Raw genomic sequence first — 72089 nt, forward strand, 5'->3', positions numbered from 1 at the left:
GGAAGTTCATTTACTATTCTCTTAACGTTTCTTTTTTTTTTTGGTCACAATAATTTATTCAGTATTTTATTTATTTATTTACTTGGTTATTTCAGTCACTATAAATTACTTTGTTTATAAAGTCCTGACTTGTGTCAACATGGAAAGATATGCCTTGACTGCACCATATGGGCACAGCACATTTTCACTGGTAGACTAGATATCTTTATTTCTTTAGAATTTTTAACTAATTAATTTCATTCAATTATAATTCTACAAAGAATTCAAAAGATTTAGATTGAAGTTATATGTAAAATTGTAAATGTACAGTAAGAATGCTTAAAATAAATAATAAATTAATATGTAAAATAAAGTCTAGCAAGAATCAGGACCAATAAGATTACAAATATGTAACCATATATATCTTTACATTTAGTTTTTTATTATTATAATTATTTAACATATTAATTATATACGTTAATGTATTTCACTGTCGTATTTCCACACACCACTATACTGAATTTTTCTTCAAGTTGTAAATTTATCTTTGTGCTTCTGAAAAGACCAGTACAAAAACAGATTACATAATAATTATCATGAAGAATATGAAGAAATTATCTTTTTTCAGATTATAATCATTATGTTAGCTTTATAAACTTTTTAGAACAAAAATAAACCCCTCTTTTCTCTCGTAACTTCCAGAAGATTTTGTATGATACATTTTGTTCTTCCAAGTTTGAAGGAATACACCTACTAAAACTAACCTCTGTATGCCAAGGCCAATGTCTCGGCTTGGCACCAGAATCACGAGCCACCACACACCTTCGTAGGTTCAAACAGCAATTCTTTATTCCTGCTCTCACACCACCTCCACACAGGTCCTGGTGCCCGCCATAGCAGAGAGGTGACGTCATCAGAGTTCGGCCAACGGAATTCCTTCCCAGCAGAATCCACTTTAGAAGGTGTGTGACTCCCTCCCCATCCAGATACAAGCAGCCAGGAAACTTCATGGACTTCTCAGGGGTCATGTCTGTAGGGAAGTAGAGGGGATCCCTGGCCCCCAATCCCCCATATCACCAGCGGTGATTCCCAAGGTATTAGCTGCCAGTTTACCACAGCACTGAGGCTTAAATGGGACACGTGGTGGGGCTGCAAGTGTAACTAGATCTCTGGGGAACTGCTTCTGGTGAACAGGACCTGGCTGGCTGGCTGACAGGAGTAAGGGGGGTAAGGGCTGGAGAAGTGAAACGGCTCTGGACTGACAAGACTGAGAGACTCTCAGGAGACGCCCTACAGGGATTTCTATGGGCAGGTAGAGAGCAGAAGCTCCGTTCAGAGGGCACACCTCCGCCTACTGGAAGAGAAGAAAATGGATCTCTAAGACTTCAATATTTTCTTCTTCTTCTTCTCTCTCTGTTCCTTTCTCCACTTTTCCTTCTCTCTTTCTTTCCTGTTTCAAGTTTTATTGTTCTTTTCATTCTCCTCTAATCTATCTATCTCTCTCTCCTTCTTTCTTTTTAAGAGCACCTTAATTTCCCTTCCCTCCAACTTTCATCCCAAGCATTACGTCTTCCATCACGTGTAATTGTCTAAATGCAAATAGGTGAATGTCTCAAGGCTGTCTATAGGGCTCCTAAATACCTAGCTACTACCAACACCCTGATCCAATTGCCTGTTAGTATCCAACTTCAGCAGAGCAATCTTCTAAAGTAGCCAAAACATACTAACCCTGGTACCATCATAGCACCTAACCTAAACATATAGTCCTAAGAACAAACAACAAATCACTATATGCATACAGAACCTGGAAGCCTTTTATGAATTGAATGAATCAGCTTTAAAGTACAATAAAGCCCAACATTTCTAGGCATAATCTCCCACCACAAAGGAGAGACAACAGAGATATACAAGCCAAAACAAATGTATAGGAGAAAGCAGTTACAAAGCAGTCAAACAGAGCTGGAAAGTAACATGAACAATATGAAAAAACAAGGGAAAAAAGGACTACAAAAAATGCAAGACAACTTAAATCTATAGGAGGACCAAGAAGCATCAGAAACATGGACAGGGAAAGAAATCAAGGCAAACCTAACTCAGATGGACCGGAATATTAGAGAAGACATGAGACAGCAAGTCCAAGAATTGAAAGTATATTTTGAAAATGAACTAAATGAAGAAATTCAAACTGCAAAGAACGAGCTTTACCAGGAGATAGTGATTTAAAAATAAACCAAACAGTAACCTTAGAAATGCAAGAAACCATAAACCAGATTAAAAACTCTAATGAGAATATTACAAATAGACTAGATCAAGTAGAAGTCAGAACATCAGATAATGAAGACAAAGTTTATCAACTTGAAAAGAATATAGTAAACACAGAAAAGATGCTTAAATCTCATGAGCAATCTATCCAAGAGATATGGGATCTCATAAAAAAAAACAAATTTGAGAGTCATTGGGATAGAAGAAGGCACAGAGTTTCAAACCAAAGGAATGGAGAATTTCTTAAATGAAATAATCCTGGAAAACTTCCCAGAGATGAAAGATAGAATGGATTGCCAAATCCTGGAAGCCTACATGACCCCAAACATCCCAAACCGTTATAGACTAACTCCAAGACATATAATTATGAAGATAGCTAACATACAGAACAAGGAGAGAATATTAAAAGCTATGATAGAAAGGAGGCAGATTACATTCAGGGGTGAACCAATTAGGTTAACAACTGATTTTTAATCACAGACTTTGAAAGCAAGAAGATCCTGGAACAACGTATTTCAAACACTGAAAAATAATGGATTCCAACCAAGAATACTGTATCCAGCAAAATTAAGCTTCAGATTTGACAATGAAATTAAAATCTTTCAGGATAAACAAAAGCTAAAAGAATTTGCAGCGAGAAAACCAGCACTGCAAAGCATTTTGAGCAAAATACTACAAGAAGAGGAATTGAAAAATAGTGCCCAAAACTAACAGTGGGAGGTATCTCAGTAAAGGGGAAGAAAAATAACCAAAGAGGAAAAACTAGCTAAACTAAAATAAATAAATAAATAAACATGACTGGAAGTACAAACCATATTTCAATTGTAACCTTAAATCTTAATGGCTTAAATTCACCAATCAAGAGACATAGGCTAGTAACCTGGATTTAAAAAACAAATCCAACAATATGCTGCCTTCAAGAGACTCATATGATAGGAAAAGATATACACAGGCTGAAGGTGAAAGGTTGGGAAAAATCATATCACTCACATGGCCCTCGGAAGCAAGCAGGAGTGGCCATACTCATATCAAATAAAATCAACTTCAAACCTAAGTTAATCAAAACAGATAAAGAAGGACACTATATACTGTTAAAAGGAACCATCCACCAACAAGACATAACAATTATCAATTTGTATGCACCAAACAATGGTGCTGCAAAGTTCATAAAACAAACTCTCCTCAAGTTCAAGAGTCAAATAGACCACAACCCAATAATTATGGGGGACTTCAACACATCACTCTTGCCATTGGACAGATCCTCTAGACAAAAGCTGAACAAAGAAACTATAAAACTTAATAATGCAATCAATAACCTAGACTTAACTGACATATATAGAATATATCAACCATCATCAAGTGGATATATATTTTTCTCAGCAGCACATGGATCCTACTCAAAGATAGACCATATATTATGCCATAGGGCGACTCTCAATAAATATAAAGGTGTAGAGATAATACCATGCACCATGTCTGATCATAATGGAATGAAACTGGAAATCAATGATAAGAGAAGGAAGGAAAAATCCTACATCACATGGAAAATTAACAATATGTTACTGAATAAATAATGGGTTACAGAAGACATAAAGGAGGAGATAAAAAAAATTCTTAGAGACAAATGAAAATACAGACACAACATACCGGAATCTATGGGACACAATGAAAGCAGTTTTAAGAGGGAAATTCACTTCTTGGAGTTCTTTCCTCAAAAAAAGAAAAAAACCAACAAATAAATGAACTTACACTATACCTCAAAAACCTAGAAAAGGAAGAGCAAAACAACAGCAAATGAAGTAGAAGACAAGAAATAATTAAAATTAGAGCAAAAATCAACGAAATTGAAACAAAAAAACCATTGAAAAAATTGAAAAAACTAAAAGTTGGTTCTTTGAAAAAATAAATAAGATCGATAGGCCCTTAGCCATGCTAACGAAGAGAAGAAGAGAGAGAACTCAAATTACTAACATACGGGATGAAAAAGGAAATGTCACAACAGACACTACAGAAATACAGAAGATATTTAGAAAGTATTTTGAAACCCTGTATTCCAATAAAATAGAAGATAATGAAGATATCGATAAATTTCTTAAGTCATACGATCTGCCCAAATTGAGACAGGAAGACAATTTAAACAGACCAATAACAAAAGAAGAAATAGAAGAAGCCATCAGAAGACTACCAACCAAAAAAGCCCTGGACCAGATGGGTATACAGCGGAGTTCTACAAAACCTTCAAAGAAGAATTAATACCAATACTTTTCAAGCTATTTCAAGAAATAGAAAAAGAAGGAGTTCTTCCAAATTCATTCTATGAGGCCAACATCACCCTGATTCCGAAACCAGACAAAGACACATCAAAGAAAGAGAACTACGCGACTGGGGATGTGGCTCAAGCGGTAGCGCGCTCGTCTGGCATGTGTGCAGTCCGGGGTTCGATCCTCAGCACCACATACAAACAAAGATGTGTCCACCGAAAACTAAAAATAATAATAATAATAATAATAATAAATATTTTAAAAAAAGAAAGAAAACTAGAGACCATTATCTCTAATGAACTTGGATGCAAAAATTCTCAATAAAATCCTGGCGAATCGAATACAAAAGCATATCAAAAAAATTGTGCAACATGATCAGGTAGGATTCATCCCTGGGATGCAAGGATGGTTCAATATATGGAAATCAATAAATGTAATCCACCACATCAATAGACTTAAAGACAAGAACCATATGATCATCTCGATAGATGCAGAAAAAGCATTTGACAGTCCCTTTATGTTCAAAACACTAGAAAAACTAGGGATAACAGGAACTTACCTCAACATGGTAAAAGCTATATATACTAAACCTGAGGCTAGCATCATCCTAAATGGAGAAAAACTGAAGGTATTCCCTCTAAAATCTGGAACAAGACAGAGATGCCCTCTATCACCACTTCTATTCAATTTAGTTCTTGAAATACTAGCCAGAGCAATTAGACAGACAAAAGAAATTAAAGGCATAAAAACAGGAAAAGAAGAACTTAAATTATCGCTATTTGCAGATGACATGATGATATATTTAACAGACTCAAAAGGGTCTACAAAGAAACTGCTAGAGTTAATAAATGAATTCAGCAAAGTGGCAGGATATAAAATCGACACTCATAAATCAAAGGCATTCCTGAATATCAGCAACAAAACTACTGAAATGGAAATGAGAAAAACCACTCCATTCACAATATCCTCAAAGAAAATAAGATACTTGGGAATCAACCTAACAAAAGAGGTGAAAGATTTATACAATGAAAACTACAGAACCCTAAAGAGAGAGATAGAAGAAGATCTTAGAAGATGGAAAAATGTACCCTGTTTATGGATAGGCAGAACAAACATCATCAAAATGGTGATATTACCCAAAGTTCTCTACAGGTTTAATGCGATGCCAATCAAAATCCCAAAGGAATTTCTTGTAGAAATAGAGAAAGCAATCATGAAATACATATGGAAAAACAAAAGACCCAGAATAGCAAAAGCAATTCTAAGCAGGAAGTGTGAATCTGGAGGTATAGCGATACCAGAGTTCAAACTGTACTACAAAGCAATAGTAACAAAAACAGCGTGGTACTGGTACCAAAAGAGGCAGGTGGACCAATGGTATAGAATAGAGGACATAGAGACCAATCCACAAAAGTACAACTTTCTTATATTTGATAAAGGGGCTAAAAGCATGCAATGGAGGAAGGATAGCATCTTCAACAAATGGTGCTGGGAAAACTGGAAATCCATATGCAACAAAATGAAACTGAATCCCTTTCTCTCACCATGCACAAAAGTTAACTCAAAATGGATCAAGGACCTAGATATCAAATCAGAGACACTGCATCTGATAGAAGAAAAAGTTGGCTACAATCTACATACTGTGGGGTCGGCTCCAAATTCCTTAATATGACGCCCATAGCCCAAGAGTTAATAACAAGAATAAACAAATGGGACTTACTTAAACTAAAAAGTTTTTTCTCAGCAAGAGAAACAATAGAGAGGTAATAGAGAGCCTATATCCTGGGAACAAATTTTTACTCCTCACATTTCAGATAGAGCCCTAATATCCAGAATATACAAAGAACTCAAAAAATTAAACAATAAGATAACAAATAACCCAATCAACAAATGGGCCAAGGACCTGAACAGACACTTCACAGAGGAGGACATACAATCAATCAACAAGTACATGAAAAAATGCTCACCATCTCTAGCAGTCAGAGAAATGCAAATCAAAACCACCCTAAGATACCATCTCACTCCAGTAAGATTGGCAGCCATTATGAAGTCAACAACAATAAGTGTTGGCGAGGATGTGGGGAAAAGGGTACACTTGTACACTGCTGGTGGGACTGCAAATTGGTGAGGACAATTTGGAAAGCAGTATGGAGATTCCTGGGAAAGCTGGGAATGGATCCACCATTTGACCCAGCTATCGCCCTTCTCGGACTATTCCCTGAGGATCTTAAAAGAGTGTACTACAGGGATACTGCCACATCAATGATCATAGCGGCACAATTCACAATAGCAAGACTGTTGAACCAACCTAGATGCCCTTCAATAGATGAATGGAAAAAAAAATGTGGCATCTATACACAATGGAGTATTACACAGCACTAAAAAATGACAAAATCATAGAATTTGCAGGGAAATGGATGGCATTAGAACAGATTATGCTAAGTGAAGCTAGCCAATCCTTAAAAAACAAATGACAAATATCTTATTTGATATAAAGTGAGCAACTAAGAACAGAACAGGGAGGAAGAGCATGAGGAAAAGATTAACTTTAAACAGAGATGAGTGGGGGGAGAGAAAGGGAGAGAGAAGTGAAAACATATGGAAATGGTAGGAGACCCTCAATGTTATACAAAATTACATATAAGATGTTGTGAGGGGAAAGGGGGGGGGAAACAAGGGAGAGAATTGAACAACAGCAGATGAGGTAGAGAGGGAAGATGGGAGGGGAATGGAGGAGGGATAGTAGGGGATAGGAAAGGCAGCAGAATACAACAGTCACTAATATGGCATTATGTAAAAATTGTGAATGTGTAACTGATGTGATTCTGCAATTTGTATTTGGGGTAAAAATGGGAGTTCATAACTCACTTGAATCAAATGTACAAAAGATGATATGTCATGAGCTTTGTAATGTTTTGAACAACCAATAAAAAAATATAACTTGGCTATTGTGAATTTTGCTTCAATAACCATTAAAGTGCCATATCAACATAGTATACTCCTTTTTGGTTTTTTTGATAAATACCAAGGAATGGGATAGGTGGGTTATATAGTGGTTCTATTCCTATCTTTGGAGGAATCTTCATATTGCTTTCCAATGTGATTTTAAGATTTTGTAGTCCTATCAACAATGTGTGAGTATGTTTTCCCCCACATCTTCACCAGCAATTGTTGTTACATGTATTCATTGCCATTCTAAGTGGAGCAAGATGAAATCTCAATGTAGTTTTGATTTGCATCTCCCTGATTGCTAGGGATGTTGAATATTTTTTTTCATGTATTTACTGGCCATTTGTAGTTCTTCTTTTGAGAAAGTTTGTTTAGTTCTTTGCCTATTTATTGAATGGATCATTTATTTATTGACTTTGGTATTAAGTTTTTTGAGTCTTTACATAGGCTGGATATTAATCCCCTCTTGGAGGAGTAGCCAGCAAAGACTTTTATACCACTCTGAAGAGTTACTCTTCATGCCCTTGCTTCCTTTGCTGTGCAGAAGCTCTGTAATTTTATGCCACTGTACTTAATAATTTTTAGTTTTATTTCTTGAAATTTATGGGTCTTGTTGAGGAAGTTGGTGCCTGTGCCAGTATGTTGGAACATTGACCCGATGTTTTCTTCTAGAAGTTGCAAAGTTTCTGATCTAATTCCTGAGTCTTTGACCCATTTCAATTTGACTTTAGTACAGGATAACAGATATCTAGTTTCACTCTACTACATATGAGTAAATGGTTTTCCCAGAACCATTTGCTAAAACAGATACCTTTTGTCTTATGTATGTTTTTGGCACCTTTGTGAAGTTTCAGATGATTGTGAGCTTGTCTCTGTGTCTTCTAGTCTATTCCATTGGTATCTTTGTTTGTTTGATGCTAAATCTATACTGGTTTTTGTTACTATATGTTTATAGTATAATTAGAGATCATATACTTTTATGCCACTGGCATTGCTTTTCTTGCTCAGTATTTATGTGGCTGTTCTGGGTCTTTTATTCTTCTAAATGAATATTAGGACTGCTTTTCTAATTCTGTGAAGAATGTCATTGGTTCTCTTGACAGAGATTACATTGATTATAGAGGTTATATTGATTTTAGGTGCCCACAAAAAGCTCGCATGTGATAAAATATAAAAAAAAATGTAAAGGTGAAATTATTGGGTTGAGAGCCTTAACCCAATCAGTACATTAATCTGCTGATAGGGATTAAATGAGTGGTAAGTATACCCAGATAGTGTGTGGTGGAGGAAACAGACCACTCAGAGCATGTCTTTGGAGTTTATATTTTGTTCCTGGAGACTGCAGTTCTGCTTCCATATTGCCAAGACTTGATCTTTCCTTCGCAACACACTTCCACTATGATGTTCTGCTTCAGTTGAGGCCCCAAGAAATGAAGTTGGCTCCCTATGGACTGAGACCTCTGAAACTGTAAGTCTCTAAAAAATTTTCCTCCTCTAAAAGTGTTCTTGGCAGGTCTTTTTGGTCACAATGGTGAAAAAACTGACTACAACAGAAATCAGTACTGAGAGTGGGGTTGTTGCTGTGCTGTGACTAACCTGACAGTGTGTTTCAGAAGCTTTTGGAGATTTTGTGAGAGGAATTTTGAAATTTTTAGGGATATAAGCTCTAAAAGTTTTAGAATATTGTAAGTGGAGCACAATGGGCAATTCTGGTTGAAACTCAGAGAACTAGAATGCCTATAAGACTATGGGCAGTAAAGACTAGGATTATGAAGTTTCTGCGTAAAAGGAGGACTATTGGAAGTTGGAGGAAAGGTCATTCATGTTATATTCTGGCTAAGAAGTTGTCTAAATGTTGTCCATATACTGAGACATTCTGTGAGACTTAATTTATAAATGAAAAACTAATTAATCAGGCAGAGGAAATTATAAGGGGTTGGCATCAGTATTGCTGGCAGCTTTTAGCCAAATTTACTATGGTAATCAGGAGCAGAAAGCAAAGCAGAAATATTTGAAAACTTTTAATTAGGCCCCAGAACTGCAAGTACAGCTGGAGCAAAGAAAGGTATGGTTGTTAAAGACTTTACAGTCACTAAATAAATGTTAATTACTTCACAAAACAGAAAAGATGGTCTGAGGGCCTCATTGGCTAGACCCCACCCATCTCTGGCTCAAGAGTATAAAAGTAAAAACTCCTTTGAGAAGAGACCATGTGAATGACTGACTTTCATAGGGATGGCATAGAAAGTAATTTTGCCATGCTCTGCCACCCAGGCATTCAGAGGCTGCTATAGCCAGTGTTCCAGGCACCTTACTTACTATTCAAGGTGATGGAAGACCTTGTTGTCAACTGTGTTGTGCTGGTTCTACATGAAAGAAATGCTGAATGCTTGAGTAGGGGGTTATTGAGGCTTCCAACAAGATTTCAAAGAAAGCCTTCAAGTTTAGACAAATAGTGGCAGGGTTGGAACCCCTCTGAGCTGCCCTTGAGAGAGCAATGCATGGAGAAGGGAGCAGGAATGAAGCTTCAGGGGAAACCCTCAAAATTAAGAGATGCCAATAACATGGGATGTCTGCTGAGTAAAGCTGCAGAAATTGAGCAGAAACAAGCCAAGAGAGATGCCTTGTGGGCTGCAACCAGCAAGATCATAGGAGTGAATCTATTCAAGATATTTGGAGAGAATATCACAATGCCCTGTGTCCCACATGCTGGATGTGAACTATAGGACTGTGTGCCCCATCCAAATTTGTTCTTGCTTTGTTCCCTTCTCTTCTTTCTATGCCTATTTCATTTTTTTTGAAATGCAAATGTTTATTCTGTGTCTATATAGTTGATATATGGTAACTTGCTTTTGAGTTTTACAGAAGATCACATCTAGAATTTGCTTTGAGTCTCAGAGGGAACTTTGGACTTAGACTTTTGCAAAATGATAAAACTTTTAAGACTATGGGTACTCTCGAACATGGACTAACTGAATTTTGCAATGTGAGGTGAATATGAGATTTGAGGGGTCAAGAGTGAAGTGTTATGGTTTAGATATTAGGTACCCCAAAAAGCTCATGTGTGAGACAATATAAGAAAGTTTAGAAGTGAAATGATTATTCTATGAGAGCCTTAACCTAATCAGTCATTTTGACAATATAAATTCTGCTTATCCAGGAACATAAGAAGTCTTTCTATCTTCTGAAATCTTTTTCAATTTCTTCAGTGTACTATACTTTGCATTGTAAAGTCTTTTATCTGAAGCTGGTGTTGTAGCTCAATGGTAAGGCGCTCACCTAGCACGTTTGAGGCGCTGGGTTCAATCCTCAGCACCACATAAAAATAAATAAATAAATAAATAAATAAATGTATTGTGTCCATCTACAACTAAAAAAGTAAATAAAAATAAATAAAAATATTTTATCTGCTTGGTTATATTTATTCCCAAATATTTTATTTTAATTTTTTAAGATTACTATCTTTGAGAGAGTTTCCCTGATTTCCTCTCAGAAGATTCATTATTGGAATATAGGAAAACTATTGATCTATGAATGTTGATCTTGCATCCTCCTACTTTGCTGAATTTGTTTATAAGCTATGGAAGTCTTTGGGTAGAAAACTAAATATAGGATAATGTCATCAGCAAACAAAGACAATATTACTTCTTCTTTTCCTAATTGCAATCCTTAAATTTCCTTCTTTTACCTGAGTACACTGGCTAGAGTTTCAAGAACTGTATTGACTAGGAGTGGTGAGAGTTGACATCCCTTTCTCCTAATATTAGTGAAAATGCTTTCAGTTTTTTTTTTCCATTCAGTGTGACATGACCTTGGTAATGTTAAGGTTAGTTGCTCTTATTCCTAGTTTCTGTAGCTTATTTAACATGAATGGGTGCTGGATTTTTAGGTTATTTTTCTGCATCTATTAAGATGACAATGTGATTCTTGTTTTTAATTGTATTTAGGAGGTTAATTACATTTATTAATTTATATTTTGAATTAACCTAACATCTCTTGGATAAAATTCATTTGATCATGGTGTGCTTTCTTCTTAATGTGCTTTTATCATTTGTTGCTTTTAGTTGTACATGACAGTAGAATGTATTTTGGCAAATTATACACACATAAAGTATAACTTATTCTATTTAGGATACCATTCTTGTGGTTGTATATGCTACAGAGGTACCCTGGTCGTATATTCAAATACAAGGCTGGGAAAGTTATGTCTGATTAATTCTACTGTCCTTTGTATTCCCCTCCCCCTCTCTTCACTTTGTTCCCCTTTATCTAATCCAATGGATTTCTATTCTTCCTCTCCCTACCCTCTCTTGTTTTGGTTAGCATCCATATATCAGAGAGAACATTCGGCTTTTGGTTTGTAGAGGATTGGCTTATTTTACTTAGCATGATATTCTCCAGTTCCATCCATTTACCTGCAAATGCCATTATTTCATTCTTATATATGTCTGAGTAACATTCCATTCTGTATATATACCACATTTTCTTCATCCATTGAAGGACACCTAGGTTTTTTCCATGGCTTGGCTATTATGAATTGAGCTGCTATAAACATTGATGTGGCTATGTCACTGTAGTATGATATTTTAAGACTTTGGGGTATAAACTGATGAATGGGATAACTGGGTCAAATAATGGTTCCATCCCAAATTTTCTAAGGAATTTCCATACTGCTTTTCATAGTGGTTTCATCAATTTGCAATCCCATCAACAATGTATGAGAGTACCTTTCTCCCAACATCCTCGTCAACATTTATTGTTACTTGTATTCTTGATAATTGCCATTCTGACTGGAGTGAGATAAAATCTAAGTATAGTTTTAATTTTCATTTTTCTAATCACTAGAGATGTTGAACACTTTTTTAAAATTAAATTATTTATTCATTCTAATTTGTTATATATGATGGTAGAATGCAATTCACTTCATATTACACATATAGAGCACAATTTTTCAAGTCACTGATTGTACACAAAGTATTTTCACACCCTCTGTGTCTTCATACACGTACTTGGGGTAATGATGACTAACTCATTCCACCATCATTTCTACCCCTTTGTCCCCTCCCTTCCCTTTCCTCCCCTTTGCCTTATCTAAAGTTCCTTCATTCCTCCTATGCTCCACCCCTACCACCATTGCCATTATGAGTCAGGATCCTCATATCAAAAAAAATATTTGGCCTTTGGTTTGGGGGGGATTGGCTTACTTCACTTAGCATGATATTCTCCAACACCATCCATTTACCTGCAAATGCCATGATTTTATTCTCTTTTAATGCTGAGTAATGTTCTTTTGTGTATATATACCACAGTTTCCCTATCCATTCATCTACTGAAGGGCATCTGGATTGGTTCTATTGTAAATTGCTCTGCTATAATCATTGATATGGCTGTGTCCCTGTAGTATGCTGTTTTTAAGTCCTTTGGGTATAAACCAAAGAGTGGAATAGCTGAGTCAAATGGTGGTTCCATTCCAAGTTTCACAGGGAACCTCCATACTGATTTCCATAGTATTTGCACCAATTTGCAGTCCCACCCAATGTGTGAGTGTGCTTTTTTCACACATCCTCATTAACACTTATTATTCTTTGTATTATTAAGAGCTGCCATTCTGACTGGAGTGAGATGAAATCTTAGATTAGTTTTGATTTGCATTTCTCTAATTGCTTGAGATGTTGAATATTTTTTCATAAGTTTGTTGATTGATTGTATATCACTTTCTGAGAAGTGTCTGTTCAGTTTCTTGGCCCATTTATGGATTGTGTTATTTATTTTTTTGGTGTTAAGGTTTTTGAGTGCTTTATATATCCTAGAGATTAGTGCTCTATCTGATGTGCTTGTGGTAAAGATTTGCTCCCATTCTGTAGGCTCTCTGTTCATGTCACTGATTGTTTCTTTTGCTGAGAAGAAGCTTTTTAGTTTGAATCCATCCCATTTATTAAATCTTGGTTTTAATTCTTGCACTATAGGAGTCTTAGTAAGGAAGTTGGGGCCTAATCTGACATGAAGGAGATTTGGTCCTACTTTTTCTTCCATTAGGCACAAGGTCTCTGATTTAATTCCTAGGTCCTTGATCCACTTTAAATTGAGTTTTGTGCATGGTGAGAGATAGAGGCTTAATTTCATTTTGTAACATGTGGATTTCCAATTTACCCAGCACCATTTGTTGAAGAGGCTATCTTTTCTACAATGTATGTTTTTGGTTCCTTTGTCTAATATAAGATAACTGTAGTTATATGGGTTAATCTGTCCTCTATTCTGTACCAGTGGTCTAAAGGTATATTTTCATGCCAATATCATGCTGTTTTTGTTACTAATGCTCTGTAGTATAGTTTAAGGTTTGGTATTTTGATGTCTCATGCTTCACTTTTCTTGCAAAGGATTGCTTTGGCTATTATGGATCTCTTATTTTTCCAGATGAATTTCGTGACTGCTTTTTCTATTTCTATGAGGAATGTCATTGGGATTTTGACTGGGATTGCATTGAATCTGTATAGTGCTTTTTTTCAGTTGTTGATGGACCTTTTTAAAAAATTTTTATTTTTATTTATATATGTATAAATAAATAAATATAATATGAATACATATATATGTATAGTGCTTTTAAAAAAATTGACAAAACAAAAACCTAATTTTTTGAAAAGATAAATAAAATTGATAAACCCTTAGCCATGTTGACAAAGAGAAAGAGAAAGAAAACTCAAATTACTAACATCTGTGATGAAAAAAGAAATATTACAATGGACACTACAGAAATACAGAAGATAATTAGATATTATTTTGAAAATTTGCACTCCAATAAAATAGAAAGTATTGAAGGCATCAACAAATTTCTAGAAGCATATGATATGCCCAAACTAAATCAGGATGATATACATAATTTAAACAGATCAATTTCAAACAAGGAAATAGAGGACATCATCAGAAGCCTACCAACCAAGAAAAGCCCAGGACTGGATGGATACACAGCTGAGTTCCACAAGATCTTTTAAAGAATAACCAACACAAATACTTCTCAAACTATTTCATGAACTACAAAAAGAGGGAACACTTCCAAACACATTCTATGTGGCCAATATCACCCTGATTCCAAAACCAGACAAAGACATATCAAAGAAAGAAAACTTCAGACCAATATCTCTAATGAATATAGATGCAAAAATTCTCAATAAAGTTCTGGCAAATCAAATACAAAAACATATCAAAAAGATAGTGCACTATGATCAAGTAGGGTTCATCCCAGGATTCAACACATGGAAATCAATAAATGTAATTCATCACATCAATAAACTCAAAGATAAAAATCATATGATTATCTCAATAGATGCAGAGAAAGCATTTGATAAAATACAGCATCCCTTCATGTTAAAAACGCTAGAAAAACTAGGGATATCAGGAACATACCTCAACATTGTAAAGGCTATCTATGCTAAGCCCCAGGCCAACATCATTCTAAATGGATAAAAATTGAAAAGATTCCTTCTAAAACTGGAGCAAGACAGGAATGCCCTCTTTCACCACTTCTATTTAATATAGTTCTTGAAACTCTAGCCAAAGCAATCAGACAAATGAAAGAAATTAAAGGGATATACATAGGAAAAGAAGAACTCAAATTATCACTATTTTCAGGTGATATGTTTCTATACCTAGAAGACCCAAAACATTCCATCAGAAATCTCCTAGAACTAATAATGAATTCAGCAAAGTAGCTGGATATAAAATCAACACATATAAGTCAAAAGCCTTTTTGTACATCAGTGACAAATCCTCTGAAAGAGAAACCTCATTTATAATAGCCTCAAAAAATACTTGGGATTAAACTTAACAAGAGGTGAAAGACCTTTACAATGAACACTGCAACATGCTAAAGAAAGAAATTAAAGAAGACCTTAGAACATGGAAGGATCTCCCTTGTTTTTGGATAGGCAAAATTAATATTGTCAAAATTACCATACTACCAAGAGCACTATACAGATTCATGTATTTTTTGACCATTCATATTTCTTCTTCTGTGAATTGTTTGTTCAGTTCTTTTTCCCTTTTATTGATTGGATTATTTATTTTCCTGGTGTTAATTTGAGTTCTTTTATAGCCTGGAGATTAATGCTGTATTTGAGGTACAGGTGTTACAGATTTTTTCCCATTCTGTAGGATCTCTGTTCACATTTTTTATTATTTCTGTTGCTGAGAAGAAGCTTTTCAGTTTGATACCATCCCATTTATTGATTCTTGATTTTGCTTCTTGTACTTTAGCAGTCTTGTTGAGTAAGACAGTTCCTAAGCTGACATGATGAAGAGTTGGATCTACTTTTTCTTCTGGTAAGTGCAGGGTCTCTAGTCTAATACCTTGGTCCTTGATCCACTTAGAGTTGCGTTTTGTACAGCATGAGAGATAAAGGTTAAATTTTATTCTATTACATATGGACATCCAGTTTTCCCAGTACCATTTCTTGAAGAAGCTATATTTTCTCCAATGTATGTTTATATCACCTTTGTCTAGGATGAGATAACTGTATTTATGTTGGTGCATCTCTGTGTCTTCTATTCTGTTCCCTTGTTCTTCATGTCTGTTTTGATGCCAATATCATGCTGCTTTTGTTAACTAAACCTCTGTAGTTGAATTTAAAGTCTGACATCGTGATACCTCCTGCATCAGTTTTCTCACTAAGGATTCCTTTAGATATTCTGAGCCTCTTGTTTGTCCAAATGAATTTCATGATTGCTTTTTCTATTTCTATGAAGAACATCATTGGAATTTTAATAGGAACTGCATAAATCTTTAGAGCACTTTTAGTAACATAGACATTTTAATAATGTTAATTCTGCCTATCCAAGAATATAGGGGATCTTTTCATTTTCTGAGGTCTTTCTTCAATTTTTTTTTCAGGGTTCTGTAATTTCATTGCAGTGGTCTTTTACCACTTTTGTTAGACTGATTCCAAAATATTTTAATTTTTTTGAGGCTACTATAAAGGGGATAGTTTTCCTGATTTCTTTCAGCTGATACATCATTGGTATATAAAAATGCAATTGATTTCTCCATGCTGACACTATACCCTGCTACTTTTTTGAATTCATTTATGATTTCTATATGCTTTCTAGTAGTTTTTGAGTGTTCTAAATATAGAATCATGTCATTGGAAAATAGGGGTAGTTTGAGTTCTTCTTTTCCTATTCATATCCCCTTAATTTCTTTCTTTTGTCTAATTGCTTTGGCTAGGTTTTCAAGGACTATGTTGAGTAGGAGTGGTAAAAGAGGACATCCTTGTCTTGTCCCAGTTTTTAGAGGGAATGCTTTTAATTTTTCTCCATTTAAAATGATGTAGGCTTTAGGTTTTGTGCACATATCTTTTATAATCTTGAGGTATATTACAACTATCCCTAGTTTTTCCTAGCGTTTTCAGCAGGCACAGATGCTGAATTTTGTCAAATGGTTTTTCTGCATCAATTGAGATAATTATTGATCAGGGATCAGGGTCAATGAATTATGTCCTTATTTTGTTATGGGAGCCAAATTCCAAGGCCCTCCAAATCTCAAGTTGTCCAATGTTGAGTTGTAGAATACTTAACTCTGTCACCCATCTCTCCAGTCAGCTGTTCTTTCACTGTTTCATTTGTGGACTGTGAAGGAATCAAGCAAATGTTGCTGTGTAGATTTACTCTGCCTTCTTCTCTTTCTCTAGATTTTTAAAGAAAGTTTTATTTCTAAAACAAGAACCAAAACCTTATGGATTTATAAACCTTACTACATTGTCCTTTCTGAATTACGAATTATCACTGTTTTTAATCATTTTCCCCCTTCTGTATACTGTTCTTATGTTTACTCTGTTACTTTTGTAGAATTCTTTAAGCTGAAAAAGTAGCTAATTTATTTTCATTTATTATTTTTACTTTTTCTTTCAAAATTAAAGATTTTAAGATAATGAATGTGTTACTGATTCAATAAGTATTTTACTTTTTTCTTGCTTTTTTTAAGTTGTAGTATTGTTTTTTAAAAAATAAAGATTTCTTTTGTGAATCTCTAAGTTTGGGGACATTTTATATATATATATATATATATATATATATATATATATATGGTTGTTATTCATGTCAATAAATTTAAAATTGGAAAATGTGGTTGCTATAATTTCTAATTCTTCTTTTCAGTTTTTAAAAGATAATTTTTTAAATAGATCCATGGATATTTGAAATAGCCTGTGGAAATTTAAATAATATCACTTCATTTTGATTCTTAAATGCAAATCTTTTCACATATCTCTTTAATCAGCCTCCTCAATGTCATGCAGATACATTTCAATATATCTATATTGGATTAATTGAGCTGTCATAAGAGACATGCTTCCAAATTCAAAAGTCAGTTGTATTTCCATTAATTATTTTTAAAATTCCATGATTATACATATGTTTTCATACATTAATTTTAATAGTTTTTTGTTTGCTTTGTTTTTACTACTTTTCCTGAACACTTTCAAATTTCAAATTTGACATTCATTTTTCTATTTTTTGCTATATTATATGCTTGTCTCTACAAATTAAAAATTTAATTTGTAGTTAAAATTTTAGTTACTGAGATCAGAAACACAGATCAAACAAGATAATTTAAAACAGAAAAGTTTCTTAGATTATACTGAGGTTCTTCATAGGTAAATTGAACCACCAAACCACAGAAAGGAGCTGAAGGCACATGTTTCATTTTGAAGTTACAATACATAGTACAAGGTGTGGAGAAAAGAAAAGGAAATGATTTGGAAAGAACATGCCCAACAGGTTGACTGGAACAGAGAGCTTGTGGGACTCAGTAAAAAATGGGAGTGAGAGTTCACATTTAGAGTTTCAGGCTGAGGCTTGTTTTAGGGTCTTTTGGCAGCCTTTGTAAGGAAAAAAAATTGTTTTAAATCCCCAATATCTCTATACTTTAACCACACACATTGACTAATGTCTTAATCTGGTTATTAACAATTTACATAAGAAGGTACTGACATTTTGAAACATGGAATCCAAATAGTCTCTCACACTTTATAACCAATGTAGAGGTGAGCTGAGGTCAGAGTTCCATGAGTGAAACCAGGCTGGGCCCAGATTTAAGAGCCTCAAAAGGAATGACAGAGATTTATATCAATGGTTATAGAAGGTCTTTTTAGCACTGCTAATCCTAAACCTGTGCTTGTACTTTTCCAGACCAGACACTTGTCCTTATCTGCGTATAAACTTAGCACCGGCAGCCCATTTCCTTCCCCTCCTGTTTTTGGGGCTGACTAAAACTAATATTTTGTGACAAGCTGTCACATTGCAAGCTCATTTAAATAGGGATAAAACTATTACCGACCTTCCTCCTGGGCTGAGAAAGGAAATTACCAGTAACATGTAAATCCCCTGGAAAATATAAGGTGTTAGAGGCAAATGGAAAGTGCTAGTTAAGTGCTAAAGAGGACCATGAGGAAAGAAAAAGAAAATCCTCTTCTCATTGCCCTCAACAAATTGGATCTCCTTTATTTAATTGGTGAGGAGAGTTTCATTGTCCAAGCATCTCACTATAATCACTTTATTAGCCACAAATCTGTAGAAAGATAATTTTATCACCTTAAAAATATCTTAACACTACAACTATGACAGGGACGCAATGGAGCAGCCACACTTCTTATTTGATGATTCCAATTTGGTTTTTATAAGGCAAATTTTACTGGCAGATAAAAGCACTTTCAGAATGAACTGTAGAATGCAAAGGCAATGATATCTGGAACGCTTTATCTGCCTGAAAGCTTTACTGCTGCGGAGATATAAGCAGCTGACCTAATAAACCAGAGACTTACCAAATTCATTCTATAAAAGTCAAGGGCTTTATGGCCACATTGTCTTTTCAATTCCAAATACAATCATGACATGTAATTGTCACTTAAATTCTTCACACTCATATTTTTGACTACTGCGCCATTTTTCAGAATGACCACTCTGAATTCTTAAGTGAAAATGAACAACTAATACCACAAACATTTGGTAAAATGCTGATGCATTTATCTCATTCATGAGATATAAAGATAAATCATCCCCCTTGTGACCTAATCCTGCCACTCTCCACCCCTCCGTCTCTTCTCCCCTGTGTCTTCTGTTCTGGTTGCTTTAGCCCAGCTGAGAACACTTTTTCATGCAGCCTTTTCCCAAGAAGTCCAGTTATCTTTGCCACCTGTGATTTAAGGCTTCTTTTGATTCAAAAGTCAAATGTATGTTTGCTCAGTAACATAATCAGAGTGAAGCTTGATTAATGAGGAGAGAATTTTCTTATAAATAGTTCTCAAATGTCTTCCTATTGTGTGATAATATTAATTTTACTGTCAAGTTGAACTTTTGTGAAATTGTCAGTAAATTAAAAATTTGGAGGGAAATATTCCTATTTTTTGAATAATATTTTTTACAACTCCCGTGTTTAACATGGGAGGATTATAAAAACAAAGAATGCAGTATTTTAGCTTACCCAGAGTAGTTACTCAAAAATGCTAATAATAGATAATTTACTATAAGAATAAGTGTTCTATACTCTGTCCTTTACTCAATATAAAACAAATACTCTCTAAACAAAATTTCAGTTATTAGTAGAATTTCAGATTTTAGCATTATTAATCTGCGTGGTATATTCTGTTTTTAAGGAAATACTTCTGTAGAAGAAATGTTTAAATACATGATTTCTGAAAATGTTCATTGTCAATCATGTATAATGTTTCAAATTTTTCTAAGTAGTTTTTTTTTTTTCAATATCAAGTCTGAGGTCAGGGAAGGGAGTTCTGTTTATGGTGTTGGAATAGTAAATCTACAGTAATAGCATTGCTAATGTGTCTGACATTCTTTGGGCCTTTTCCTCCTGGTCATGAATTGGCTACTAGAAACACATGTTAATTTCTCCAGTTGGGATTGAGATCTCAAGTACTTATTTTGTACAGCATTTATAGTGGAGGCAGTCATGGAAGAAGAAAGTTTGGATGGAGTTGTAGGTGCTAGGGCACCAACCCACAGTGTTTGCTCTAATAATAAACCAAATAACTATTTTAAGCAGAAACTAGTTAGAAGATCAATGAAAGAAAGAGACTATATCTACAAAAATAATGTAACTGTGATCATCTAGGAATAAACCTAAGGAAAAAATATGCAAAAATGATATAAAATTTAAAACACTCCTAAAGAACATGATGGAACACAACCCAAGAAAAGATGTATCATAATTCAGATGAAATGACTTGACATCTTACAAATATTCTTTCAAAGATCTCTATGAATTTAATATGATTCTAATCAGATTTATTTTAGGTAATAGAAAAAATATTTCAAATTCTACAGTGGTAAATACAAAAGGAAGATTAGAAAAATTCTGAAAATCCAAGAATAACAAAGTAAGACCAATTTTATTCAATATTACTGTATTTCATAGGGTCACAATTAAAACAGTGTGGAACTAGCTTATGAAGAGAGAGTGATTGGATAATAGCCAATTCAAATGCATACTATAATAGAGGATCTTACAAATATCTACATTATTTAATAATAGGGTTTTTGTGGGCTATATGTTGACAAGGATTCTGGTTCTATATTTCATATTTTACTCCAAAATAAATTACAGAAAAACAAACAAAAATGTACTAGAAGAAAAATCAGTGGTTACAAAAAATTTCTGAGTGTTACAGATCTTTGTAAGTGGAACACAAATGCCAATTGCCACAAGGAAAAAGGTTGTTTAATTTGATTACATGGGATTCTACACAAGACAAGTTAACAGAGACTACCAGTTTTATCCTCCTATCTGAAAAACTAGGCTTGAAATCGTTTTCTGGACACTAAAATCAGGCAATAAAACACAGTGATCTCTGAAAAATGGGAAACAAATTCGGCGAGTCTGATTCTTTAAAAATGAGATTGAAAGTACTTTTTAGTTTGAAGAATCTAGAAAGTATTTTTAACTGAATGAAAATAGAAATATATGAGAGTTTTGGAGAGGTTGCTAAAGAAGTACTTTGAGGAATTGGAAAGAAACATAGGAAATGTGGGAACTAAATGGATATGTGTGATGTCATGAGTTTACCAGTGTAGCTATGTGTTAGAACTAAGTATGTATAGTTTTTTCCCAATTATTTATACATGACAGCAGAATGCATTTCATATCATTGTACACAAATGGGCCACAACTTCTCATTCCTCTGTTTGTGCACACTGTAAAGTCACATCATTTGAGCAATCATACATGTACCTTGGACAATGATATCCTCATTCTACCATCTTTCCTCCCCCCACCTCCACCCCTAGCTTTGTCCAATCCAAAGTTCCTCCATTCTTCCCATGCCTCCTTTCCCCATTGTGGTCAACATTCATTTAACAGAAAGAACATTCAGCCTTTGTTTTTTTGGGGATTGGTTTACTTCACTTAGCATGATATTCTCCAACTCCATCCATTTACCTGCAAATTTTATTTAATTTTATTCTCTTTTAATGCTAAGTAATATTCCATTGTGTATAATATATACCACGGGTTTTTTTTTTTTATCCATTTATCCATTTCAGGGCATCCAATTTGGATCCACAGTTTAGCTATTGTGAATTGAGCTGCTATAAACATTGATGTGGCTGTGTAACTATAGAATGCTGTTTTTAAGTCCTTCGGGTATAGACCAAGGAGTAGGAGAGCTGGGCCAAATGGTGATTCCATTCCAAATTTTCTAAGGAATCTCCATACTGCTTTCCATAGTGTTTGCACCAATTTGCAGTCCCACCAGCAATGTATGATGTACCTTTCTCCCCCCGCATCCTTGCCATCATTTATTGTTGCTTGTATTCTTGATAATTGCCATTCTGACTGGAATGAGATAAAATCTTAGAGTAGTTTGACTTGCATCTCCCTAATTTCTACAGATGTTAAACATTTTTCCTATATTTGTTGATCAATTGTATGTCTCTGAGAAGTGTCTGTTCAGTCTCTTAGCCCATTTATTGATTGTTTTTTGAGTTCTTTATATATCCTAGAAATTAGTGCTCTATCTGATGTGCATGTAGAAAAGGTGCTCTCCCACTTTGTGGGCTCTTTCTTCATGTTATTGATTGTTTTTTTGTTTTTTTTTTTTTTGTTTTGTTTTGCTGAGAAGAAACTTTTTGATTTGAATCCATCCCATTTATTAATTCTTGATTTTTCTTCTTGCGCTTTAGGAGTCTGGTTAAGGAAGTCAGGACCTTACCCAATATGATAAAGATTTGGGCCTACATTTTTTTATATCAGGTGCAGGGTCTCTGGTCTAATTACTAGGTCCTTGATCCACTTTGAGTTGAGTTTTGTTCATGGTGAAAAACAGTGGATTTAATTTCATTTTGCTACATATGGATGTCCAGTTTTCCCAGCACCATTTGTTGAGTAGCCTATCATTTCTCCAATGTATGTAAACTGTATTTATATGGGTTTGTTGCTGTGTCTTCTATTCTATATCATTGGTCTACATGTCTATTTTGGTACCAATACCATGCTCTTTTTATTACTATAGCTGTGTAGTATAATGTCTGGTATTTTTTTTTAAAGAGAGAGAGAGCGAGAGAGAGAGAGAGAGAGAGAGAATTTTTTAATAATTATTTTTTAGTTTTCGGCAGACACAACATCTTTGTTTGTATGTGGTGCTGAGGATCGAACCCAGGCCACATGCATGCCAGGTGAGCGCACTACTGCTTGAGCCACATCCCCAGCCCAAATTCTGGTATTTTGATGTCTCATGCTTCACTTTTCTTGCCAAGGATTGCTTTGGATATTCTGGGTCTCTTATTTTTCTAAATAAATTTCATTTCTATGAGGAATACCATTGGGATTTTAATTGGAATTGCATTAAATCTGTATCACACTTTTGGTAGTATGTCCATTATGAGAATACTAATTCTTTCTATCCAAGAACAAGGGATGTCTTTCCATCTTCTAAAGTCTTCTTCAATTTCTTTCTTTAGTGTTCTATAGTTTTCATTGTATAGGTCTTTCAATTCTTTTTAAGATTGATTCCCAAGTATTTTTTAAAGGTTATTGTGAATGGAGTACTTTTCCTAGTTTCTCTTTCAGAGGGTTCATTGTTGATGTATAGAAATGCATTTGATTTAATGGTATTGATTTTATATCCTGTTACTTTGCTGAATTCACTCATTCAAAATTCTAGAAGTTTTCTGGTGGAGTTTATTTGATCCCTTAAGTATAGAATCATGTCATTGGCAAATAGTGACAGTTTGAGTTCTTCTTTTCCTACTTGTACCCCTTTTAATTTCCTTCATCTGTCTAATTGTTCTGGCTAGAGTTTCAAGAATTGTGTTGAGTAGGAGTAATGAAACAGGGCATCCCTGTCATGTTCCAGTTCTTAGAGGCAATACTTCCAATTTTTCTCCATTTAAAATGATGTTGGCCTTGAGTTTAGCATAGATAGCTTTTACAATAGTTCCTATATTCCTAGCTTTTCTAGTGCTTTGAATATGAAAGAGGATTGTATTTTGTCACATCTTTGCCTGCATCTATTTAGATAATAACATGATTTTTAATCTTTAAGTCTATTTATGTGATGCATTACATTTATCAATTTCCTTATGTGAACCAACCTTGCATTCCTGTGATGAACCCCACTTGATCGTGGTACACTGTCTTTTTAATGTATTTTTGTATGTGATTTGCCAGAATTTTATTGAGAATTTTTGCATCTGTGTTCATCAGGGATATTGGTCTAAAGATTTTTTTGTTTTTGTTTTTGTTTTTGTTTTGTTTTGTTTTGTTTTACTTGATGTGTCTTTGTCTGGTAGTATCAGGGTGATACTAACTCATAGAATAAATTTGGAAGAGTTCCCTTCTTTTCTATTTCATGGAATAATTTGATGAGTATTGGTATTCATTCTTCTCTGAAGCCTTGTAGAACTCAGCTGAGAATGTGTCTGGTCCTAGGCTTTTCTTGGTTGGTAGCATTTGATAGTGTCTTCTATTTCTTTGCTTGAAATTGATTTGTTTAAATTGTGAATGTCCCCCCAATTCAGTTTGAGAAGATCAAATATCTCTAGAAATTTGTCAGTGTATAGAGATTTTCTATTTTGTTGGAGTGTAAATTTTAAAAATAGTTTCTTATTGTATTCTGCATTCCAATAGTATTCGTTGTGATATTTCCTTGTCCATCACAAATCTTAGTAATTTGAGTTTTATTTCACCTTCTTTTTATTAAGGTGGCTAAGGATTTATCAATTTTATTTAGTTTTTCAAAGAACAATTGCTGTTTTGTCAATTTTTTCACTATGTCTTTGGTTTCAATTTCATTGATTTCAGCTCTGATTTTAATTCCTGTCTTCTACTATTTGGGGTATTGATTTGTTCTTCTTTTTGTAGGGCTTTGAGATGCAATATTAGGTCTTTTATTTGTTGACTTTATATTCTTTTAATGAATGAGGTTAATGAAATGAACTTTCCTCTCAGTGAAGTCTTCATAGTGTTCTAGAGATTTTGGTATGTTGTATTAGAGTTCTCATTTACCTCTAAAAATTTTTTTTATCTCCTCCCTGATGCCTTCTTTTATCCATGAATCATTCAATAGCATATTATTTAGTCTCCAGGTGTTGTAGTAGCTTCTATTTTTTACTTTTCCATTGATTTATAATTTCATTCTATTATGGTCTAATAGAATGCAGAGTAGTGTATTCATTTTTTGGTATTTGCTAAGAGTTGCTTTGTGGTATAATATATGGTCTATTTAAGAGAAGGATCCATGTGCTTATGAGAAAAATGTGTACTCACTCATTGATAGATGAAATGTTTTATATATGTCTGTTAAGTCTGAATTATTGATCACATTATTGAGCTCTATAATGTCTTTGTTTAGTTTTTGTTTGGAAGATCTATCCAGAGATGAGAGAGGTATATTAATGTCTCCCAGCATTATTGTATTGTGGTCTAATTAATTCTCAAAATTTAGAAGGGTTTGTTTGATATACATAGCTGCTCCATTTTAAGGGGTATAAATATTTACAATTGTTATGTCTTATTAATGTATGATTCTCTTACACATTATAAAAACCTTCTTTATCTCTTCTGACTAACTTTGGTTTGAAGTCCACTTTATCTGATATGAGGATGGAAACCTCTGCTTGTTCATGTGGTCCATGTGAGTGTTTTTTTTTTTTTTTTACCACATTTTCACCTTCAGTCTATGGATGTCTTTTTGTGTAAAATGAATCTCTAGAAGGCAGCATATTGTAGGTTTTTTTTAAATCCAATCTGCCAGTCTATGTCTTTTAATTATTTATTTTAATTGTATGACAGTGGAATGCCCTATAATTCTTATTACACATATGGAGTACAATTTTTCATTTTTCTGGATGTATACATAGTATATTCACACCAATTTGTGTCTTCATACATATACTTAGGATAATAATGATCATCATGTTCCACCATCATTTCTAATCCCATGCTCCCTCCCTCCCCCTCCAAACCCTCTGCCTTATCTAGAGTTCGTCTATTCCTCCCATGCTCCCTCTCCCTATCCCACTATGAATCAGCCTCCTTATATCAAAGAAAACATTTGGCATTTGTTTTTTGAGGATTGGCTAACTTCACTTAGCATTGTCTTCTCTAACTTCATCCATTTACCTACAAATGCCATAATGTTATTCTCTTTTATTGCTGAGTAATATTCCATATATGTCACACTTTTTTATCCATTCATCTGTTGAAGGGCATCTAGATTGGTTTCACAGTTTAGCTATTGTGAATTGTGCTGCCATAAACATTGATGTGGCTGTGTTTTTAAGTCCTTTGGGTATAGACCGAGGAGAGGGATAGCTGGGTCAAATGGTGGTTCCATTCCCAGTTTTCCAAGAAATCTCCATTCTACTTCCATATTGGCTGCATCAATTTGCAGTTTTTTATATACCCTAGAGATTAGTGTTCTATCTAATATGTGAGGAGTAAAAATTTGCTCCCAAGGTGTAGGCTCTCTATTCACCTCACAGATTATTTATTTTGCTGAGAAGAAACATTTTAGTTTGAGTCCATCTCATTTATTGGTTCTTGATTTTAATTCTTGCACCACAGGAGTGTTATTAAGGAAGTTGGAGCCTAATCCCACATGATGGAGATTAGGGCCTAATTTTTCTTCTGTTAGATACAGGGTTTCTGGTTGTATACCTAAGTCCTTGATCCACTTTGAGTTGAGTTTTGGGCATGGTGAGAGATAGGGGTTTAATTTCACTTTGTTGCACAAGGATTTTCAGTTTTCCCAGCACCATTTGTTGAAGATACTATCTTTTCTCCAGTGCATGTCTTTGGCACCTTTGTCTAATATTAGATAATTGAAATTTTGTGGGTTAGTCTCTGTGTCCTTTATTCTGTACCATTGGTCTACCAGTCTGTTTTGGTGCCAATCCCATGCTGGTTTTGTTACTATTGCTCTGTAGTATAGTTTAAGGTCTAGTATAGTGATGTCACCTGCTTCACTCTTCCTGTTAAGGATTGATTTAGCTATTCTGGGTCTCTTATTTTTCCAGATGAATTTCATGACTGCTTTTTCTATTTTTGTGAGGAATGTCATTGGGATTTTGAATGGAATTTCATTAAATCTGTATAGTGCTTTTGGAAGTATGGACATTTTGATAATATTAATTTGACTATCCAAGAGCAAGGTAGATCTTTTCATCTTCTGAGGTCTTCTTTGACTTCTTTCTTTAGGATTCTGTAAATTTTCATTATAGAGATATTTCACCTCTTTCTTTAAGTTGATTCCCAAGTTTTTTTTTGTTTTTGTTTTTTTAGGCTATTGTAAATGAGTAGTTTTTCTCATTTCCATTTCTGAGGATTTATCACTGATATACAGAAATGCCTTTCATTTATGGGTGTTGATTTTATATCCTGCTACTTTGCTGAATTCATTTACTAGTTCTAGAAGTTTTCTGGTGGAACTTTTAGGATCTTCTAGGTATAGAATCATATCATCAGCAATAGTACCAATTTGAGTTCTTCTTTCCCTATGTGTATCCCTTTAATTTCTTTCGTCTGTCTAATTGCTCTGGCCAGTGTTTCAAGAACTATGATAAATAGAAGTGGTGAAAGGGGCTTCCCTGTCTTGTTACAGTTTTTAGAAGGAATGCCTTCAATTTTTCTCCATTTAGAATGCTGTTGGCCTGGGGCTTAGCATAAATACAATGTTGAGATATGTTCCTATTATCCCTAGTTTTTCTAGTGTTTTGAACATAAAGGGGTGCTATATTTTGTCAAATGCTTTGTCTGCATCTGTAGAAATGAATTTTATGTGGAAAAGACATAAAGAGAAAGAACAATTGGAATTCATGCATGTGTTCATTTAGTGATTCAACAAATACTTATTAGGCATCTATTATATGCCAGGCACTCTGTTAAAATCTGAGAAATTTTCAGCAAAGTGCTTATGCAGGGATGATTCATATGCTGCAGGTAACACTGTTCTTGGTGCCCATGTCTTCACTTTCTTTCAAGCTGATCCCTTTCATTAGCCTGGAAGCTTCTGGACCTACCTAAGGCTTGGAAATCTGCTATTTCCCTAAAGACAAAAATTCAAGGGCATCACTGGACAGAACTGGAAGTGAGAACAACATTTACTCCCTGGGCATCAGAAGCACTTTCTTACACCCACCAGTGCAGCTAAGACTATCATTAGTGAATTCTCTGGTTTATGGCTTTGGGGGAGAATTTATAAAGCTTTACTGTCTCCCTTCTGTATCCCCACCATTCAGTGCTATTCTTATAATAAGAAGAAGTCACAATTTGGCTGGAGATTTGGCCATTAGCTTCACATCTGGTCTCCTAAAAGGGACCAATAAAGACAGAATTGAGTGGTGGCTCCTTAGAGCTTGCTCTGCAAAGCAAAGGGGAGTCAGTAAAGGAAACAGATTTCTATCTCCCTTGCTCCATTCCCTGCTCAATTTTAATAGAATTCTGGGCTAGACGGTGGTTCTGTTCATGGAATTAAAGTGTGCATTTGGGCTGAACATCCCTAGGGTCACAAGTAATCAAGTCCTGTCCCTGTCTTAACATTGCCCATCTCTTTTATTTTCCAGGCTCCATATTGTGCTATTTTACCGTTTCCACACGTAAGTACTCATCAAAAAATTAGTTGTACAATTTAAAAGTCGCATGTGGAGCACAGTAAGCGCCAGAGAAGAAGGGTGCTATATCAATTCAATCATGAGTAAATTTTTGATGATGTGCATGTGGTTTGTAAGCAGTCCTCCTGTCAGCATGAATAAAATAAACAGGCTCAGGAAACAACTGACCCAAAGGGAGTCACCAGCACTCACAGTATAAATATGTGCAAATCAAGTCAGCAATAATTACATCATCCTCTATCAGATCCTTATTGCTATGTCTTCCACAGTTCTTTTTTATTAAAGCAGCTCCTCTGGAGCAAGAGACATGTACACTTTATTAGTGTGTGTGTGTGTGTGCTCTAAACTCTGTTTCCAGTGCAATCACTGTACAGCAGCACACTCAGGGGAAAGAACATCCATCTTCTCTTATTTCTGATGGAAGAAGAGGAGTTTTATTATGCTCTGTGTTTCCATTGAAAGTCAAGATTACAATTTATATGCTTTATGCCTCCAATTCTTGTGCCCTCTCCCTCCCTGTTGGCACATTAAATTCTTCAAAATAGAAAAAAAGTTATAGCTGAATTTCTACTAGTAACACAAGAAATTTCCTTCACCCAGCTTTTTTTTTTTTTTGCAGGGGCGGTGGGAGAAGGAGATAGATAGATAGATAGATAAAGGTAAAAACAGCCACATGTAGAATGATATAGATGTTCACAGTAGAAAAAAGTACTTAGAAATATTGTTTATATTAACCTGTGGCAGAATTGGATTTTTAAAAGGTGTCACTTCATTAAGTAGCTGAACTATTGTGAAGAGAAGAGAAATGCCATATAGTTGAGATGATTAAAATGGTGACTCAGAATGACTGCAGCCATGAGCAGCTGGGACAGTGTGGGAGCATAAGGCCACTAGTGTGAGCAAGTCTGGAGGCCAGATGCCCTGCATGTATGACTTGACAAAACATGAGGAAAAATCAGGGAAAGGTCCAGAAAATTGACGCTTAAAAGGGGTGTCAGCCATGAATCAGAAACTCCATTTATCCAAAGAAATTATGCAAAGTGAAATTTCAGAATATTGGGAAAATAATGCCAGAATATTTACAAGCTCAAAAAGGTAAGGCAAATTAGGCAAAAATCCAAATATGAAGACTTTTATAATATACACAACTTTTAAAACTGTCAAAGGAAACTTTATGCTATTTATGCAAAAGTTGAAACAAATTCCCAGGCATTGTTCACCTTAGAGGTTCAAGCAAAGGTCTGTAAGTAAGTAAAATCATTATAGCAAAATAGGCTTACAAAAAGAAGCTCTCAGATTTTTGTAATGCTGATTACATGCCAGTCATCATTTCAGCTGCTTTACATTTATAATATGTCCATTGAATGAAGTTGACTCCTGGGATCAGAATGAAACTTTTTTTTTTTCTCTTCCTGAAATATACTTAATGGGGAATCTTCTTTCTCTCCACTGAAAGAAAACTTGATGGGCTCTTTGCATTTTCTGTCACTGGTAACAGAAAGTCCTGTCATCTGTGTTCATTATAAACATTCTCAGTTTAGTAAAGAGAAAATTCCCCCTTTCCATTTAATAATCAAATTATCCAATTTGATAGGGGAGGGAGATGGTATAGAAAGAAAAGGAGTATAGGAAGATCATGTGAACAGACACCTTATGCCTGTTCTCTGTGCCTAGCAGTGTGCCTCGACTGACCCTTCTCCCATGTGGTTGCTAGCAATCTCTCCCTCAAAGCTCCCTGGGCTCCAGCAGAACAGACTTCATAAGGTCCCTTTCCCTCTCCTCAGCTCTTAGAAATTTCATAGTTCAAATTCATCTTCTCTGACACATCTAACACATCTGGTCTACAGAAAACATTCATGCCCTATTTTTTTTCCCCATAGAAAAACCTTCAGAAATGCAGGACAAACCCAAGGTACTGAATTTGACTTTGCTCTGTGTTATGCTTTGGATCTTCAGTGTTCTCCGAAAGTTCATGTGTTGAAGGCTTAGACTCCAATGTAGGATGTGCAGAGGTGGGGCCTTTGAAGGTGATTGGATCATGAGGGCTCTGGCATCGTGAATGGATTATGTGTTCATAGCTTAATAGGTTTGGGGTCAGAGGTCTTATTATAAAAGCCAGCACTCTCTTTACTTCTTGGCTGCTGCAAGGTGAACAGATTTACACTGCCATGTGCTTCCCACCATGTTCTGCTTCACTGCAGGCCCAGAAACAACAGAGCCAAGTGACCATGGACTGAAACTTCTGAAACTATGAGACAAAATAAAAAAATTTCTCTATCAAGTTAATTTTCTCAGGCATTTTTTTCACAGTGATGGAAAGTTAACTAACATATTCTGCCATGAAAGTTCACCAGATTTTTAGAGTAGGAATAATACTCCTGTCTACCATCTCCCTCAAGTTAGAGGACATTCATCAAGTTCTTTGAATGTTTTGACTGAAGCCATGCCCTAAGGGAAATTTGAAGACATCTGTACTCTTATGCCTTCACATGATGGCAAGGGTAGATTCAGGACAGAAGTGTTCTCTTCAAGGAGGTGTTGCTCAGAAATTTCCTCACTTCCAATAATTTTTTTATACCTACAATGTGCCATCATCTAATCCACCCTGAAATTCCTATGGAATTCTCTATCTTACAAGACCACTTTATCATCTCGTTTCTATCTTGGTTCCTCAGTTGAAATTTCTAATTGGCCACCCAGCTACATGGTTATTAATTTCATTTAACTTTCAGACAAACCCTGTCCTATGAATGGTTTTATCTTCAATATGAGAGGTGAAAAAACTGAGGTTAAATAACTTGCTCGGATCACTTACCCCAGTATAATTCACAGAGTACCCAAAAGTACCTACCTCCAATGGACAGTACTTATTTGAACTCTGGTTAAATACAACGATTTGGTGAGTGATGATTCGTAGTAAGCAGTAAGGCTAAAATTCAAACTCAGGTAGTCCCTCTCCAAATCCTGTGCTTTCTTATGTACAATACTATGTCATCCTCCAATACCCAACTGAAAGACAGAATTGGAAAACAAAAGTATCAGAGTCTTTACTGATACCACTGCTATTTTTTAAACAATTGGCATTGGCTCAAGTCAAGGACCATTTTAAGAAGGAATGTGTGAGACCCAGAGGACAGTTGACTTTCCTTTTTCTGCCAACTATTAAATCACAGAAGTTAATTATGGCCCACTAAAAGTTTATGTCACTAAACTTAGGCCTCATTATACCAGCAGCTATGCTTACTCCATTTTTTAAAAATCTTCAACTCTTGATTTTTTCCTTTCATATTTTTATTAGCTTTTTGAAGTAAATTCTTTTCTGGTCTTTGACCATAGCATTTTCATTTGGATTCTATATTGTTAAAACTTTATAAATAGGTTATAAATAACCCAATACTGGCCTTTAAAAATCAACAGGTCAGCTTATATCTATCAGCTTCAGAAACTAGGGTTGACTAATAACAATCCAAGTCCTGGATGATTATAAATTGTTAAATCTTCTAATATTGAAGATCAGTGGAAGCTGAGGAATTGTTCTAAAATATATGTCACATTCTAACAGAATGTGCATCTGGATTTGAATGAGCAAGTCAAGCAAAATGAATTGGAATCAGGGTATATGATCAATATTTTGTAATATACTTTATTTAAATATTTCATCAACATTGATTTTTCTTTGGAATTTTAATCACATTTATAATTTAGAATATTTTAATATTTTATGTTAACACTAACTTAGAAAATGTCAAATACTCTGCTATTTAGTAAAATAGACCTATTTCCATAACACTACCTTTCCTAAATTATATGCTATCAAAAAAATTATCTTGTACATTGTATTTAATGACTACATGTATAATGGTTACTTTATTCATATCTCACAAAATGTCTCAAATAACTTACGATGATATGTTCAATTATCTTTATAGTATATGTACATTATCATTGTTATATTTAATGTTTTAATAAATACATTTCATCATTCTCTAATTGATTATTGCTAAATCTATGATTAATATTATAAATGAATCTTGATCTAGATGCTCGTTGTCAGGTCATACAGGTTGCAACAATGATTAATATCTTAATGTACCTGATATCCTAAGATGTGGCTTCATTGATTGAAGGTGGGGAGGAGTACTGTGTATGGGGGCAGAGTGAGAAGGAGAGAGGAAAAAAAAAAATCGAACATATTTTACATGTTATGCAACCAAGATGTTCCCTTTAGCTTGACTATACTTTAGAATACCTTCTCCTAACAATAAACACTTTATCTTCCCTTTCTTGAATCATTTACTTCTTTAGAAAACTTGCAGTTGTGGAATTCTCTCTTTACCCCCTTTGAAATGTGGATCTACAACCCAATGATAACCTTTCTCCAGGACCTGAGGGCCATCCCTTTGAAATGTACTAATTGAAGGAGGTAGAGTCTCTGTCTCCCAGTCTGTGAGAGAATAGGACCAGGGGTGGGAGATGGGTAGGGAGGCAGGAAATACCAGGGAGTGATGTTGACCAAATTATTTTGATATATTGTGTACAAATAATTTTGTAACAACAAATCCCATCATTAAAGAAAGAAATTGTGGTCAAAATATAAAGAGCATAAAATTAAAAGGAGGAAGAAGAGGAGGAGGAGGAGGAAGAGGAGGAGGAGGAAGTGTCTCATCAGGAAAGAGGGTGGGATTTTCTGTCAGCAGAGGTGGAGTGAACCTCTATACCTCTCCCTGCTCATATCTGCTATCCTACTCTAACAATACCATATAACATCTGAAACCTATGGAAGAGATTTCCCTGCTGTGCTGTAGCCCGTCTATCTAATATGTTCACCAAACATAACTGATAAATGCATTGATTTATGATATTTTTTTCTGTGACTGTAAAAGTTCATATAACCTCTCCCATGGTGGAACATGTCATTCAGGGTAAGTGAATTCCATGTCCCTGAGCCACGGTCACTCATAATTGTCTCAAAATAAGTTATTTTCCTATTTCCTTCAAACCAGCGATATTACATCAATTCTCCTAAATTTGTCAGGGTCATCTTCATCTTCTCATCCAGCCTTATTTTTCCTTGGAAAACAGAGCAAAAGAGACAGGAGTGTGTTACTCAGCAAGGATCTGTGACAGAGCTGAGGCAGCCCAGGCAACTATGGCTTGGTTGCCATTCTTGTGATCACACCAGAAAGAGTTCAGACGTATTGCTCTGAGTAGCAGGCACATGTTGATTAGAAGGGAAGTGGGGGGCACATTTAAGGAAGAAGGCAGGTCCTCTCAGAGAGGAGAGGGATGGTGTGACCACTGCCTTTAATTTTTCTTGTCGGGGGCGATCCCCAGGAAAGTTTCCAGAAAGTCCTGCATAGATCCACCTCTTCACTTTGACTGATAGCTGGATTGCATCAGACTTTCAAACCCCACTGCACATAGTTTTACCTAATGGAGTGGAGATTTTCTAAAGATCCAAGGCATTTCTGGATCACTTTGGCTCATTTCTGGAATCTGGTTTGCCTAAAGATCACATAAGTCCCTACTTCTGGGTAACTTCTCTTCTTCCTATTGTCAGGGAGGAGCCTTTGAGGCCTGCATTTCTCTTGTCTTTAACAGATTGTTTGCTCAGGAATATAACATATTCTATTGACCGAAGCTAGGTGGGGCTGCTGGTAAATTGCTTTTTAAAAGACAGTATATGAGGATCAGCACAATAGGCCCAGTTTGGAAAATTATTCCCTTAATCTCACGTTGCCACGATTCACATCTACCTGTTATTTGTCCAGTGGACACTGACAAAGATTCTTTGCTTGGCCGAATGTTAACTAGGCTCCTGAATCCTCTGCTAGACCTATTTGTGCACTTTTTGTATAAAATACATTTTAATAAAGAATGCTGATAAGTCAGTTTAGTGAGAATCCTCCACCCTGAATATGTGAGACTCTTCTATACTTGATTGCATTCATTATCATACTCCGTCCACCAGGTGATATCTGATTAGCTTGGCCTATCTTCAGGATGAACCTTATTAGGTCAGTTTAACCAGAATCCCCCCTAACCCTTAATGCTTCCTCTTAGTAATTTACTATCCATTGACCTCCTCTGCTGCTTGGCTATAAAATCCTACTTGACCATGCTGTATTTGTATCTCCCATTGCAAGGGCACTTTGAAAATGTCCCTGTACCTACCATAATGGTCCCAAGTAAAGTGCTCCTTATTTTGCTTTAAAAATTATCATTGAATCATTTTTTCTTTGTCAACATTTTTCACTCCATCTTGAAATTTTCTTTTCTTGAATGTCCCCAGATACTGATATCAAATTCATCTTTATGGTTTGGAAGAAACCATATCATCTACATTTTATACTAAGGAGGAAAGTCCTCTGCAGAGAACCATAAAATTCTAGACAAGCAAATATTTGGGACAACAGAAGGAACAAAAGGAAAGCTGTTATGTAAATGTAAGCCATTTAAAATAGGTTCCATTTATAAGCAATAATATAAATCACTATGTTGTATTCCTCAAAAAGTTAGAAAATTATTTCTGGACTTCTGCTCAGTTTAGCCCAATTCTGTCTGAATATTGTGATTTTTTATTTTTATTTTTTTTAAAAGGTAGAGACTATACCTTCTACATTCTTTACAATATACAGAGTGCTTGGCAAAGCACATGGTAGATTTTTAATAAAGTACTCATTCACTTAAACTTAAATGAATTGCTTACTTATTAAAACTAGACATGTGAAAGGGCTGATTAGTATTTTTTAAGATTTTGGGGAAGATTTGTTTTGTGCTTGGCCAAGGTGTTTCACACAACTACTCATTTTCTCCAAGCTGATGATTTCACGGCAGTAGTCACAGAACTACAGAAAAGCCTTCTACTTGACCTGAACTTAATGACCATCACATGGAAAATAAGATGGACTACTGCTTATAACATACCGTCCACAGTATCATCAGACTCCCATCCCTCTAAAGCTGCATGCTTTAAAACTTTAACAGGCAGTAACGGGGAAGAAAACTCTTCATTTATGTGCAAATGACCTTCAAAATACTTTTTCACATGCTGCAGTGAGCGTCTTTGGTTCACATTAACTATGCCATTCCCTTGTAGGCTCTAACAGTCACTGTATAATGTGTTCTCTCTGACTAGGTCTCAGTAATAATAGCTTTAGAATCTATTTTAATAGGCATTTTTCTGTACATATTTTGCCTGAAAGGTACAACTGCAAGTCTGTTTGGAAGGAAATCCTAGGAGTACAAAGGACCTGATTGAGATCACCTTCAATTCCTTTAAATCATATTCTAGAGACTGAGATTCTTAATGGCAATGATTGTACTTTCTCTCCATTGTTAATAAGTGAAATTGACCCTACAAATATTAATATTAATAGAGGAAAGGTCAGCAATCTTAGTTAAAATTCAACTCAACATTAGCAATTAACATTTATTCCTTAAAACTGAAATCTCAAGTAAGATAAGAATAAGAACTTTAGAAAGTTATTATTTTTATATCTAAAATTAAGGAGGTTTTTAAAAAACCTTCTAACTCCAGAATATAGAGAAAATGGAATTTTGTAGATATTTATGAAACACATTCCTATTAAATGCAAAACATCCCAAGGACCTTATATTTGCAGTTTTTTCCAGTGGCACAGAAGAAGAGACAACAAGGGCAGCGGTAACATCCATTTGAGAAAGTGATATCTTTCAAGGCTATAATTTCAGACAGAACCTAAAAACACTAAGTACTTAAAATCTGGTATCAAAAGATAGAGGAGAAAGATTGCTGGAGAGCCATCATGGGAGAAGAGGTGTCTCTGGGGAAAATCTAAGGAGTACCCAGAGAATAGGGAGAACTTGACTTCGGACCATCAGGGTTCTTGGCAGTCAGAACAGAAAAGAATGTCAGCATATGCCTGAGGCATAGACAGAGGTTCATTTAGGAATGTAGATACATATTTAAGGGAGAATGAGGGTCCTCTCAAGAGAGTGATGCTTTGGGGGATAAAGCGAGGAATATGCCTTCAAGGGAGAATGCAGGCCATCTTGAGAGGGAGAGATGTGGGCGTGGGGGGAGGGGGTGGTTGGGTACAAGAAGGTATGTCAAGAAGGTTGGGTACAAGAGGGTATACCAGACTGGTTATTGCAAGACAGTCTAGTGTCTGGTCAATATCAAGATCCTCAGGCTGATGTGGTCTTCCTTATATGATCAGTAGATAGTACTAGAAAATCCCCTAAATTAGAGGTTTATTAAAATAATGCCTCTCCCTTCCCTTACTCTATTTATTGGGGAGTTAATTAACAGTATATAGGTAGATTTACAAATTTCCCAAGAATTTGAGAGTGACAGGTGTGGAAAAGTATATGGAACCTCTGAATTAAAATTTTACTTTCTTGTCCTTCTTTTATGTTTTTCCTTTCTACCCTTTTCTTATTTGTTCCATTCTACAACAGAACCAGTGCTGGAGAAATATGATTAAAACAAAATAATCTCCCAGATCAGAAATATTCACCAGAAAGACAACAGAGAAAAAAACACTTTTATTAGTCAATTATAGATGAGTGTGAAGGGCATCACATGCATTCCACTAAGAGATTACAAAGAGAGAAAAAATTTTTACGACTTCATACAGCTGAACACGTAGCAACCAGTATATACATGTTTTCCAAGATAAACAGCAGCTAATCTTCAAAGGACTTGGCATCTTGCCATACATAATTCACCCTATCTTTAAGAAGTAACTAGGGTCTCCATCTGTGGTATCCAGTTAGCTTTATCCAGAGGTCATATTGTTATCACAGGAAGTAATTTTGCAACTTAGAACAAGGTACTCATGAAAGGTAGGCTTCTACCCTCCCACAGAAACTGGGAGGCAGGGATGTCATATCCCTTGATGTTCACATTTCAAAGAGATGGCTCCCAGTCCCTGGGGAATTCATAGTCCATAATACAAAGACCCACCCACTTATTCAATAATTTACATTATCAAGAGAGGAGAAGGTACTTAAAACAGTTTCCTGGAGTAAAAAGTCTAAGAAAAAGGAGAGATGTTGAATCTCTTTCTTCATTTTCAACAGGGATAATTAAGCCTCTTATTTTTAAGTTTTCCTTAAATGGAAGTATATCATGAACCAGGCAACAGGTGAGAACCAACCATGGGAAGATCCCTGAAGGACCACAAAGAGTGCCTCTTGGTTTCTTGATTTTGCCAAAACCCAAATGAGGTGGAATTGGGTTCCCTCCCTACTTTTGACTTTCAGACTAGGGCAGCCTCTGAACTTGCTTGAAGTCAGGCTAGTCTTGACATATATTCCCAGCTTACTGATTTTACCAGAAAATTTGAGGAAAAACAATTAAATTTTTGATATTTTATAAGATTTTTGTCCCTTCTCATGTGCAAGGAGAATTAACTGAGTACCACATGTCTGAGTACCACATGTCTGATAACCTTTTGGAAGTTTTATGTTTGTAAGAAGTCAGTAGTCTAAAAATTTCTTTATAGTTGGTGAACACATGGTAATTTGGCCCTTTTTGTTTGTTCGGAAAAGCACACATGTGAAGACAATGTGTAGAATGGCCATGAAGTACTTGGGAGTATTGTTTTAGCAAGTGAATTAAGTAGCTGATATTGTGGTATCTAAATCGGAGGACAATAGGAGGAAATATATATATGGAAAAAAAAAAGTCTCTGGTAGGAAAAAATTGTGATTGGTAGTCTAAATCAAAATCATTATTCTTACCAAATGAACTAGTAATTTCAGCACCTTACCTGAAAGCCACATGGTACTGAAAACTTATAAGGGAAAGTTGGGATGCTTTTGAATTTTGAAAGCCTTTATTAAATCTCCTTATTATTTTTAAAATAAAAAGTGTTTTGCCTCAAGACTAAAATGATAATCGAGAACAAAGGTAAAGACAGTCCCATATTTAAAATGCTTATTCTTTTCCCAGCTGTGTTTATTTAGGGAACATGAAAAGGAAAAGAAGAAAGGTCTTCAAATCATTCTTTTAGTTTCTGATGCTCCAAGTGTGAATGAATGATGGATGTTCCAGATATTTTCTAGTCACTACTCCAGATAAGAGGCTAAGTAGGGAGTTTTTCATGGAAATTTGAGGTGGAACCTGCTCTATGCTTTTAACTCTTGATAGGGACAAACTCTGGTATGGAAACTGATTGCCAGGAGCTAGGCCATCATTTCCAGCTGCTTCTTTCTTTCCCAGGAGGATTTACTCTTCTCAGTTTTCTGTAAGTACCTTCCCAAGCCTTTTTCTTGGTATTGTGTATACTCTGCTTTGACACATTTTAGACTGTTTTCAGCCACTAGGAAGAGGATGAAAGGCTCTTAAGTAAAATATTTATTCTTTCTAGTTGAGGTCCCCTCCCTAACTTTCTCTCTGTTCTCCTATAAATTTGTTTCTAGTTTTTACCTACATTCTTTAATGTATATTGGTTAGCAATCTTTCTAGCATAATCTATACATTGTGTGAGAAAGGAGGGGTAAATGATAAATTGAGACTATGTTTATTATAGACCGATTGTTTGTATCCCCTCAAAATCCATAAATTGGGGATATAGCTCAGTTGACAGAGTGCTTGTATCCCATGCACAAGGCATTGGGTTCAATCCCCAGCACCAAAAAAGAAAAAAAAAAAGCCATAAATTGAAGTCCTAAACCTGATGTAAATGTATTTGGAGATGGGCCTATAATGAAATTATTAAGGTTAAATGAAATAATAAGGGTAGGGCCCTGATGCATTAGGATTAGTGTCTTTATAAGAAATGATACCAGAGAATTCTCTCAAGAGTATACTAGAGCTGGATGCAGAGGTAAACGCCTGTAATCCCAGCAGTCTGGGAGTCTGTGGCAAGAGAATCAAGAGTTCAAAGCCAGCCTCAGCTGCTTGGTGAGGTCCTAAGCAACTTTCTCAGCCTGTCATGTTTTCTTATATTAACTCAAGCTGACTAATATAGTCTAATGATTTATACTTTTTGTTTGTTTCCATACTAGAGATTAAACTCAGTGTTGCTCTGCCATTGTGTTACATCCCCAGTCCTTTTTATTTTTTATTTTAAGACAGGGTCTCACTAAATTACTCAGGCTAGGCTCCAACTTGTGATCTTCCTATCTCAACCTCCTGAGTTGCTGGAATTAAAGGCAAATACTACCAAGCTTGACACATTTTTTTGTACTTTGACAAATATAGAATGATATATGACATTGACATAAACAAACTTAATTTAATTCTTTTGACGTAACCTGAGACAGTTGCTGAGGAAAAGTTCTCTGATGAAATTTTAGACATATTAATATTAAAATTGAGTTAGATTTCAAATTATATATCAATAATTATCATTAATAATTGTTAAATAATTAAAATTAAGTGATAATTAATTGTTAAAATAACAATTTTATCAATTTTTTTATTTATATGAAGTATATTACTGGGAAATATATTTATGAAATAAAATGTAAAAGCGACATAAAACTTTAAGAAAAAAACAAAACTTCATATTCCTGGAGGTTATTATAGTACGCCAGTTTGTGTTTAAGTATTAGGCAGACTTAAAATTATGCATTTATGGGGCTAGGGTTGTGGCTCAGTGGTAGAGTGCTTGCCTAGCTCATGTGACGTGACTCACTGGGTTCCATCCTTGTCACCACATTAAAAATAAATGAAATAAAGATATAAAAAATATGCATTTGTATTCTGCCTTTCCTTGGAGAATAAGTTTGAGAAAATTGCCATACCCATTCATACTTACATTTTTTTTAAAGAGAGAGAGAGAGAGAGAGAATTTTAATATTTATTTAGCTTTCGGCGGACACAATATCTTTGTTTGTATGTGGTGCTGAGGATCGAACTGGGGCCGCACGCATACCAGGCGAGCACACTACCGCTTGAGCCACATCCCCAGCTCAATCCTTACATTTTTTAAAATTCGGTTCCTATAGATTTAGCTTAACATTACTGTTTATGAAAATTTATGACTAATTCCACGGTGTAACTTCATTATCTTTTATGTATCTTTACTGTTTTCATAAACATTGCATTAATTTAAAAAATATGCAACTACACTTCATGGATTTAGCTGACAAATTTTAACACTGTACCTACTAGTGACTAGGATATGTAGACCCTTTATTGAAAGAGGATGCTGTCTGCAGAGAGGCCAACCAAGGCATGCTTATTCTTTGATGTTTTGTAGAGCAGCAACTCTGTCACTGGTTTATTTCACTTTGGGAGTTTTAAAAAATCCCCAACTCATGGAAATAATGCTGAACCAACTAAACCAGAGTCTCTGGGGGAGGGGACTCAGTCCTAGGGTTTCTTAAAAGTTTCCCAGATAATTTGAAAGAGCAGCCAGGGTGAGATCAGCTGCCTTAGAGGGACTTGTTTAAACTCCTATAAATTTGCTAATACATTTTATATGTATTCTTCCTCCCCCAAAATGTCCAATTACTCTGTCAAGCTCTTGAACTATATGATAGTAAATTATGTTGGCCTTTATAGCCAACGGGCTGGGGATCATTCACACAACTCAGAGGCCCAGCATTTCAACACTTTACTAATTTAGTAACACATAAAAGTGAATCTCTGAATCAACAGAGAAGAAAAAATATGTGCCAACTCTGACTGATCGGTTCACAGAGCAAAGAATGTATTCATCAGTATTTTCAAGGATAAAAATCCAATAGGAACTAAAATGGCAAATCTGAGTTTTCCAAAGAGAACAGAAATAAAAAGAGAGAGGGAGGGAGGGAGGGAGGGAGGGAGAGAGAGAGAGAGAGAGAGAGAGAGAGAGAGAGAGAGAGAGAACAGAAATCCTATTTTGTTGTTGTCATTAATGCTTTGGGGACCAGGGATGAACTCAGGGACTCTCTACCACTATGCTACATCCCTAGCACTTTTTCATTTATGTTGAGGCAGAGCCTCCCTAAGTTGCTCAGGTGGACCTTAAACTTGGGATTCTCCTGCCTCAGCCCCCTGAGTCACTGGGATTATTATAGGCATGCACCACTAAATCCAGCAAAATTCTATGTTTTAAAGGAAATGGATTCTGATAATACATAGAACTATTCCAGTATTTGGAAAAAGACAACCTTAATTAACGAGGGAAAAAATAAGACTGAAGACACACTAAGAAAAAGATGGATGGCATGTTGTGACTAATATCCTGAAACAACACATTTTGTGAGAGCTATATGTATATAGTAACCATTTGCCAATTATAAGGCAGCAAGCTGAGATCATTAGGGCTCAAATTACTCTATGACAGTGCTCACAATATTATGTCCATAAGAATCATCTAGGGATCTTGTTAACATGCAGATTTTGATTAAGTCTTGGGTAAGGCCTGAGATCCTGCATTTCTAACAAGCTCCCCAGAGATATGGAAGTTGTGGCATAAGAACTAGTATTTAAGCAGTAGCAAAGCAAACTATTCATATTTAAAGTATTAGCAGACAAAATTATCCAGGTAATAGTCGAATTTAAAACATAAAGTGCATTGTGTGAATTTGTACTTCACATGCAGAGAACATTTGAATCCTTTCATAACTTTGTCCCCACAACACACTGAGGTTTCTAATGGCTGAGGCTAGATAGAGATTTAAAAACAGACTGACTCTACATTTTAGTAATGGTGTCAGTGTAATCACCATGGATAAGTTATGGATAAAAATGGGGAATTGTGGAATTCTCTTTTCTTAAAAAATGAAAGGTAACATAAATCAGTGTTACTAGGACTGAGGGTATGCTGGAGTCAGCAGCTACAACTGTGCGCATCTCTTTCTTCCTTGAGCACCAAACAGTGATGTCAAGTTTGTAGCTTAAAGGCAATAGCAAACACATTGAATCAGGATCTTTCTTTCCTTCTTCTTTTTTTTTTTTTTTTTTAATTTTTAATTTTTTTTTCCTCCGGAGCGGGTTTACCAGTGTACCATGGCACACTGCTTCTGGCTTGCCACATGATTTTAGAAGAAAAGGAATGCAAGCATAATGGGAAACAGTGAGAAATGTGTTGACCTTGGGGATTGGGAGCTTAGGGAGATTTCTTTTTATCCAGTTGATGAAAATAGACAGTGGAGAACAAAACCAAAGCATGGGACATAAAAACGGATACGAAAGTGACAAATGAATCAAAAGTCTCAGTTGTGTTAAATGAAGGTATATCGTTAAGCCATGATTTCTTTATAGCAATGGTTCAAAAAGCATTTGATTTTGAGACTCCTTATATAGTCTTAAAAGTATTGAGGGCTGAGGTTGTAGCTCAGTGGTAAAGCACTTGTCTAGCATGTGTGAGGCACTGGGTTTGATCCTCAGCACCACATAAATATAAATAAATAAAATAAAGGTATTGTGTCCATCTACAACTAAAAATAAAATAAAATAAAAAGTTATTGAAGACTCCAAGGAACATTTATGCATGATATTACATCAGTTGTCTACCATATCTGAAACTAAAATACAGTAATTTTAAAATTTTCTATTAAGCTGTTTACAAATGAAAGTAACAAATTCATTACATGTTAACATTAAAACATGTTATTTGTGGGCTGAGGATGTGGCTCAAGCGGTAGCGCGCTCGCCTGGCATGCGTGCGGCCGGCCCGAGTTCGATCCTCAGCACCACATAAAAACTAAGATGTTGTGTCTGCCGAAAACTAAAAAATAAATATTAAAAATTTTCTCTCTCTCTCTCTTTCTCTTTAAAAAAAACATGTTATTTGTGAAAAATGACTTTATTTTCCTAAACAAATAAAATATAATGAGAAGAGTTGCATTATTTTTGAAGATCTAGTGTCCAGCTTAAGAGTCAACTGGATTCTCCAATTTGTTTTTGCATTCAATTTGCTATTATATATTGTTTTGGTTGAAGTATATGAAGAAAATCTGGCAATACAGGTAGCTAAAAGAGCAAGAAGCATTTTAGTACCCTAACAGATTTAGGGATTGGGGGTATAGCATGTGCTTAGGATGTGTGAGTCCTGGGGTTTAATCCTCAAATGTATTCATTTATCTGTTAGGTTAAATAGATCTTTTGCTCACTGCATTGGTCATTTGAAAAATGTTTGATTGAGTTATGAGGCACTCCAAACATAGATGTTTGAATATACTCTATCCAAAAAATTGTATTCAGGAAGAATCAAAAAGCAGTCAAGCCCACTGTGGTAAAGTGTACTTTTTTTTTTACATTTTGAATTTCCACTTTAAAGTTCAAATATAATCATTGGCAAAGGCATTGTGAGTTATTTTTTTGGAATGATAGGCTCACTTGATTAATTTTTTTTAAATGTCTACCAAATACTCAAGTCTTAGTAACCATAGTTTGTTAGTTAACTTTCAGAAAAGGATAGAGTTCAACTAAAAAAGAAATTAGTTCATCTTAGAGCAGCAAGATTTTCCTGAAAACAAATCAGGCATTTTGGTGTACAGCAGAAGTGCTATAAGTATCTGTCTCCTGTCCATTATCTCACACAGAATGTAAAAGGTATGCATTCAGCAATCAGCTCTACTTTGTACTGGGAGTGTAAGGTGATGAACAATACAATGGCTACTCATATGTGTTGGTGCCAAGGCCCTGATTCATGCAAAACTGTTAGTAGTTTTATGAACTTGTTTTACATTAGTGCAAGTATCAATACAATATAAAGACAAATAACTTTATTATGAAAATTATTTTAATCTCATGTGCTACTGGAAATAGGGAACTCCAACGGATCTACAACTGTATATAGGAGACCCCAGCTTCACACTATTGCATCAGTATGGAACATTGTGTTAGATCATCATAATATCGAATTATTATTACCCTGTTCATAATATTGAATTTTATTTGTCTGCATTTTTCTCACATTATTTTGTGGTTTACAAACAGTCTTCACACCTAGTGTCTTAATTTAATTTTACAGTATAATGAATGATATGAAGTTACTTGCCAATTGTCTAGTGAATAAAAATAGTAATGCTCGAAAATGAAATTAATCTCCAGAAGCAGGTAAGATACAGATAAAATAGCTCTTTTACCAGGTTGAAAAGACAGTTTAAAAAACAGCAATGATGTTGTGCCTTGAATATCTCCAGTGAGAAAAATAAGACATTTTTATGGAAACTTTTATTGTCCTTCCCCAATCATTTAATAGAATGCTTCTTGCTGTGACTTTGACCTATTAGACCATGCTTTATCATTATCCACTAATAGAATAATTTTGCTTAACTGCTTTATCACATATAGTTATTCATAGAGTTGTTGTTTTTGTACTGTATTATTTTTATTGCCACTTTGTGCCTTTTATTAAAAAAATAGGGCTGGAGTTGTGGTTCAGCGGTAGAGCACTGGTCTAGCAAGTGTGAGGCCCTGGGTTCGATCCTCATCACCACATATAAATAAATAAAAAGAAAGGTATTGTGTCTGATTACAACTAAAAATAAATATTAAAGTAATAATAATAATAATAATAATATTTAACTTACCCCTGATTATTTGCAATTTCTCAAGTCTTTTATACCTATGCTCTCATTTGATTCCTGCAACAACCCTGTGAGGTAGGAAGACCTGGCAGTTTATCATTCTCCCCTTCTGTATTATCAAGAACTCTGATTTTATTCAGGGCAAAAAATGTGGCAGTTTAAAAATTTTTATTTCCCAGCCTTCTTTGAAGTGGCCATCTAATAAGAACAGGGCCTTTTTGCCAGAGTTGTGAATCATAGTCAGTTGGGAATTTCAGGAAAAGTTGGTTTGCTGACATGGACTTGCTTCCTTTTCTTTGTCTTTCTCCTTTTTAGTCTCCCTGGTTGTTATAACAGAAAGTCCAACAATTATCTTGCAGGGATAAGGGAAAAGCCTCAGAAACATAGTGATTCTGGCCTAAACATTATCTGCATAGAAACTACACCTTATCTCCATAGTTCTTATGTGATTAAAAACTTAAGCTCTGTTTTTTTACATGTTGCCAAATATATTTCCTAAGTGAGATAGAAGGTAACTATTGTGAATTTATTTATATAGATAAGGAAATCAAAGTCAAATTATTTTGCAGCTATATAATTGATCCATAGCAAAACTCAACTGGGAGAATTTAGAAAAAGAGAAAAATGAGCTCAGTATACTTGGAAGGCACAAACAGCTTATCACATAACTAACTATATGAGACAAGAGATTTATTAACCTTAAATTTGATCTCTTTATGAAACCAAACTCTAATTTCTACAACGTTTCTGATTTCCTTCCACTGTTCATTTTATAGGTAGAATTATGAACCAAAAATTCTTGACATACCTAGAAGTTGAAGAGCAGTTACTAGATGATGCAAAAGGTCCTAATGCCCCCCATGCTTATAGTCACTCTTCCCTTGTTTCACTTTGTCTTCTTCATACTCACCATAAACTTTAAGGCTGCTGGGAATTTTCTGATACAAGTCTTTCTTATGTTTCAATATCCAGTTCTTCATTATCATGGCCTAGTTAAGCATCACTTCTTTGGGAAAACATTTTCCCATGTCCTAAAGTTTATACGCCTCTCTTACAGGAGTTTCTATTACATTCTTGGTGGAGGTTTTAACTTTGGGATTCTGAGATATCTAATTCAACTCCTTGTAATTATTTCATAACACCAATGCTAACCTGCACTTACCACATAGAAAGTGTTCACTAAATGTGTATTTGGTTTTCATGGGAAGAAAAAAAACGCATTAAGGATAGAAAATAATATTGCTGTCATGTTCTTGTATTTGCTGATCACTGATTTTTTTTAAATTATTTTTTAGTTGTAGTTGGACACAATACCTTTATTTATTTATTTTAATGTGGTGTTGAGGATGGAACTGAGGGCCTCACAGACGCTAGGCAAGCGCTCTACCACTGAGCCACAATCCCAGCCCTGTTGATTAGTGTTTTTAATAAACTGTAGAACATAAAACTTAATGGGTCATGATGAGTCCTTTATAAAAGTGAAATAGAATATATACAAAAGAATACAATAAGAAATAACAAAGCACATCATATTGTAATGTTTGGTCAGTTAATACATTCATTTGACAATATTTTTTCCAGTACTAGGGATTGAACCCAATGCCTTGTACATGCTAGGCAAATGCTCTATCAATCTTCTAAATCCCTCTTCCAAAAGTCTTTATTGAGCTACTAATATGTTCCCCACATTGGTTTATGTGTGCATGTATATACTAGATCAGGTAAAATATATTTTAATTGTGGTTGTAGTCTCATTTCTTTGAAATAACTGGAATTCTTCTTTGTCAAGACAATCCTTGTGAGAGAATGATATACTACACTGACTTTGGGTTTGGCTACCTAATTTAATTTGGAAAATTCAACAAGGGGAAGTAATATATACCTCTTCCAACCAAAATATATAGAAGTCTTCTTATGATTCCAATTCTGCTCTTTTTCCCCTTCCATAAATCTGATAATACACCTGCTATGGATTACCTATGACTTGTTCCCTCTAAAAGTTTTGTTGATTTAATTGTCATTTTGAAATAGTACAAGGTGGGCCCACATTGGACCTATAAGAGGTGATGAAGGCTCTAACTTCATGAATGTATTAATCTAAATTAAATAAAAATAAATTAATTCAATAAATGGGTTAATGGGTCATCTAGAGAGTGGGACTATAATAAATCCAATATTGCTAGGTCTCTCCAGTATTCCTTGTTTTCCAAAAGGTGATGCTCTGTCCCATCTTGGGACTCCTCAGCAAAAATACAATTATCAGATGCAATCTCTTAATCTTGGACCAGAAACAGAAAGCAAATTAATCCCGTTTTTCTTTATAACCTTCCCAGTCTGTGTTATGGTGATATTAGCAACAGAAAACACAGTAAGCCAACCAGATGGAATCTGATCCATCAACCCGGGTGTTAGAGTAAAAATGACACGTATCAGAAGTGTAGTGGACATCTATCAGAAGCGAGAAACAAACCTCTAAGCCAAGACAAGGGTGGAAAAAGAGAAATTTGATAATCATTTGCTACCACAACCTAATTGGTATAAAGCAACTAATGTTTGCAGGGCAAATACTAAACAACAATGCTGTCCCTTGTAGGCAAAACAGTGTGGGTGTGCATGGAAAACAAGATAGGAATCTTATTTCCAGAACATGAGACAAAGGGTCCCAAGCAAAGAAAACCTAGTGATGGAGAATGAAGTGTATACAACTACAAATGTGTGTGAAGGTATGATAAAATTATGCCTTTGTGATGTTAATAATCACAGGGAATACTGTCATCACCAATGTCAATTATGAATATGTGCAAATAGAGTGAGAAGAAAAAAAATCCTAAAATTGACATCTATTTGTGTATAAAAATTCAAAATAGTTGTTTATTTGAATATCTTGTCATCTCCAACTATGTTCTTTTCAGCAGAATTATTATGTATATCATCAGAAATATGTCAAAATAACTTTGTTTGTAGAATCTAAATGTGTACAACCATTTTTGTAGTTTCTGGCTTACACTGCCTATATTTAACATAAGAAAAAATTATAGGGAATAATCGTCAGTCCTAAAGATTTTTGTCTCAATATTCAAAAGTAATATGTGTTTACTTAACATGTTTACTGGGCCAACTTTTTCTGCATGACAGGTCTCCAAATTTGGCCTGATATAAGAATTCAGTTAATGAAGTTTAAAGCAGCCTAATTTTTATCCTTTTTTTTTTTTTTAAACACAACTATGTATTAGAAATCTGGCAGAGGCTTCTGTCAAATTGAACTATTGAACTTAGGGCAGTAAAAGTCCCTCCCCAGGCAAGAGATTTAAATCATTTTCAAAGTTAATTTCCTGCTCCCAGATGGAGAACAAATCTAATCGGGTTTACTTCATTCTTCAGATGAACAGGAAAATGTCACTTGCATACTCAAAAAGGAAAACGAAAATCTCAGGGAAGGCAGTCTCCCGTCGGTATCACACCAGACAAAGAAGGTGATCCTGGAATTGAACAGAGGGGGTCATTTTGAATCTGAAAGCAGATATGAAATTAATCTAGACAAATCTCCAAGCTTACTTCCAACCTAGTTCTGTGCAGAGATGATGCCTGTTTACACCAGAAATGCCCACATAGGTCTTTAAATTGGTTCTCCTTAAAGGAGAAAAAAAAAATCAGTTTCTACTTGTAAGAAGGAATGTGAGTAAACTGCCCGCATTTCCTCTGTGAAATGAGGTTAGAACCTTTCAAAGCTCTATGGATGGAGGGGGAATCTTGCTCTTTGTCAGCTATAGCTCGAAAATAAGATAGGATGAGTTAATGTTTAAATCATGGAATAGTGGCACTATAGAACAAGTAAAATAAGTATTCTTATTCTTAACAGCTGCTGGATGCTATTTAAAGATTTGTTTCTGTGTACCTGTTAGAAAAGATTCACGTCTGCTGTCAGGCAGACATTGAGTGCCTACATCTCTCAATTGTGTTCTTTCTTGGTAACAAAAGCGTCCCTGGTAAAGAAGCAGGTATATCATTAGATCTTCATGAAACAGGTTAGCACCGGCTGGGCTTCTCTCAATTTACCCTGCCACATATGGCTTTGTGCTGCTTCCGGTGAAAAGAAAAGCAGTAGACTACAGTCTAAAAAGGAAGACATTTTCCTAAGTAACCTATTTAGCTACATCTCTGCTTGAAGGACAAATTACCCTCCAAGTCAACAATACAAAGGAATCTTTCCTGAAAGGGTGGCGATGGACTTGATGATATTAAAGTTCATTTTTTCTTATGAATATAAAGCAGGAAAACAGTTATGCCTCAAACTGATGGTACAGAAAAGACCTTTAGAGTTTAAAGTAGGATTTTACTCACGCATAGCCTCAAATATCAGTGCAGGTTGCAGGATTTTTCCAATTTGCAGTTTAAACGAAGTCTGCTTTTCTAATTCTACTGTTCAATCCAAAGCATGTCCAGACAATTAAAAGTAAATTGTCTGTGTCTAATGAGTAAAATACTCAAAATCAATAACATAAAAATTGATAGATTAAAAAAGAGGATTAGATGGATCTATTCTCTCTTCCAAACACAGATGCTGCTCAATCAAATCAAGGTAACTTTTCAGGGATGCCCATGAACCATGAATCATTGCAAGCACTTTTGTTGTATCAAGAACACCATAGAGGAAAAAGTAACAATGTTATTGTGGACTTCATCCTGTTCCAGGCAGAGTATGAGGCACATTTTTGTCTCTATTATCTCATTTAATCCTTACTGTCTCCATTATACACAATTATGAGACAGTGACTCCAGGGTCCAAAAATAATGAATGCTGAATGTAGCTCAGTTACTCAAAAGCAGTTACATTTTGTAGGCTACCATAAATTTTCTTTGGAAGACAAAAATGGAATATGTTCTTATTTCCAGAAGCAGTTGAAGGTACAGAAATAGAGAGGACATATCAAAAAATGAAATCATAAAAAAATGTGGCCCAAATAAGTGTAACTTCATTAGCACTATAAATTAATCAGCAAACTTGACCTCCCTCATGCTTAGGGCTCTGATTCTGAATATTCATTGGATTATGATCAGTTCTCTAATGTTTTGGTGGCAAAGTTAGAAATTGCTAGTCATTTAATTAATACAAATTAATTTTGGCAATAGATACAATCAAAATTTAAGACAACTTAATCTTTATTATTTAACTACAAGGGTGTAACATTTTGAAGTGATAAATTTTCAGAAACAATGACACTCTAGTCAGTAGAGCAGAAGCCCTTTGTAACAATGGCTCAGTCTCACTTTTTATATTATCTCAGATTTTTACTGCAGGTAGTTACAGGTTAATGTTTTGCTCTCATCTTCAGCAGGTAGTCAAAACAATATTTAAAAGGACACCATTTTAAGTGCAGAGGCTGTAAAGATTAACTGAATATTAACACTGGCTTTGTCACAAGAATAATCTGTCAAAGTATAATGAATAAGAAATATATTAGTTAATTAAAACTTTTAAAGAAGTAGCTTAACAGTCCCAAAGAACGCATTCCAAATCCTTTGTATATACTTCACACTTGGTATTAGGTTAGAGAGTATCCCTGCCTTGTGAAATCCTGTGCATGATGGGATGTTTGGCATTTTCTCTGACCTCTGCCAACTAGATGCAAGAAGCATCCTTTCCAGTATGGCAAACAAAAACTATCTCCCAACTCAGCCAATTGCAAACCTTAAAGATTTAAGAATAATTCTTTAAAATAATGGTAATTATTTAAATTAAATAATTCTTATAGACCTAACAGTAATAACACAATATTCAGACCATTTAGAAATTTCTAAAAGTTTATATTCAGCCAATTTTTCAGGAAAATCATCTAAATTCCCCCAGAGGACAGACTAGATATAATTTAAAGTTTTCCATTAAAATTATTTTTAGCCTATTAGATCTCAAGTTTTCAATTCTGCATAAATTTCAGTGCATTAAAAGTTGCCAGAAAAAATATATTATACACAATATATTATTATAATTTATAATACATAATTATATATGACAATATATTTTATATTAATATCATTATGACTATTTTGTTAGAATTATGTTATTATACATATATTTAAGTCTTTAGAGGTGTTCCACGAGGGATCATGGGACAAAATAGCCTAAAACTCTCTTTCTCATTCCTTATATGCTATTGCAATTTGTACACTGAAAGAAAATTTATGTATCTGATACACCGTGAAAAATAATTTACTAGAAGAATTCAAATTACTATGATGCCATTCTGTCTTCCGTGGCAGATACAGGAAGTGCATGAGCTGTGCTTCACTGCTCAATGATGTCATTAGACAATAGGCCCTTTCTGTTTCTCTGCTTGCCCTGTGAGAATGTCGACTTTTGCTTTTATCCTCACGTTAAAAGATGGTTGTTGCATTGATCCACATTCAAAGTAGACAGAATGAGGAAAGAGAAAAGGGGCTATACCAGGTACACCCGTCCCCCTTCTTAAGGTAATTAAGTATCTTCTCAGAAATCTCCTCAGAAAGCTTCTGCTTAGATCTTATTGTTCTAAGTTGTGTCTTGTGTCTGCTCTCACTGCAAGGGATATTGGGAAATTAAGAAAGAGCAAGAAACGGGATCATTATTAATGCTTGGATCTAATCATAGCCAATTACCTCAAGAGAACACATCACTGCTCCAATTCTAACACAACTTCTGTTATCTAGGAAGAAAGGAAAAATTACATTTGTAGCAATTAGGTACATATGATAAAAATAAAAAGAACAACAACAACAATGACTGCAATATTAGAAAGACTTGCTTATGGAGCTATAGAATACCTCTAACAAAATTTTAAGTTATGTGCTGTTATTAACTGTATTTTACAAATGAGAAATTATTTTATTATAATTATATTATTGTACATATATTAGACAATTAAAACTTTTAAAGAAGCAGCTTAACAGAAAGTCAGAGCCCTTAACAGTCAAGCAACTTGTCCAAGGTTATATTACTGGTCTCTTTGTGATTTTAAATTTTCTCTGTTTTTTGGAATTCTTTAAATGTCTAATAAGTAAACATGGCTTTTTTGAAGTACAACTTTTAGTACTCTGTATTCATGAGGTCTTCATCTGTTGATTCAATCAACTGTGGATCAAAAAATATGTAAAAAAAAATTGTGCCTGTACTGACATGTACAGACATTTTTTCCCCTTGATATTATGCCCTAAAAAATATAGTGTTATGGTTTGGATATGAGATGCCCCCCCACCCCCCCAAAAAAACCTCCTATTAATGCAGGAACATTCAGAAGTAAAAGGTTGGGCTGTGAGAACTGTAATCTAATCTGTTCATTCTAGTTTGAATGGACTAACTGGGTGGTAACTGTAGGCCACTGGGGCATGGCTGGCAGATGTGAGTCCCTGGGGGTGTGTCCTGGAAAGGTGCATCTTCCCTGTGGCCCTTTTCCCTTTCTCTTTCTGCTTCCTGGCTGCCATGAGGGCTGCAGCTTCCTTTCACCATGCCCTTCCCCCTTGATTTATCTGAATCATCTTGGGTCCAGAGCAATGGAGTCAGCCATCTATGGGCAGAGACTTCTGATACCATGAGCAAAAAAAAATTTTTAAAAATTAAAAAATACATATATATATATATGTGTATTTTCTAATTTTTTAAATATATATATCCTGAGTAAAACATACAGTATAATAACATATAGCATTTACATTGCATTAGGTATTATAAGTTATCTAAAGATGATCTGTGATTTGAAGTATATAGGAGACTATGAATACATTATATGCAAATACTGCACCATTTTATATAAGGGACTTGGGAAGCCATGAATTTTGGTATCTGCAGGGAAACCTGTATCTAATCTTCCACAGATGCCAAGGGGAAACCATACTAGCTCCAAACTTCATCTGTTAATACACTACTAAATAACATTTGTACAAGGGGAGGCAATTTTTACTTATTGTATAAGCTAAAATAAATGCATATACCAGGAAAAGAGATATGAAGAATATATATAAGTAGTCAGTAAGTAAGGATGTAAAGACAAGTATACATTTTGTTAATATTATTTGGAAATCATTTTGGAGGTTTTGTAATTAAATGCTCCAAAGCTGGGAAAACTATGTTAGTTCTTGTTAAACATTAGAATTATAGGCTGGTGTGCCCAGCTGGAAAACTGCTAAATTATATTTCATACATATAATTAGTTGGTGATTGAATATGAGATAATAGTGCCATGTGTGTCATCGAAATTATCTAAAGTGTCATGAAGAAAATTCTTGTGAATCTTAGACAAAAAGATAAATATGAGAGAGAGAAATAATTTCTTCCAGCAGAGAACAATAATTGCAGTCAAAAAATCTTTTTGAAAGCAGAGGTATCTTTCTAAAATAAGGAAGACTATCTCAGGGTTCAATTTTATTTTCACAAATGTCTGCTTCTGTTCAAATTCTTGCCATGGCAGAGCCAATTAACAAAAAATAAAAATCTGCCAATGGGAAATACAATGATTAAACTTAAAGGAATTTAATATAATGTCCTATACTTAGATGGAAAGAAAATTCAAACAAAACAACCCATAAAATGAACACACAAGATCAAAATGGAAGAGTGGACTGAAACCAATAGAAAGGCAATTCATAGAAAGCCAAAGAACTTTTACTTCATTCTCTATATTAGCCAAAAGAGTAATGAGGTATAAAAAGAGCTGATGACATTTAAGACTGGCTACATAATTTGTGGGACTTAGTGCAAAATGAAAATGTGAGCCCCCTTGTTCAAAGAGCCTGATAAAAGTGCCAGAAAACTAATGTTTTAAAAAATTTCTTCTGTGGCTTTTCTCATGACTTGTAATGGTGTTAGGGGTGTTTTTTGTTTTGTTTTGTTTTTGCTCAATTTCATGCTAAGTAAAAAAATAATAAAAAATTATAATATTACATGAATTTTACTGTTCATCTTTATTTTTTGCAATTCCATTTTAAATGGAAATATAAGACCATTTAGCTAGAGTTACCAAAATTTAACAATTTATTTTTGTGCTTCCTACATGTATATGTATTTGGCTATTATCAAACAGTGACAGTGCTGCATAAAACTAACTCTCTTCATGGGGTGTGGTGGCGCATGCCTGTAATCCCAGTGACTCCAGAGGCTGAGACAGGAGGATCACAAGTTCAAAGCCAGACTCAGCTAAAGTGAGGTACTAAGCAACTCAGTGAGTCCCTGTCTCCAAATAAAATACAAAATAGTACTGGGGATGTGACTCAGTGGTCAAGTGCCCCTGAGTTCAATCCCCAATATCCATCCCCCGCACCCCTGCCGGCCAAATAAATAAATAAATAAACAACTAACCCTCCTGTTGTTATTCCGATTCTTGATGTGCATATATTCTAGCAACATTATCTCAGGCTTATTGCTGAGAAAGGAAGGACTGAGAGAAAAGGAATTATGACTTGCTCTTTCTTTCCCTTTCTATTTCCTTTTTATACTAGCTAGTCGGCTAATATATGAAAGTAACAAAAGTATGTTTCTTAGATCTTCATTGTCTTCTTTATACTTGAAGCATGTTCTGGTTTAAATGGAAAATAAGGTGTTCACTTACAATTTTACCTTGCATTTTGTTTTAATCTCTCTGAACTCAGACTTACTGGTGAGTCCACAAATATTCTGTATTCATGCTACATCATGAACACTTTTAGGGAATGGGACAATGAGGAGCAGAGGACACACATTTTGCATGTACACATCAACTCTGCTCATGCACACGCTTCACCGGGCCTATCAGACTCCACTTACAAAACACAGGTTAAACCATGAAATTATAAAGAATTGTAGACATTCTCAACAGCAATAAATCAACTGTGGTGTTCTTCTCAGCATGGGACCCTATGCAACTGCATAGGTTTCAGGCCAATGAAGCCAGCTTTGATGACATTCTAGCTTAAGAAAAAAAAAATATAGCATTCAGTTCAAGAAACAAACAAAATACAAAGAACATAAACCCCTTTGGATTATAGTGCTTTTATTTTAGAAATTTTAATAGCTTTCTTATGTTAACTATCAAGACTTTTTAACTAGAGGCTATTTTTTTTTCCTTGAAGTGACTTTACTAATCTCTGGTCTGTTCCAACATATGCAGATTTATATTTAAGTTCTCAGAAGGAGTTCTTTGTTTGTTTTTTTTCCCAAAAAACTGACAAGCAGGAATAGGGAATATGGTTCAGTATTATACTTCATGCCATAAAACTTCCCAATTTTGAGACTTTCTACTTCTTCAATTCTACTCTTCAATATTATATTCATCATTACACTTCAAGGATCTTTAAAAGTATCCTTTGCTGTCACTAAAATGCATATGAAATCAGTGTTCACTCTCATGAAAGAACCAAGGTGGAACTTAAAACTCATGGCTTTCCTTTGTGCTTCTTGTAGAATTCTATGACTCTATTGATAATGGTAAGGTTTTCTAAGTCATTTGTGAAGAGCAGTGGTTATGTTGCTTTTGAATAGAATATGAGTCAATTGATTGATTTCCTTTGAACTAATTTAGTAGTTTAAACATTATCTTCCTGTTGTCTGTTCCTACTGAAGCAGGATTAATCAATGGACTTTAGATTTTACCCCCACTGTCACCACTTTTTCCCTGGGGAGGCACTAATTTGAGAGAATGTTTAAAATTTTTAAGGCTCATTACCTGCAAAGTTTCAAGGAATGTAAAAGATTTTCCCTGCTTCTGATAAGAGCACTAAGTTGGAAGTCATGGGAGAACATACCTCCATGTTTTATAATCAGGGCTGGTTACGAGTCTTTTAGCTTGCAAATAAGCAACTGAAAAATAGGTTGCCTACAACATTTGGAACACTTATTACCTGTCATTTAGAACCCAAGGAACATAAGCAGTATAAAAACATAAAAGAGATTAAAAACTACTTGTTTTCTATATTAATATCTAAACATATCTAAAGTAATTTCATTATTCATTTAACTGATGACAACAGTTAAAAGCATGTGAAAATATCCAGTGTAGCTACACATGAAAATGGATTTGTATTTTTTACAGCAAGTTAGGTCCAATGAGATAGGTCACATAATAAAAAAATAATAATGAGAGATTCAGGAATTAAAAAGAACAGGATCCAGGAATTAAAAAGAACAGTGGCACCACCTGTGATCCCAGGGAGGCTCAGGCAGGAGGACTGCAAGTTCAAGGGTATCTTGGGCAACTAAATAAGACCTTGTCTTAAAATTAAAAAGGGGTTGGGGATATAGCTCAGTGGTAGAGCATCCCTGGGTTTAAGCCCCAGTACCAGAAACAAAAAAAAATCAACAACAACAAGCTAAAAATAGCATCAGGATAAATTAATTCCAAATGTTTTCAGTCTTTGGGTCTCAGGCCACCTTTGCTTAGAATAGGTGAAGTATCTCCCTAAACATTCATCTCCTCTCTGATAGGGACAAAATCCTTGTTAAATTTAGACTTTTAAGTCACTATATGCCAGGATTCTCCAGAGAAATGGAACAAATAGCCATAGGAGTATATATAAATCTTACAATATGATTTGCTTTAAGGATGTAAGTGGTTCATGTATGCGTGCTAGGCTAGTAAGTAAAATCTGTATTGCAGACCAAGAGGTTGGGAACAAGCACGGATTGATGTTGCTGTAGAGCAGGCAGGGAGGCTAGAAAAGTGGCAAGATTTCCATGTTTGAGTCTTGAGTCATAATTCATTCATTTTCAGGAAAATCCAGTCTTTTGCTCTTAAAGATTTCAGCTGATTGGATGAGGCCCTCACAAATCATCAAGGCAAATCTGTTTTGTTTAAGGTTAACTGGCTCTATATTTTAAGCACTTCAAAAAAATACCTCCACAGAAACACCTAGATTAGTGTTTGATTAAAGTACTGGGCACAATAGCTTCAAGTTGATGCATGAAATTAACCACCACACCAATTCAAGAGAAATGTATTTATGGTTTGTGATAATGATGCACTGGAATGTGGACAGTACAGCTGCATGAACCCCGAGAGAACTAGAAAGACCCACTAGACATAGTTGTTCAGAACGTATGGTCTCACAAGACACAATGAATATTAATTTTTTAGCATACTGATTATAGAATTTAGTAAACACACACAAAAAAATCACAAATATTTGTATTTGATTCTTTTGAGTTCTGGGCAGTTTTATGAAGATCCAGGCATTAATAAATAGTTGGATACCTGGCTCGAGAGCTTCTATCAATATGTTAATTATATCAGTTAATTAACTTTATCCACAATTTGGACTGCAAAGTATGGAATATGGCAAAAATAATTTTGTTATAAGGAAGAAATAAAAGATCAAACCTACAGACATAGAAGCCACGATGACACATCTGGGAAAAGGACAGCATTGGGGAGTTCATAGGACAACTTCCTCATCCTCAAGCCTCTATTTCCTTCACCTCTTATATTCATTAGATAAATGAATGTGGCTTAACCTCACCCCTGTCTGTCTACTACTCTCATAATAATTCTTCTAAAATGAAAGTGTACTACTCGTGTCATCCAGCAGTTTAAAACCCATTAGTGACTATGGATAATTCTCTCCTAAATGTCCTAACACGTGGCACCTATGGCTATCAATCAAACTCGTGCTTACTTCCATGATCTAATTTCCAGCCATCTCCCTCTCCTTTTGCATTCTTTTCTTAATACCCTTCCATTGCTGTAAACTTGTCTTTTGCCTCTGGCCCTTTGAACATCCTTGTAGTTATTTCCAAAGCCCCATATATTTCTTGTATTTCTTTCTAATGTATTTCTTTCTGCTAAATGACAGAAACCATCTCTATTCCTTCCCATGTCTCTGGTGCCCAGCACAGCACAAGGCATGTATAGGTACATAATAGTGCCCACCTTCCTCTCCAGATGCCAAGTTTTTTAAGTGTAAGGGGTCGTATCTATTTCATTTTTATTCCTCTCATGGTGTCATTAACAAAGTAACTTACACTTAGCTTCCTCAATAAATTCTTGCTGAATTCAGTAGAAGCAATGATAAAACTATAAACCCCTATAATCATTTGAAATAGGGAAATTATATTCCAAGTCTTACAAAATGGGTATAAATGAACCATATGTGTTGATTTTATATGGGGACTGGATAAGCAATTAAGTGCACATATGGTAGCAGGAACATAGCTCTACTGTATTACTAAATGTGAGTCATGTAAAACTAATATGCTGGTAATAAATGTTAATTAAACATTCAATTAACAATTTGCTTGCCCTTTTGAAATTTAGAATGGCTTAAAGGGGATTACTTGAGTCTCTTAAAAGCATTTTCCTGGTAAATTTAAGCAGGTATTCCTTTCTCTTCATTTAATTTCTTTAAAATGTACAGAATCCAGCAAAAATTATTCTGTTGACCTCAAAATGTGGTTCTTTCACTTCAAAAAGAGGCTTTGCATAGAATTTAGAAGAGTGCCCAAGCAACAACACACTATCTCTAGTGCTTTCTTTCAAAAAGGTCCTCAGCCCTTCAATCAGAATTCCCAATGTGTTCAAATCCTTTAAGCTGGATACACACACACACACACACACACACACACACACACACAGACACACACAGAGACAAACACGAATACACATACAGAATTCCAAGGCTGCTGTGATAAAGATTATAGTTGTTGGGCTGGGGATGTGGCTCAAGCGGTAGCACGCTCGCCTGGCATGCGTGCGGCCCGGGTTCGATCCTCAGCGCCACATACAAACAAAGATGTTGTGTCCGCCGAAAACTAAAAAATAAATATTAAAATTCTCTCTCTCTCTCTCTCTCTCTCTCTCTCTCTCTCTCTCTCTCTCAAAAAAAAATAGGTTATAGTTGTTCCATTTACATGGGATGGTTACAGATCCATACATTGGGACACTGGTGCAGTCTAGATTATCCAATGGCTCCTCAGCATTCCAAAGAAACTTGGTATAGAACAATCTTCAGACTCAGAGAGCTCAGTAATCAAGCCTATCTGTTCCTTGTTCTCTTTACTGCCTCTCACTAAACATGAGGCATAGCATGTGCTCAAAAATTATTTGTTCATTCGGAAAAGGAAGCATAGATTTATGGGGTTGGAAGTGTACATACTCCCTTGTGATGTTGGTGGCCTTAAAGATACTTTGAAGAATAAAGGACATGCTACTCACACACACGTACACCCACACGCACACGCACACACTTACAAGGGTTACACTAATTCTGCAGTTGTTAGTGACTGTCCATAGGAGGGAAGTGAGATCAAAATATCATTTACTGTGCAGCAAAACAATGCTATGGTACCTGAATGTAGATGGAGTATATATGAATAGGAAAAACGGCTATTACTGAAACTTTATTGCATCTATTGTATGATGTAAGACATTTGAGTTTTCATAGTGTAATATCTCTAAGATCAGAATTCATTTAAAAATTAATGATATTTGTTGAAATCTGTGAGGATATCTGAAAGAATGGAAGATGTTTTCCTTCAGAAAGCTGTGAAGGAACTGCTTCAAAGCCATACTGTAGGGAAGTAATGGAGGAGGAGCATCCCTCTGATGACAAGTGACAGAAATTCTGAGAATGGCAAGCAAATTCCAAACAAACACTCTAACACAGGTGTTTTCACAAGATATTTGCATGAGAAGGAACAAAAGGAGACCTGCAGTTTTCCTTGAGAAAGACAGCAGTGATTGCTTCTTAGTAACTTCGCTTTAACTCAGGGACACATCAACTTTCTAGCTGGGATGAATTGGGTTTCAAGAACAATGGATTGAAGATATTTCCACAGAATTTTTTTTATTCATACCTTCTTGTCACTCTCAACCAGGTGGTAGTTATGACACAGACAACATGGCATGATCATAGCTGTTCATACTGTTCATGTTGTCATTTTAATTGAGTTATGTTTGTGCTCCAGGTGTTACATGTAATTTTCATTTAAAAAGTCTTGAAAAATTACAATGATTCTGCACTGAAATGAAAAAAATTATGGTGTGTTCCTAAAGGCACAGATATCATGCAGAGGGACATATATATAAAAGTCCAGAAGTAAATATCATCCTAAAAGAAATGAATGGAATTATCAATTTTCTTGGAAAGTAAGAACAAAGTGATTTGTTGGAGTTAAGGAAGAAAGACTCCACAGGGAGATAAAGATGTGCTGTCTTTTGATTCTGTTGACTACGACAGCAAGAAAGGTAGTGCTAGCGACAATTTTTGCAAAATGGGGTCAGCAGCTTGTGAGAAAGTCTCAGTGTCTGAAATGGAGGACTTTTTCAAGAAATGCTGAATCACTAATGCTCTCGAAGGCCTGGAGGACCTTATCATGTGATAAAATATGAATTGATATGAATTCTGGCTTTAGGAGGGATACAGGAAGATTGCACTGGAATTGTGGAATTGTTTAGGAACATATCTTTAAAAACCTGTTTAAATAAGCATGAGGTAAAAATTCCAAGAGATAAATTGTCATTTCACAGTTTTATGTTTAGCTTATGTTTTTTTTTCCCTGTGAGTTACAATAGTATCTTACATTAAGTTGCCCTTAGATTCTATTTTATATTAATACAGGATGGATCATAAAATATCTGGAAATTCTGGTGGGGAGGAAGATCAGTGTGCTTCAGAAATACAATATCTAATGTTCATGGTAAGAAGGAGAAAGAGATAAATTAGAAAAGACACTGAAAAGTGACTTAAAAACAAGATTTCCCTTGTTAATATGGTTAAATAACAGGGACAAGACAAGCTGGCTCCCAGACCACTTTCAAGTATGGAGTAGTCTTAGAGGTGATTACCCTCCACTAAAAAGCAGTCTTTATTTATTTTCTTTTAAGAGAGAGAGAGAGAGAGAGAGAGAGAGAGAGAGAGAGAGAGAGAGAGAGAGAGAGAGAGAATTTTTAAAAAATATATTTATTTTTAGTTTTTGGTGGACATAACATCTTTATTTTATTTTTATGTGGTGCTGAGGATCAAACCCAGTGCCGCACGCATGCCAGGCGAGTGCGCTACCGCTTGAGCCACATCCCCAGCCCAAGAGCAGTCTATTTTATACAGTGAATTCTCTTCAGCAGAATTTGGGAGTAGACACACAAGGCAGCTAGATGGCAAGTCAGCTCTCTGGATTCTTGGAATGGCAGATGCCACAGCCGTACTATGGCCTCTTTCACAGTCTAATGATGTGTTTCTTTCTGTCCCAGCACTTAATCCAGGGAAAGGACTGGATTTACCTGAGGAGAGACTTTCCTCTGATGCTAGTGAAGGAATCTTGCTAGATACATGGCTAGATGAACCATGCATTTTAAAGTGATAAAACATGTCCATTGCACTGGATTTAGACCCTGAAAAATACCTAAAGCAGTATTTCACTGCTATAAAATCAACTTAGACTGAATTTCACAACTTTACATTTTTTATTTCTTTCTTGGTTGCCACACCCTCTGGGAATCAGTCTAGCTCTAAATGACTTAGTCAATGAGGCTTCCATTTCTTCCCCTGGGAAACTAATGTACAGTCTAATAGTCTGTTAGGAAATTGTTTCTGATATTCAGTCTACATTTTCTTTTCCTTAATTGCATCCCATTACTACATTCTAAACAATTTTTCTTTCTCCCTTGTACCCTACAGATTCTTGTCTAGGGCCATTTCAATTTGGCCAGGCTTTGTAAATTGAATTGTTTTTGTTCTTTGCTTCTACTGGAAGTCAAATTTTTTTTTTTGTTTCTAGTTTATGTACTTGATATTCTGAAAATTCCCTTGCTGCTGGCTATTATAAACATAGTCAAAAGACTACCATTTACTAAAGAGGGTCTGACCAGACAAGCATATGAAATGCAATTTCCTTCTTGTTTAGAATGCAAAAGTTCAGTTAATATCATATTGGCTGTATATTATCACTCTAACATATTTTTAACCACACAGCCTACTTTCTAGATTATCTTTTCCATCTGTATATAGGAATTTAAAATTGATATTCTTCAAATTGTTTATTGTTCTCTAAATTGTATTTTGATTTCTCACTCACATTCTGACTTGCATTATATTATTGTTTTGTGTTCCTACATGTCTTTTAACAGATCACAGCTTATCAAAAAACATCAACTAAATCTACAACGACCTAGCCCAATATTTTGGAATAAATCATTTGTAACAACAACACTATATCCTATAACAAATATCAGCAATCTCAAAGCTGCTTATTGCTAAGTGCGTTTTTCATTTTTTGTAATAAATATATCAAATGTTTATATTTCACTTTTTAATGTCTACAATCATTTTCACATCTGCAATCATAATCAACTTTGATTTTAAGTCCATCATTGATTTCCATGGTTGCTTTGAGCCCCCAAATCCAGTAAGTGGCTGTGCTAGGATTCACACATGCACACATACACATAGACACTCTTGACAGCAAGTGAAGTATTTTCATTATAACTTGCTTCCTCATAATGCATTAGCTAACATTTATGGGAGCCTAAATTTGAATTCTGGGCTCTATGGAAATGAGAAATAGTAAAGTATTCCTAGATTTCAGTCATCTTTCCATTCCAAAATAGAAAACAATAATGAAAGAGTTTCATCCAGTGAAGGGGAGGGAAAAGACCCCAAGGCATGGTTTTTGTTTTTGTTTTTTAAGAAATTACATTAGGGGCTGAGGATGTTGCTCAAGCGGTAGCGCACTCCCCTGGTATGCGTGAGGCCTGGGTTCGATCCTCAGCACCACATACAAACAAAGACGTTGTGTCCGCCGAAAACTAAGAAAAATAAATATTAAAATTCTCTCTCTCTCTCTTTCTCTCTCTGTCTGTCTCTGTCTCTCTCCTCTCTCTTTAAAAAAAATTTTAAAAAAAGAAATTACATTAACAGGGCACAATTGAAATATCTTCTATCCCTGTCTATGCTAATATGACACAATATACATTTGTATAGATGTAATAAATGATGCTATCCCCAAAGGCCAATATTATATAAATGATCCCAAGATGAAAAAAAGAGAAGAAATATCTTCCACCTACTGAATAACATTTTAGAGTGTCAAAGATAAATGTGTGCTGGTAACTGAGGGGCAACAATCCAACTTAAATCTAAGAAATCTGCCACATAAGGTATACTTTTTTCTTAAATTTGTAACTTTGTTTGAAATCGTGACTGTAATATTCATAAAGTAAGGAATCCCACCAACCTTTCCCCAGTCCCTCTGATGAACTTCACTGTACAACAGAGGAAAGACAACTTGAGGCAAACCTGCTGGGCCATGATCCCCAGAATGCTATTAGGGATCAAAGCAACATCTGAAGCTGATGAAATATCAGGATCCTTTACAGAAGAGCTTTCAGCATTTTTACATTTTTTTGGAGGGAAGTAGATAGGGAAAGCATCCTCAGTGCTGATTCACTTCTAAAAAGCATTTGTACCTTCCCTTTTTTCTGTTATGATCATGCTTGATGGTGACTGACTGCCCCCTTTCTGTTTAGGATCTATGAAGCTGTTGTTTTTTTAAAAAAGTTATCCTATTATAGTTTTTGATACTTGACATTTAAAGTTATACAGATATACATTGCAAATTTTGATCTGGAGTATGAGAATTGATAAATAAAATATTTAATGGAAGCACTTAACTAATGCAAACTCAGCTGTATGAGTCAGAGAGAAAAGAAAATGGGAAAAGAAAAAATAGCATTGCTGACCTTTCTGTCCATCACAGAGTGATCAGGATATGGAGAGCAGGATATGCCTTTCTGTGAGGTTTTTCTCACTACCTAATGCCTTTCCTTGCATGAGCACTTCTCTGTGCCAGGTGTTATAATAAAATTTCATACCTCTTGACCCAATCTGTCCAAAAAGTTATGACCCCATTTGTAGCAAAATTCTTAGGAGTGGCTTACACTCACCATTTTCTCTTTCTTTCCTCACATTCTGTTTTCCAATATTTTAGTTTGAAATGATTGCAGTATTACAGAAATGATGTAAGAATATTACAAAGAGATTCTGTATACATTTCAAGATCCTCTAATTATCACCTTATTGTTATTTTACTTTACTTTTTCTTTCACATACATGCTTTATGCATTTTATAAATATTTGAGATTTAAATTCATTTTTAATTGCTTATTACTAGCATATAGATATACAATTTGTTTTTAAATTTAGATGGTTCCCAATATACAGTGGTTTGGCTTATGATTTCTTGACTTCATGAAGGTATAAAAGCAATACGCATCTAATTGAAACTGCTTCATATCTTGAGTTTTGATATTTTCCCTGTAAAGTTAGCAATATGCTGGGTGTAATACTTTCTCTAAATACTTGTCAAGATCCTGAGATGAGATCATCATGAATTACCCAGGTAGGTCCTAAAGTCAATGACAAGTGTCCTTACAAGACAGTGACAGTAAAATCACTGGTCCACAGTGATGGTTGATCTCTCCATTTGAAAGGTCACCATCAATGTCCACTTAATAGCATTATCATCTATTTATGTTCATAGTCTTTAATTTATTTTATTAAAGATCACCAAAATGCTATTTGTCTAATTCCATTATTCCTTCTGCACAAATTATCTGGAGAGTTTAAATGCATCCATTAAGGCTATTTAGTTGTCCTATAGTATAGGTTATACTCTGAAGGTAAGAGAGATACTTCTCTCACTCTTTTCTTTTCCTTTCCCTTCTTCCCTCTCCTCCTCTTTCTCTTCCTCTTCTTCTACCTCTTTCTTCTGTGTTCTCCTTCTCTCCCCTCCTCCTTCTTCTTTCCCACCTCTCCTCCCTTCTTCTCTCTCTCTCTCTCTCTCTCTCTCTCTCTCTCTCTCTCTCTCTCTCTCTCTCTCTCTCTCTGTCTCTCTTGCTGAGGATCAAACCAAACCCAGGCCTTATGCATGCTAAGCAGGTGCTCAACCACTTAGCTTCATCCCAACCCTTATTTCTTTGTTTTATGGATCACTTGTCAGGATAATGAGTCCTTGGAAGCTTATAGAAGGTATAAAGTGATTTTTTTGTCTCTCTGCTTCTTGTTTTAATATCATTATTGTGACATTTTAAAAATATGTTATAATATATTTGAAATAGCTCAAAGATGATGTTGTTTTTGTTGTTGTTGTTGTTGTTATTATTATTATTATTTTGCAGTTCTGGGAATTGAATCCAGGGATGTTCCATCCCTGAGCAAGATCCCTAGCCCTGCCTCTCCTTTTTTCTTGTATTGGAGATTGAACCCAGTGGCGCTGTCCTGTGAGCTACATCCCCAGCCCTTTTTATTTTGACACAGGATCTCACTAAGTTACCCAGGCTGGCTCCAAAATTGTGATTTCCCTACTTCAGCCTCCCAAGTAGCTGGGATTACATGTGTACCCCACGCTTGGCTGGCATTACACATTTTGATGTATTTTTCTATCCTTTTTGTTATTAAAACTGATTGATTAGTTATATTTGTCTCTTATTATAGCATTAAAATGGAATGTTAGTCAATCTAAAACTGTTTTGTAATAAATGACTTAATCAATTTGTACTTATTGACATAATCAATATATTTAGTCTACCACATCATCTATATTTATAACTTTCTTCAAGTATTTTATTTCATTTTGATGTTGTCCTATTGTTCACTAAATCTACATTTCCTGTGCTACACTAGTTTCTGTACATTTTTTGTTTATAACTATTACTTCTTGTATTTCTTCTGTTTTAAAGTCCATTTCTACATTCTTTTATATTCATCCAGTTCAATACAAATCCCTGTCTACTCTCTTTTCTGATTCTGTTATTATCTAGCTACCTCATTTCAGAGCTGTTCTGTTGCTGATTTATGCTTTTATTACAAAGCTTTGATTATTTTAATTTTCTAGACTATTTAAAATCTAAGGCAATGATTTTTATCTTCTCTGTGGATATATTTTACTGGTGTGTTTTCATTATCTGTAGGAACATTATTTAGCTTATTTATGTGTTGTTTTGCAATTTATTTATATAAACCTGGATTATAAATACATTTTTTCTATGTTTATATAAAGTTGGGTTGTTTTTTTTTTTTTTTAACTCTTCTGAGTGTTCCTACATGAAGAACAGAGAAAAGCCAAAGTAACTTTCATTCATGGCTCAAGAGCTCCCATGTAGTTACAATGATGTACTCAGAAATATAGCAATTTTTGTTTGTCTTTGGAGGCTGAACCTGATTCTAAAAGTTACCTTGCCTCTACCTCTGAGAGGTCCAGAGTGTTATGGCCTTTCACAGTGGTGTTCTCACCTTGAAATACTGTTTTTTGCTCTTATGCTACAGTCTGAGGTCTTTCTCTGCTGGTCCTTTCACCAGAATTCCATTTTGCTCAATTTAGATTCTTTTCTTAATAGTTTTTTTTTTTTTTCAATTTCTTCTTTCTCCTGAAAAGGATCATTCATTGCATACTCGTGAGATTTTTGAGGATTAGGTCGCTTTTCTATTATATGAGATCCCAAGAAAGCACTGGGTGATTTATTAGAGATTTTTAGAGTCTGTGAAATGTGTTCCACTGCATCTTCACTCACTAGCTTCCGTTTCAAACTGGCTACAGCCCCCCTGTACGCTAAGGTGTGTGGAGATTCTGGCCATGTGGTTTTGCTGAGGGCATCATGCATCAGCTTCTGCTTTAACTAATCTATTTGATTTGAATGGTCTTTACAAAGGTATTCGTTTTCCTGTTTGTTTGTTTTAACTGTTACTACTGACATTCTTTCAGTCAGAGTCTATTCTTGCTTTTTAATTTAAATAATGTGCCTGCTCTGTAAAGCAAAGTATGATGTCCCAGAATTTGATGAGGAAGTCAGAAAAAAATTGCTTTCTGAATTTAAATTTATAAGAATAAATATATAATCTCAAGTACTACTTGTTCAATTCAATGAAAGCATTTTTTGTTAGTGCTTTTTGAGGTGTGTGTATGCATGTGTGTTGTATACAAGTAATATACATCAAATAATGTTCCAACAGATAATGAAAACACACCAGCAAATTGTATTTGACTTTTGACTTCTGATTATTATGCTTTGACTTTTGACTTCTCAACTTACCATGGTGCAAAAGTCATACACATTAAGTAGAAAAAATACTTTGAGTTGTGAATTTTGATATTTTTTCAGTTGAGGATATGGACGGGTACAATACTTTATCTCAGTGTTGGACAGGAGTCATGAGTCACAATTCCTAGGGAACTACATGATCACAACTTCAAGCAAATGGTACTTTCCAGTGTACCTACGTCATTTTATGTCTTTTGGTTTTGTTTTTGATATAGGAATTCTAAATTACATGAGCTGTTCAACAGTATCGACTATTGTAAAATAGGGCTGTGTCAGATGATTTGACCCAACTGTAAGCTAGCTAAGCACATATAAAGTAAACCAGGATAAACTATGATGCTCAGTAGATTAGGTGTATTAAATGCAATTTTAACTTACTGATATTTTCAATTTAGAAGGGGCTTACTAGGGGCTTACCTACATTGTAAGTTGAGGTGTATCTGTTAAAAAATACATACACACAGAACTTGAAAAGTGGGATTTTACCTTTCATTAACTGTTATCATACATATATCTGCATATATATATATATATGATATTCTTATGTGATATAAAATATCTCTAAATCATTGGCTCCCTTTCAAATAATTGCTTATATTTTAAGGGAGGAATAATAACATACATAAATAACTACTAGAAATAGCATGATTTTTTATTAATATAATTCATAATTTTTTAAATTAACCATTAATTAATATGTAAAAAGAAATAATTCTGATTAGGGTAAGAGGGAAGGCTTCATAGAGTAACTAGCTTTTCAATATAAACTTGAAAGTGAGTGGACTGCCCCAATGTACAGTTTTGAAGGTGTGAGAGTAGGAATCCCAAGAATGAGCAAGGGAAAACAGGTGAGGAAACTATATGCTACTAGGGATTCTATAGTAGCTATTTGTAGGTTTGGGGAGAGAGAGAGAGAGAGAGAGAGAGAGAGAGAGAGAGAGAGAGAGAGAGAGAGAGAGAGAGAATATTCCCTTTTGAAAATGTTATTCCAAGTAGTTCAGATCATGATACCGTTCAAAAACAGCACCCTCTTCATTTATATCATAGGGTAATGATGGTCTATTCCAGCTCTATGTGATTAACTCAGTTACAGAGCTATAAGTACAGCAGAAGTACTGAGGAAACTTAAAAATTTAATGGACATTTGTACCCTTAACTTCAAGATGAGAAAAAGAAACCGTTGCATGTTTTAGAACTGCCCTCAATCATTCTTTAATATCTCTTTTAGAGTAGCAAACAGATTCATTAAGTAGAAATATCCTCCAAATTAAATATCATTTATGTTTCAAATAAATATTTATTGAATATTTACTATCTTTCAAGCACTTGCTGTGCAGCATATGTTTTACCAATGAAAGATGAATTTGGAAACTTTTTCCTCTTTCAGCTCTCAAAGTACTTGTTCTTAACCTTGAAACAGCAAGTTATATTCAAATACTAAGTTACATTAGAATAACAATGGATCTTTTACAAAATGCCATGGACTGAAAACAATGCAAATGGCACCTCACTACCCATTGAATCAGAAGTTTCAGGACTGAGAGTCTGGGTTTTAGTACTTTACAGTTTCCAAAGATAGTACTAACAGGCAGTCAGGGTTTCACTGTATGAAAGATAGAGTCAAGAGAGGGGAGGTTCATTTTATTCTATGGAGATGATAAATTTTTAGAGCTTTTACCAGTATTGCATTTGTTTTTCTGGGCATTGAATATAACACCTTTTCAAGGAGCAACGATCCATGTTTCTGAAAAAGATTGCCAAGTTTTTATTTGTTTTGTTTTTGGACCAATACTTTTATACAAAAAGGCCTTAAAATTTGGATAGTGATCAGCTGGATGAAAAGGTGGAGGAAAGAGCACCTCATGTAAGGGGTTACCAGGATCTCCTTATCGGTCAATTCTCTGTTCTCCTTTTACTCAAACTCTTCAGCATTTCCTTGGCTTTTACGACATCCTGCCTTGAGATTATTTCTCACTTGTTGCTTCTCTTGGAACTGTAAGTAATTGTGCCTCATCGCCTTTACCTTGACATTTTGAGTGTCAATCCTCTGGCCTATTCCTTTCTCGATCAACATGTATTCTCTGGGGATTTCTTCCTGTTGTGTGTTCTAAATGTCATCTACAAGCAGAAGGCTCTCATATTTCAGGCCTCACTGCTTCCACTCCAAGCTCACATATTCAATTGTCAATTCAGCATCTCCACTTTTATCTATGCTAGCTCCTCTCAAAATGAATACATCTTAATACAAACATTTTGGCCTCTAAATACACCATAACTGCTCCTGTCCCAATGCTCCCTATCAGTAAGTATAAGTTTATTCTTCCAAAGTCCTTGAAGACATTCCTGATTCCTCTGTTATACAACCTGCACATGGTCACATTCCACAAACCATGTAGATCTGCTTTCGAAATACATGAAAAAACTCCTTATGTCTCTCACTTAATAGCCACCATCCACTCAAGCTACTGTCATTTCCCACCAGCTCCATTGAAGAGTTTTCTAAATGTTTCCCCCACACACGCAATTTTAGCTTGACTTTCCAAGTTTTAATCTCAACACATCAGGATTTTCCTTTTAGCACAAGAATTTACACTGTCTCACACAGTGTAAATTCAAAGTCTTTATGGCCATTTAAAAGTTCTTAGATAAAACCCATAGTGCCTCTGCAAATCCACGCCTCATCACTGCCTGCCTCCCTCCATCCCAGCCACTCTGTGTTGTCCTTGCTGGGGATTTGCCCCTAGGACCCACACACTTACTGCTCTGTCAGCCTGGATGCTCTTGACTGGATGCCATCTTACTCCCTTACTTCATTCAGGCCTCTGTTCAGACAGTGGCTTTGGATCATGTTGACCAAAACTTTCTTTGACCATTTTTTTTTTGCATTCTCTTATTCCAATTTATTCATTTTTTCTTAGTCCTTATATTTACTGGCATATTTTATTTATTGTTCATCTCTCCAACAGAATGCAAAGGAAGAGGCCTCATGTGTCTTGTTCACCTCTGTATCCCTATTGTCTAGAACAGGGACTCAATAAATATGTGCATTGAAGGAAAACCTGAATAGATTAATGTAGAAAGTACATGCAAACACAAATGTACACGTGTGCTGAGGAACATGTGTAGCATGAGAGGTACATGGATAGTGCCCTAAGCTGGCTAAAACTGGCAGTGTAAACATGTTGTATGGGCCTGGCCTTCTCTAAAAATCCAATTTAGTAACATTGATATTGTATATTTAAAATTTTTAAGCAGTGACATCTAAATATGGGTTAATATAACTTTAGAGGCCACTGATTACACAAGCATCTGTTAAGCTTCTACTGTGTGCCAAGCACAAATGTTAAGCACCATCACTCCCAACTGGGAACCTGACAACAAATTTAAAGGGATCAAAAGGTATGGCTACTTAGGATAATCTAAAGAGTTTATATTTGGCTTCACTATATACTTCTTCTCTTAGCCTAGTTAAATCCTTTGTCGCTCATTCCAAAGGCAATGAGAGATGCGTAATCCCAGTGCAGTAATCAAAGCTGACGGCAAAGCGGGAGCTGTCTGCAAAGAGGTTCCACCTCTACTTAGAATTAAATTCCTGCAGCATTTTTAGAGCAAAAGACAGAACTGTGAGGTCTGACAGCACGTGCTGCTAGAATCATTCGTTTGACAACACAATAGACCTCTGCCATTGTTGTCTTATTATGTATCCATGTCCTATCCCATTATACTTTCCACCCTGTAAGGGCAGGCATCAAGCATGGTAACTATATAACCTAGCATTCAATATAGATTCATTGCTTGATTGAATTAAGGACTTGACAAAATAGCACAAAATTCTAGTAGAGCCATAAACAACAGCCTGGCTTAATAATCATCATCAGACATAAAATTTCCCCCGATTCTTTAGAGCTTCTTATGATCTTCTCTCCCCTGTGGGAGTTAAAATCTTTATAGATTTGAAAATCCATAAGAAGACAGAACTAGAATTCTTAAAAAATTTTTCAATCTGAGTATTAAAATAAGCCAAGAACATGCATCTGTCAAAATGACAGCTTGGATATGGACTTCAAATAATACTGTGTTCTCATATTTTTTTTTTTCCTCCTAACATCATCCTCCCACTTCAGACTTTCAGTGAACCAAAGTCTGGGATGCAAAGTAGCTCATTCATATTTTAATTCAGGCAAAAAGAATATGAACTTAATCTAAAACTTCCCATATAGTAGTGTTATGAATTTATAACAGCAGCTCCATAATTTATAGGTTGATGGGACATATTTCCAAAACAACCTGGTATGACTAATGAAACAGTGTGTCACAGTTCAGCAACTGAATAGGTAATGTAGCTACGGGGCTCAATTTCTAAATCACTGAACTCATCATGAGTAGGCAGGAGAGCCTGCATCCCTCTGTGATAAAAATAAAGATGAAGGAACCTATGAGATGAACTATAATGGCATTAAGGTTGAAGAGCATACACCAAATACCCATTTAAGATTGAAAAATGATACAAGAAACCAGTGTTGAATTTTCATATTTGGCAAATACTATTTGGGACAGTTTTCTCAATTCAAATAAAAATGATGATGATTATGATAATAAAAATATCTATGACTGACAGAGCATCTTTTATGTGCCAGCCACTACTAAGAACATTAATACAAATATACTATTAATATTCAAATTAACAGCCAGATATTACAGATTCAAGTTTTATTTAAACACGAAGAAACATGCTGCTTTTCATCTGACGCAATTTTTTTCATTCATATATACTCTTATGCTTTTATCTTTTGACCAATAATTAGATCTATGGTTTTCTCTAATCCTGCAAAATTTTCTGATTTCTGACTCTGGTTCTTACTTTTCCTCCTTCTCTTGGAAACCTTTATTGCCTTCTAAACCCTATTAGGATGTAAATACATCATGATTGAAGACCCCCCCCCACCCCCATGCTTTCCTTAATCTTGCAACAGAAAATTCTCAAGCTAACTCCAGCTTGATGGATGATAATTTATCTGTTTCAAATGCAGAAGCACATAAATTA

The sequence above is a fragment of the Ictidomys tridecemlineatus genome, chromosome 8 (genome assembly GCF_052094955.1).
Source record: "Ictidomys tridecemlineatus isolate mIctTri1 chromosome 8, mIctTri1.hap1, whole genome shotgun sequence".
NCBI classification, from domain to species: domain Eukaryota; kingdom Metazoa; phylum Chordata; class Mammalia; order Rodentia; family Sciuridae; genus Ictidomys; species Ictidomys tridecemlineatus.